Source organism: Urocitellus parryii, chromosome 14 (genome assembly GCF_045843805.1).
Source record: "Urocitellus parryii isolate mUroPar1 chromosome 14, mUroPar1.hap1, whole genome shotgun sequence".
Taxonomy (NCBI): Eukaryota; Metazoa; Chordata; class Mammalia; order Rodentia; family Sciuridae; genus Urocitellus; species Urocitellus parryii.
The window spans coordinates 56,433,014-56,502,321 of record NC_135544.1 but is presented as its reverse complement, the minus strand read 5'-3'; the positions used below and the strand labels follow the sequence as shown (position 1 = coordinate 56,502,321).

General features: G+C 57.8%; 2 protein-coding genes across 2 annotated transcripts in view; one reads left to right on the top strand and one right to left on the bottom strand.

Annotated features, from left to right (window-relative positions):
- Rp1l1 (RP1 like 1) overlaps positions 1-9,456 on the bottom strand; it is an 11,680-nt gene extending 2,224 nt beyond the window's left edge. The window contains exons 1-4 of the mRNA XM_077792477.1: positions 8,866-9,456; positions 4,248-4,389; positions 920-2,752; positions 1-832 (exon numbers count right to left, since the gene is read on the bottom strand). The exon at positions 1-832 is cut by the window's left edge and continues 2,224 nt beyond it. Of these exons, the coding sequence (XP_077648603.1) occupies positions 1-832; positions 920-2,752; positions 4,248-4,389; positions 8,866-9,456 (3,398 nt within the window). The remainder of the gene's footprint in view (positions 833-919; positions 2,753-4,247; positions 4,390-8,865) is intronic.
- Positions 9,457-47,071: 37,615 nt separating this feature from the next.
- On the top strand, positions 47,072-65,378 carry C14H8orf74 (chromosome 14 C8orf74 homolog). The gene is made up of 4 exons (XM_026398913.2): positions 47,072-47,119; positions 48,195-48,387; positions 62,671-63,092; positions 65,142-65,378. Exons 1-4 carry the CDS (start codon positions 47,072-47,074, stop codon positions 65,376-65,378), a joined length of 900 nt encoding a protein of 299 aa, XP_026254698.1.
- Positions 65,379-69,308: the final 3,930 nt, after the last annotated feature.

Sequence of the window (69,308 nt, the reverse complement as noted above, 5' to 3'; positions counted from 1 at the left end):
GAGGTGGGCGTGAAGTTGTCCGTCACCAGCGGGGCCTGTAGTGAAGTGAGGTCCCCGAGGCTCAAGTCCAGCATGTCTCGCCCCAGCCCACACCCTGGCCACAGGGTCTGGGAGATGTTCAGCAGCTCCTGGTAGCGCGCTGAGTGTGTGGGTCTCACTTTGCCAGCAGGAGACCCAAGATCCTCATCAAAGAAGTGGAGCCGGGCGAGGCAGGCAATGAGGTCACCCGCCAAGCGGCGGAGCCGCCTGGCCTCAGCACTGGACACCTCTGGCAGGCTGCTGGGTCGGCCGTGCTTGGAGCCCATCAGGGCCTTCATGATCTGCATCGAAGCAGAATCTCTGCCCGGAAGGACACTCGGGCTCATGCCAGGGCCCACAGTAGCCCCTTCTCCCACTCCAGCCTCCGACGCAGCCTGGGATGCCTGGCCCGGAGCTGTACCTTGATGAGAATGGTCTCCTGGCTTGGAGCCCGCGTCACCGGTTCCCGGAGGGGTTCCGTCTGGCTCATGGGTACCCCCTTCCAGGGCCTGCCGTCCAGCCTGAGCCTGTTCCCCAGTGCTGCTCAAAGAGTGATCCCCCTCAGGGTCCTCCCGGGGGCCTTCTGGGATGTTGCTGACCACACCGGTGGCCTCGGCCACCATCTCATGCCTCACGTGCAGGGGCTCTTCTGGGATGTTGTCCAGCCATTCGCGGACCATGGCGTCCGGCGAGGAGTGGGGCAGATCATTGGGCGTCACGGTGCCATCTTCCCGAGGCTCCTCCAGGCCACCCCCGTTGCCAGAGCTGGTCCCCAGCAATACACGCTTGGGCCCAGAACCAGGGCTGGTCCCGCCTGCCACCATGACTATTGACTCAGGGCCAGGGGACAGCCCGCTCTCCACCTGGAGTTTGTCATCCCCCAGCCTGCTCCTGCTTGGACCCCCGTCGTCAGCCCTTTGGTGGTCACTGCTGGTGCTACTGCTACTTGTCGGGAGCTTCCTGGCGCAGGGCCGGCCCCTGGGAGGAGTCGGGCAGTAGCCCCGGCACACCCAGCAGGCTTCAGAGAAGGGCCCCCAGGCAGCCTGCGCGGCATCACTGGGGCTCCCCTGGACAGGGGAGGACCCAATCTGTGGGCAGCAGCAGCTTTTGTGGGCTCCTGGCTCTTCTCCCTCGGGACATCCAACTGGCAGAGCCAAGGGCAAGGAGGGCTCTAGGGTGTCCTCTGCCTGGTCCCCCAGACTGCCACCCCCTCGCAGGGGCTCTGGGGAGCACACCTTGCCCTCGGTGTCCCCCGCCAGTTCGGCAGCACAGTCTGAGTTACTCAGGAGCGTGGTGCTGGCACTGCTGGCCTCTGGTAGGTCCTGGGAATCCAGAGAGCCAGGGACGGAGGGTCCCAGGTCCCTGGAGGCCTGTTTTCTGGTGCTGGATGAGTTCTGAGAAAGCTGTGGCCCTGGACCACCTGGGCCAGCCCTGGGCATCTGCAGGGCTGTGGGGGAGTCTGGCAGGCAGTGGGTGTCCCTGCAGTGGTGACACCGCCTGGCACGGCCTCTCTGGACCACGCGGGCAGTACCAGGTGAGGACACTGCGCTAGTCGGGCTCTGCCGCTTCCTCCTCCCCAGCTGGGCAGGGGCGTGAGCGAGAAGCCGGGGACAGCCCCCCTCTGCATCCCAAGAGTGGGAACGGCCTAGAGCCAGCGGTGGCCCCGCCACGGGTCCCTCCGTGGCCTGCTGGTGTGTGGCGCCCTGTTCACGCTGCTCTGCTTGCGAGTCCCCAACACTCAGAGGTGAGAGACTCCTGGTGGGAGCATCAGTGCTACTGCCCTGGGAGCCCTTCTCCCGGGGAGTCCTGACCCTCACTGGGCTCAGGCAGCCCTCATGCTGGCCATCCCACTTGCTGGACTCCTCATGAGGCCCGGTACTGACCAAGGAGTCAGAAAGGAATCCCTTTGCACCTGGGATCCCTGGTCCCGGGCAGCCATGCTGTCCTTGGCCACCCAGCTCTGCTTCCCCTGGGCAGGAGCCCTCACCAGCCTCCCTCTCATCTCCGCACTGGGAAGCAGCTGTGGAGGCTGGACACGGGCTGTCACTGCCCACGCCACCCTCGGGGGTCCTGGGGCTGCAGGAGTCTGGCTCGGAGCCTTCCCCATGTCCGGCACTGGAGGAAGGGCTGACGCTGTCCCTGCTTCGTCTTTCCCTGTTCCTGGCCCCTCTACTCCAGCGGCCCCTGCACTGAGAGAGCTGGGCCAGCCCTGATGTCCTCCAAGGAGCCGACCCTTCACCCTGGGGGACATACAGGGGGTTCCTCCAGATCTCGAAGCTCGGCCGTGGCTGCTGGCCTCCATCAAACGCTCCCTGATGTCCTGCCTCGCAGGGACCCCGTCTCTGTGCCCCTGACTCTGAGAAGCCCCACGGGGGGCCCCCCCATCGGCAGCAGAGGGGGCTCCCCTCCCCCAGGACGGGGCCCTCCCCGCTGGCTGCCGTGAGGGTGCCGGCCCTTCCCGCCCTGTGGGACCACAGCAGCGTCTCCTCGCCCAGGAGGTGCAGGCGGACCTTCATCTCCACAGACAGGCTGCCGTCCTCATTCATGCAGACCTTCTTCTCCACGTTGTCACCAGCCAGCAGCGGGCCAGACGTGTCCTGAGGGTGCCTGTGGGGGGCACCATGCAAGGATGCTGAGGGGTCTCTGAGACCAGACAAGGAGAACTGTGGCGGTCTGCTGCTGGCCGTGGACCTCAAATGGATCACGCTCTGCTTGGCCTTGGGCCCCCAGCAACCTGGCGTGCAGTGGAGAGTAAGAGGAGAGAGGGCAGTGAGCCAGCGGGGACGACGCGGAGGGCACCCGCCGCCTCCCCACTGCATGAAGGGAGTCAGACTGCCCACAGGGGCCTGCAGAGCCCGGCAGGGAGAACGTCAGAGAAGAGTCCCAGCGGCCTGTTGGACCACTAGGGGGTCCCTAGAGGAGGGGCAGCAGCATGAGAAGTCATGAGCTGGACTCATGAGGAGTCCAGAGAGGGGGGTGGCCAGCATGAGGGGGCTGCCTGAGCCAGGCAAAGGCCAGGACTTCCCAGGAGAAAGCCCCCCTGAGTGGCAACCCTGATGCACCCACCACCAGGAGTCCACCTTCCACGCTCCTGGCCACCAGCTGGGGGGCTTTGGGCAGAACCTTTCCTGAACTGTGAGAGAAGCAGAACTGCACAGGCCCGAGAGGCTGGCTTTGAGGATGTGCGTGTGGCCAGCCATGCATCTAAAGCCACCAGGACGGAGCCAGCAGGGCTGCAGGGGTCAGTGCCGGGCTCCTCAGCTGCAGGCCAGGAGGCACCTCCGCACACTGCTGCTGGCAGCCCGACTCACACTGGAAAAGGCTCTCGATTACTTGTGGTGATTTATTTCACACTCATCGAGCTCTTGGGCTGATAAATGATGGCCAGGAAGGGTCCTGATGCACACTCTCAGGCCCTGGTCACCCAGCCTTCACCCCGTCCAGGAAAACAAGAAGGAGCCAGTGAGGATGGAAAGTGGCCCCTGGAAGAATGGGCCACTGAGCTAGGCGTGGTGACTGGGCAGGGCCGGCAGAGGCTGAGCCCTTGGCCAGCCTGGCAGACCCTGTGAGCACCTCTGGGCACATCAGGGAAGCCCAGGGCTCCTCTGAGAGGGGCCTGGGCTGATGCCTTGTGCCTCTGGCCCAAGCATGGCATGGTCGCTGAAGGCACCAGGGTCGGTGTTTCCTTAGTTTACTTGCTAAGGTTTGCTCGTCATCATTCCAGTCATTTTGGTTTGATTTTTTTATTCACCTCTGTTCATCATGCCTTTTAAGTGGTGTGATGTGGGATAACAGAGCCTTGGCCGTGACCAGTGCAGGTGTGTGACCTCTGGTCAGGGATTTTCAGTGCTAGTGGCCCCGCTGCAGGCCGCCCGCTGCCTAAGACAGCCAGGGCTCTCAGAGGATGTGAGTATCTGCACACACCAGGCCCTTTGCCGCCATGAGGCCAGGCCCACTGTGTCCCTCCGCAAGTTCTTTAGACCCTAGAAACTTCCAGCTCAAGATTTCCTAATTCCCGTTCCTTTAAATACCTCATTCCGCCTTCTCCCATCCCCATAAAATGCTCAGCCCAGTTAAGGTTGGCGATTATAAGAAGGAGAAAGACACAGGAGAGACCCTCCACATGGCTGGAACACCTCAGAACTGAGGCCAGGTGCCTGGAGGTAGCTGCCCAGCCCTGCCAGCCTACCACGCAGTGCAAATCAGATTGGAGCCCAAAGCAAACTCACTGTGTTTGTTCCTTGAAGTCATCCCAGATAAAGTCTCAGTCTTGTTTTTCTGGGCGCTTTCCAGAGCTGGAGGTCTGAAGGCCTCGTTCCCAGCACACACCAGCGTGGAGGGGCCGCGCAGCAGGGCCTGCAGAGAGTCCACCTGCAGAGGACAGCGTGAGCAGAGACCTCGCTGCAGAGACCCCCTGCTGGGGGGCACAGGGGGGAAGGATCAGCTTCTCAGCCCTTCCTGACATTTCACCTCACACCCCCAGACGCTCCCTGCTGGCCAGCACTGGTCCCTCCCACGTGGCCTCCCCTCTAGCTCTCCCTCCACCAGGTGTGAGCAGCCTGCTTTGGAAGGAAAGAAGGTCGGAGCCCTCAGGCTTCTACCCTGCCCACATGTCCACCCTCCAGAGTGTGTTTCCTAACGCGGCTGCCGCAGGAAGCCCTCCAGCCCCAAGCAGAGCCTCTCTGGTGTCTGACCTGGGTTTTCTAGGGTAATCCAAGCCCATTGCCTCTGCCTCTGCCCAAGTGGTGGAGGAGCCCTCGCTGCCTCCGTCCTGCAATGGCTCCTAACCCCACTGGGCCCAGCACCAACCACAGCGTGCCCCGTCCACGCCTGGGTCAGAGCTGAGCAGGCTGGAAACAGCCCCCGCTTTAGAAAACAACCTCACCTGGCCCCAGAGCCCCGCACCCCTGAGTGTTTGCACTCTTGCTGCCATCGCTAGCTGCGTCAGGGGACTTGTTTCATCTTTAAAGTGCAGAATATGTTCTTTTTCATTTTCTCTAATTAGAAGAGTTTACTCTCATTAGCAAGGAAATGACAGAGAACTCTTAGTCTCCCCCCAAATGACACCAATTTCTCATACTCCAGATGGTTCAGCCCAGTTAACTAGACGTGTGTTTTCAACTTCTAGGTGCATTTCTTCTTGGATTTAGATTTCTGGTCCATCTCAAAACTACAGACACGAGCCAGGCCTTTCAGCTTATAGATGGAGCCACACGCCTAGGAAAACACTCTCCAGGAGAGCAGACCAACCGAGATCTGAATGGTGCTTTCACCCCTGGGGGCGAGTGGAATCTAGAGTCTGTAACAAAAGGGTGTTATCAGGAGCTCACCCAGCAGAGGACCCCAAAGTGAAGTCCTGACAGCCTTCCCCCCGCGGGGTGTGTCTACAGAAATCTAAGAGCTCTGCCGGTAGTCTGCGGAACACATCCTAATAGCTCTTTCACGTATTTTGAGTCTGTTCTCTCCCTCACTAAACCCTCCAGAGTGTGAGCTAACCCCAGGTACCCAAGGTAGGGACCTATTTTTCGTGGTCTCTGTACGTGGCACATGCTAGGAGATGGTAAGTCCTCAATAATTCAAGAGAATTTTGCATTATGACTTTGAAACCACGGATGCCGGTGCTGCCCTTTGTCAGCTGTGCACTACAAACAAATTACTTAGCCTCTGTGCCTCGTTTTCCTTTTCTATCCAAAGGGGATAATAACATTAGCTGTCCCTGGGTGTGTGTGGTGGAGGCTGGGCTCTGGGCCAGGCCATCTCTGAAACACCCTCTCTGGGCTGCTTCTCAGAATGCTCAGGAAGCTGGGAGCCGTTTCCAGATCTCCCGTGCAGCTAGGGCTCTCCACATGAATCGGTCCCTCTCACTGGATGCCCAAGACAGGGAACATGGCAGCAAAGCAGAGGTCACCTTCTTTCACCTTTTGACTTGCCGGCAAGCAATAGGCACAGAGAGGCTGAGCTGAAAGATGGCAAAAGTGACACTCATTATGTCAGTGCCCACTCACCAGCTCCTGAGCATCGACAGACAACTGTGACACTGATCACCTTCCCCAGGCTGGGTCCCAGAGACGGAGGGGTAACACTGAACCCAGTCATCCCAGTGACCGTCACCCAGTGGTCCAATATGCAGACTGTTAGAGATCAGTTTGGTGATATTCTGGAATCTTCTCCAGGAATGCAGCCTGGGCTCCTCCAGGCTTTCAGTGACTCTTCTGTGCAGAACTCCTCCCTATGTAAGATTCCGAGAGTGGACTCTTTCCTGTGCCGAGCCACAGCTGACAGAGTGTGTTATCAGAGGTGTTTGTGGGACTAGGCCCTCAGGAAGAGAATCTGGGGTTAGTTATCTGGGCTGGTTGGATTCGAAGGTGGTGATAAACTGGTGACAAGGGGACATGGTAGCCCATGGCACACAGTGACAAAGTAGGTACTTCAGTGGTGGCCTTGAGTGGTAGAAGTGGTGTACTGACAGCAGGACTGTGGCTGCCCTGGCTGCCACAACAGACCCGTCGGGAGACTAAGCAGGACTGAGCAGGGGCCCCTGCGTGCTGCCTCGAGCCTCGGAATCGGCAGCTCCACCTCTAAACCCTCCTCTGAGGACAGCGCGAGGGCTTGGGAGCTGCCACAACAGCTGCCAAGGATCTCTCTTCTCTTGTAGCCAAAACTCAGGTGCAGAAACTGACTCTGCTGGAACACAGCTGACCGGGGCCAGGCAGCCCATGAGCTGCAGAGCCGGTGTCGGGGCAGCGCTCCTTCACCAGGGGGAAGACACACTCGGGGTCAGGCTCAAGGAGAGTGAATGGAGGCGTGACCAGGTTGCTTGGGCAGGTGGCTCCCACCTGCAGTTCACCTGTGGCAAAGCTGCCTCCCCTCAACACACACCTGGGGCTTCCTAGGGAATTCCCTAGGACCAGTTCACTGAAGAACAGGTTGGGTTCTGGGTCCCAGAGGCGGTGTGGCCACAGACCCGTGCAGCCTCACGGAGGACAACGAGGAAGGAAAGGCAGGGGACTTTGTGATTTGGTTGACTATCTTCCTGGAAGGAGAAATGGCAAGAGGCTCTCTGCCACTTATGGGCAGTGGTTGGCCGTATCATCTGACAATCAGGGACTTAGGAGGATCAGGACTGGGAAACTGGTGGTGAGGAAGTGCAGAGAAGGATCTGTGAAAGGATCTCTCAGGATCCGCCCAGAGGGAGAGAACATGGTGCCCTGCTTGTTCATCAAAGAGCGATGATCATCGCGTGGACAAGTTGACCTGCACGGTGGAGCCCGGCGCCCTCCTTCTTCAGCTCCCCAGGCATGCTCCGTCAGCTCCTGCACAGAGTGGCTGAGTCACACAAAAGAGGAGGCCAGCTCCACTTGATCCACGTAGATCTGGCTGCCACCAGCCCTCTCAGGGCTGGGTCTGCCAGGAGCAGAGACCCAGGCTCACCTCATGCTCTGCATCATACCCCGAGGGACTCAGCCAGCCACCTGGTGGGGAGCTAAGGACACTGGGCTCCTGTCTAGGAGATGGCCAGCCACGTGTCATCACTGAGATGGACACTTATTTTGGATAGGTTTTGTGTCTTGTCCGTCATTCTTCCAGTATCCCTTTCTGTGGGCTTCTTGAGCACTTCCTCCCAAAGAACTGATTTTATAGTAAAGACTTGGACAGGGGCTTCACCCCGTGGAATTCACCGTGTGGCAGGTGGTACCTGCCACCGCCCCAGAGCACCTGTAGCATGGGAACAGCGGGACAGTTTCTGGAAGACTCCATTTGGGAGGCAGCTAGGAAGCGTCCCTTGACTATTACCTTACAGGATGTTGACAAGTGCTTCAAGAGCAGACTGCAGACACCTGGGGACTCCGGGCAGGAAGTGAGAGTGGCTCCCCGCCCTGGTACACCTGTGAATCAGGTGCCCTTCTTTGCACCTGTGGCTGCAAACATTTTGCTTCCCATCCCAGCAACTTGGGCATCTGCTGGCTGGGAGGCCCCAGGACCCAGGAGAATCCCCCCTGGAGTCACCTGGCGGCTCCATGAGCTGAAAGTGGAGACCGCCACCTGGGTGTGTGGAGTTGCCCTGGACCATGAGCCGACAGGCAACTAGAGGGCTCCCGTGTGGGGTGCGGTGGGTGGTTATCGTCAAGGGCAAGTGGGTCGCCGTTACACAGAATCTGTTGGGGTGCCTGGCTGGCTGCCCCGGCAGGGAGAGAAGTCAACACAGCCGCGGCAGCCGCGTCCGGCAGGAGCTCCAAGGCTCAGCCTCAGAGCGTGGCTGCCTCTGCCAAGTACGCCCTGGTGGGAGCAGAAGGAGCCAGGATGGGGAGTGGAGGGGATTTTAAATACCAACCACAGCCTCGTGAGACGAAGCCAATCTCCTTCCCACCTCTGCCAAGTCACCATATTAGGTCTATCTATATTAACCAGTTTCCTACTTTTTGCTATCAAATTCTTAACACCACTTTAAATAAGGTATTTTGATGGGCATGGACTTCAATAGACCTTAACATAAAGGATGCCACGTGGGTCGTGGTTGAATTCGAAACAGGGGTGCAGTATGGGGTGACTTCAGGAGAGAATATAAACATGATTTTGATGGCTCTGAACTCTCATGGAAGGAGGCTGCCGAGAGGACTGGGGAAGAAAATGAAGAGTGTGCCAAGCAGGAGCCTGGCTCTTGCCGAGTGCTCGGTAAATGGGCTCTGGAGATGTGGGAGCAGTTCCTGCTCCACCAGCGGCCCGGCTGGGGCCTTCCCGCTGTCCACCTGTGGGTAGTGTAGAGCGGTCAGGAGGAGCCTCCCGTCCATCTGGGTTCTGACCTGAGGTCCGGAGGCCTTGTTAAGGAAACATGGCCCGACAGCCTACCTTCTTCCCACTGGTGGTGTACATCTGCCTCACGGGGAAGCGCAGGAGATCCGAGGCTTTGCTGAGAAAGGCCGCCAGGCTCCTGGTGTTCCTGTGGCTGAGAACCACTGTCTCCTGGAACCTGGGGTCCCTGTTCTTAACCAGCGTTATCCTCCTTGGGGCTCTAGGTCCTTTCCAGGAAGAGGACGTTCCTGGCACCTCACGCCCGCCGTCCAAGTCCCGGGACTGCAGAGCAGAGGGGCTCCTCCCCCGCAGCTGGCCCGGCCCACTGGGGGTCTTGGGGGGCTTTCTATCCGAGCAAAGGTAGCAGCCCCCATCTTGTAGCTGCTCCAGGGCACTGAGGCCATGCAGGCCCCGGGGTGTGGTGACGGAGCGCACCCCAAAGGAGAGAGGCACGCGCTGGGAGAGCTCGTCCATCAGGGCACTGAAGGTCTTGAAGCTGCGCTGGTGCACGGCCAGGCGAACTCCTGCGAACCGCGCATCCCCACGCTTGAGGAAGGTTATCTTCTTGGCTGGTGGGACGTGGGTGACAGAGGGCAGGAGGCCCTGCCGGTGACTTGGGCCCTGGGTGTCCCTTGGAGAGCTGCTCATGACGCGGAGGCCCAGACAGCTGAAATGGCAAAGGTAGCGGGAGTCAGGGATTGTGTGGTCTGTGTCTCCTCTTCTTTATCGAGGGGCTTCCCACCCACTCCAGACTGGGCACCCCACCGGGCAGAGATGACTAACCCCTTCAGGTTGGGCAAACGGGCAAAGGTTTGGCATTGGACAGGTCACCCATGTGGCCCGGGGGGAATGACACCCCCCCTGTGACTGCAGCTCTGGTTTCATGCAACGCCATGGTGAACTTGAGTTGATGCAGACCCGGCACCCCGCCTGGAGCGAGTGCCAAGTCTGTTCCCTTCCTTCCTCTTGCAGCCTTTCCACCCGCTTCTGCCAGCCCTGGACTTTGAACAGGTTAGTGGTCTGTCTTCTAAGGAGGTGGGCAAACAGAGCGGCAGTCTTGAAACAGAGTAAGATCTCGGGGCGAGGAGTCAGGGGACCAGCTGGCATCCCCCTCTCCTGTGGCCTGGAACCCCACCTCCCTGGACCCTGTCCAGCTGCAAGCTGGGAGGGCTGGGCAGAAGGTGCTGGGACAGTCCCTCGGGACAGAGGAGTAGACAAGGGGCCCTGGAGCTCTTTCTGCGACCCCAAGAGAAGCACCCTCGGAGCCCTGTGTGTTCCTCCCTGGAGAGTGCCGCTTGCCGCCTCTCACTCCACCAAGTCCTGGCACCTGCCCGATGAGGCCGGGGGGTGAACTTCCCAGCCCGCTGGGAAGGAGATAGGCCAGGCCAGCCGTGTAGGGTCAAGGCCATTCCTGCCCCGTCACACCCTGGCAGGGGAGCCCAGTGCCTCACACAGGACTCTTGGGAAAGCCTTCCTCACGCCTCTCCTGTCCCAGGTCACGGTGCTCTGCTCCATGCACCTGCAGTCAGGCTGTCCTGAAACCCAGCTTCCTGGTTCCCCAGGATCTACAGAAAAGGGCCAGGCCTTGCCCAAGTTCAAGGGCTTCTCTCTCCACCTCCCCCAGCCCCTTGTTTCCTTCCAGCCCCAGGGCCCTTCTGTGTGGCCCACCCTTTAGCGCCCCACCATGGGGTGAGCCCTCCTGGGCCCCCACTCCTAGGAGCCCCCAGCAGGTCCTCGTTCCGAGCTGCACCCCTCTGTTCCACTCCACCTTGGCAGGACCTGCCTTCTGCCCAGCACTCACCCTTGCGCTGGCCCAGGACAGGCCCGGGAAATGCACACTGAGAGCCCCTGTCGGCAAGCTGGCCCCTGGCAGCCCTCCCTCATCTCTGGCACGGCTCTATAATTAGCTTCCTCGACCTCCTGTGTCCCCATTGATCCCTGCAAGCTGCTCTGTCTAGGCCTCCTCACGTCCCTGCAGCTGATCAGGTGCCTCGAGGATTAGCCCTCAGGACAGCTTTTCTTCCCACTTGATTTCACTTCTATTTGTGACTATGAGCATCCTTCTTGGCCCTTCCTAAGGGACCCAGAGGGAAAGGAAGCATGACAGTGTCCCGAATGCCATCATGTCACCCAGCATCATCATGTCCTCTGGCAGGCCGTGTCCCCTAACACCACCATGTCCCCCAGGATGCCAGGACTTCTCCTGCTGCCCACCCCTGCCTTGCACAGAGGTCCTGGACTGAGACCTCGGGGACAGCAGCTCTGCTGAGCGTCCAAGGGCAGAGCTGGCCTGGGGCTGAGGCCAAGGCCCTCCGTGGGCCTCGACGTCCAGGTCCCAGCCACCCTGTCCTCTGGCATTCTTCTGGAGCACAATCTCTCTCCCAACTGGAATTTCTGACCTTCAACTGGATTTGGGGAATAAAAAGAGACATGTGAGCTCAGGGATCCTAAATGCCAAGATCAGGCTGAGAGCAGCTGGGTACCCTACAGAGGTGACCAAGCACGCAGCCTGAGGAGTGGAGGGCAGTCCTGTCTGCCCTCCTGATCAATGTGCCTGCACTTGTGTGACTTACACACTCACACCCATCCACACTCACTCATACACACTCACTCCTCCCACAGGCACACACTCATGGATGTGGATGGAGGTGACTCCATCCACACTTGCACACACTCACAGCCATGCACACTCATACCTATCCCGACACACACAGGCACACACATGTCACCATGTACTTGGAGGAGCAGGGCTGGCTGGCGGCCCCGGCCTGGGGAGGTTGTGCATGCGTGAGCAACACACTGCGTGTGGCAGGCAGAGGTGGCACTGACCTCCAGCCTCATCAACACAGAGACAGGCACAGCCTCGTCCCTGCAGAGTCACCTGCAAGTACAGCCTTCTCTTGCAGCCAGGGGACAGGAGACCAAATGGGGAAGGTTTTCCTCTCTGAAACGGCTTACGGAGTCAAGTCCTCCATCCTGGAGACCACCTGCCTCGTGGGTTACGTGTTCATTTACTCACACGCAGCCAACGAGGTATCCACTGAGCTTCAGCTTCTACCCTGGGTCACAGGAGTGACCCACAGAGATGGCTTCATCAGCAGCATCGCCACATTCTAGTGTGACAGTGGACACGCTCATGCACGCTACTGTAACAGTCCAGACCCCGCACGCAGGGCGTGTTAGAAAGCAGGAGAAGGTGAGTTGGGGAGGCCCCTAGGAAGAGGTCACGTGGAGGCTCCAGAGAGGGCTGCAGGACAATGTGGAAGAGGCTAGGACAGGCTCGACACACAGATACGGCCTTGGCACCGCCACTGCCTGCCTGGGGTGGTGGGTGGTGGGATGGTGGGGGAAGGTCGGAGGTTCCCAAGAGCCAGATCCACTGGACAGACTCGGTGCAGACCTGCAGCAAGGCGCGCCCACCCTACATGTGAACTTCCCAGGATCAGGAGCCAAAACTCCCCTTCACTTTCACTTTTTTTTTTTTTTTTGGAGGGGGGTACCAGGGATTGAACTTGGGAGCATTTAGCCACTGAGCCACATCTCCATCTCTATTTTGTATTTTATTTAGAGACAGGGTCTCACTGAATTCCTTAGCGCCTTGCTGTTGCTGAGGCTGGCTTTGAACTTGTGATCCTCCTGCCTCAGCCTCCAGAGCCACTGGGATTTCAGGCGTGCCCCAAGGCGTCTGGCTCCCTTCACTTTAAGGACCTGAACAGGGAAGCTGCCGTGTGGGGTGGAAGGAGCCTACAGTGTGGGCACAGGAAGCCTCAGCAGCAAGTCGGATCTGAGTTAGGAAGGGGCTGGAGCTGGGGGTCAGGCCCCTGCCAGATCTCCAGTGCGTCACAGAGTCCACAGGGGCCCACTGGCCCATTCCTTCCTGCAGACAGGCCCTCAGCTGCAGGACACAGCACTAACTACCAGCCGAACAGAACAGGGCACCATCCACTTCCCCTCCAGACTCCTCCCTTCAAGGCTCCTGTCTGGAGCAGGACAGGAGAAGGCAGCTGAGCTGGGAGGACCCCTGGCTGGCTGGAGGGGGGGCGCCCACCTGCTCTGGGCTCCTCTTCTCCCCCCCCCCACAGTCAACCAGGCTGACCTCCCGTCCCAGAAGCACCCGCAGAGGGAGAAGACGGCGCTGTCTGCAGTGACTCCCGCCTGGGTCCTGTGGCCAGCAGAGAAGGGTGTGCGGAAGGGAGGTGCTGGCCCCTCGGGGTGCAAGGACTATGGGAAGAGAGGGCAGGGAAGAAGGGACAGAGGGCAGCATGGCAGGTGCTCCCCTGGTGCCCAGATCTTCTCTCCACTCCCAGCGCAGGGAGTGGCTGGAAAGCTGGGCAGGTGTTTCTGGTGAGCACAGAGAAGGGGCACCCTCCACTGGGGGGGGGTCCCAGGAATCCAGGGTGGCACTACAGGGAGGAAGGGGCTGCAGAGGTGGGAGGGGCGGAGCCTGGGGGAGGGGGAGGGGAGGGGGAGGGGAGGGGCGCAGAGGAGCACAGAGGCCAGGGGTTTCAGGAGGAAGCAGGAAGGTAGAGGCCTTCCAGCTGGGGGCAGGGAAGCAAAGAAAAACAGATTAAGGGGCAAAGGGAGAGAAAATAGAAGTCACAGGAAATGCTCAAGAGGTGGCCAGCCCCGGCGTAGGAGCTGGCAGGACCTCGGAGGAAACGATTCAGTTGGCAGCCGTCCCGGGAGGGGCTAGGCTGGAGCTAGGGGCCAGGGGCCAGCCGGGCAGCAAGCATGGCAGATTCCAGAAGGGACAGAGGGTGAGAGAAGTCTGCAGGCAGGGTGGAGCTGCAGTGACCAGGGACAGTGACACCAAGGCCAGACCAAAAGGATGAGCAGGACGGAGGGGAGAAGGTGCGAGGCAGGTGGGTGTTACAGGTGGACCCTGAAAGAAGCCACAGTGATGTGGACGGCTTCAAGGCTGGGGACCGCCTGGGAGGGGAACAAGAGCCACCATCACCAGCGGGGCACCAAGACCTCTGTGGGGCCCCACCGCTGTGTGGGTCCACGCAGGCTGCAGGGTCAGCACGTCCTCAACACACCTGCTAGCCATGCAGACTTGCTGCGGGCCATAGGGAGCGCCATGAATTTAAGGACCAATCAGAAAGCGAGAGGGAAAATAGTGACAACCAAGACGGAGGGAGGCCATTTACGGCAAGGCGTGACCCCATTTTCAAAGACATTAAAATGCCACAAACCCCAACCCGTGTGCATTAGTGCCTTCAGGCTGACTAAGAGCTTTGCACCAGTTGTACCCATTAAGGGACAGCAAAATGGTCCAGCCACTAAGGACAAGGATATGCAGGTCCTTGAAACACCTGGGCCATTACCCCACGACCCAGCAATGACACTTCTGGGTAAACCGCAAAGCGTGGAAGGAGGGACTAAAAGGAATGTCTCCATATCAACGTCTCTAGCAGCAGGTTCCCAGCAGCCAAGGCTGGAGAGACCCAGGGTGACCAGCAGGTGAGCCCAGGGGCGAAACGTGATCTACCGTCCGGTGACTACGGTGACTACCCTGTCCATGTGCTGCATGGACGGGCCTCCAGGACGTTGTGCCAAGTGCAGTCAGCCACTGAAGGGAGCGCTGGCGTGGCGGGCTGGGCCATAAGCCACTGCTGGCCTTGGGAGGACTCCTGAGAAGTCAACACACCCATCAGCGCTTAAGACTTTCCAGGTAACGCCCCGCTTCCCTTCAAACTACGGCAAAACCCTGGACAAGGGACCCTCCGGTCCTATGAGCACGAGGCTCAGCACACATCTCAGGGACTGGGCCTCTGAGGCCACCCACAGATGCCCCCAGAGAGGGGCAGGGCCCAGATTCAGACACCCTGCCTGGTAGGAGAGGAGGGGTGCGAGGGAGGGGAGGGCGCGGAGCTCTGGGGTGTGAGGAGGTGGCCTGGGGACACAGGCTCTCCTGTTCAGCTGTGGCCACCGGAGAAATCTCCCCAGTGACAGTCCCTGTCCCGTCTGGTGATAAAGGAAGGACTCCTCATGACAACTCAGGACAAGACCTGGGGGGGGGGGGGACAGAGAAACCTGATACTGGCCCAGGGAGTAGAATCCTTGGAAACTGGTCAAAAACGAAATGAAAACCAGGGTCAGAGGGTCTTCCTGCCCTGCCCCCCACCTGTTCGTACTCTGCCCTGCCAAGGAAGCCGGCTGGCCGCTGGGGTCCTGCGCCCACAGGGCTGCAAACGCCCAGCGGGGCGTGCCGCCTCCTCTGAGCCCCCGAGAACAGGGGTACCTGGTTCACCTGGCATCCTGAGCTGGCGCCGTGTGAGTGCTCAGCAAATACTTGCTGGAGCTCGGGGAACCAAGCAGTGGGGACAATGAGGTTTTGGTCCAGAGAAGCTGGTTTGGGGCTCGAGGTTTCAGAGGCCTGCCCTCCTGGACACCACAGGCCTGTGTGCAGAGCAGAGCCCTCTCCTGAGAATGTTTCTGTCATTTTGTCACCATGGGTCTCACGTGGGCAATAGTACAGAGGGCACCTGAAAGGCCACCAGAGGATAGGTCCGTCGAGGAAGAAAAGCGGTGGAGATGGGGCAGACCCCAGCCAAGGAGAGGCTCAGGTGGGGGTGGGAGAGTCCCATGCCCACAGCCCATCTCTGATCTACCAAATGACCCCAGAGCCCTGGCCGGACCACGGGGCATCCGAACACACAGTGGGCAATCCCAGTTTCCCTGCTTAGCTTGAGGTCCACCTGGGCACTTCTGTTCTCTAGAGCCCATCATTGGGACGGAGACAGGCATTCTAGAACATTCCACTTCAGCCTTTTCTCTCAGGGAAACTGCGGTCCTGGGGTCAGACTTGGAACCTGGAGCTGGCTGGACACCGTCTGACCTCCAAGCTCAGTTCCCTTCCCGTGCAGGGGGACAGTAGTGTCTCCCAGGAAGCTGAGATGGGCTATGAAGCACCCTTCACACTGAGGACATCAAGATGGGGAACTCTCTCCTTCAGCCTAACTCACTGCTGAGTGGTCAGCCACCGGCCGATGCTCCGTTTCTTGTCTCTTCCCCCTGAACTTCAGGGAGGGATGCCCGTGGCCACCTGAGCCCCCTCCCACAGTCCTGCACCTGGGCCTCTCGTTCCCACGTGGACATGTAGCTTGGGCAGCTGTCGCCTGTGCAGGGCTTATCCTCCTACTAGACAGGAGACAGGGCTGGGGTCACCTTGGCTCTTGTGGGGTCCCCAATGCACAGCACCCTGTGGGTGCTCAGAACGTGTTTGTTGAGTGACTGTGAGTAGACGTGAAGGCTCACTGGACACGACCCCATTGGCTCTTTTTATTTTTTTTATATTTGTAGATGGACGGCATGCCTTTATTTGTTTAGTTTTTTATGTGGTGCTAAGTGCCTCCCTCAGGCTGGGCAAGCCCTCTGCCACTGAGCTGCAGCCCCTCCCAGTGGCCCCGCCCTCCCATTGGCTCTTCAGTCTGAGGCTAAACCGAGGGGCGGTCCATGGGGTCAGTGTGAGGAGCTTCAAGCCTGAGACCCCTGGGTGGCTCTGACCATATTTGGTCACCCCTGCGTCAGAATCGCTGGTTTCCACTGGCCCCTGCTTGGCTGGGCAGGCAAGGCGTGCCCACCCAGCCCCGCCCTGGCTCCTCTAGTATGCAGGGCTGGGCCCCCAGGAGCTGGAGGAGCCTTGGTGCCTCGGGGTCACTCTGAGAGTGAGGTCAGCATCGACGATTAATCAAAGAGAGTTTAGGAAAGAGGCACAGGACATCTGTCCAACAAGGGACAGCCATGTGGCTAGGAGATGGCCACCGTGGGAAGCTGAAGGGGCAGGGTGAGGAATCAGCCTTGCTGGACCAAGGGGAGCCAGTGCCACAGAGCCTGGAGGCCTTGAGAAAGGACGCAGAGGTGGCTAAGAGGTGGCTTAGGATGTGGCCTGGCAGGCGAGGGGAAAGTAGACTCCACCGTCACTCTTCTCCCACTGGCACCTCCAGTTGGTGGAGCCAAACAGAAGCCAGAGGGCAAGGGAATCCTTGGAGATCAAACTCCTAGGTCAAAGAACTAAGCCTAGATCTGCAGGAGCAAGTTGAGAATAAATTACGCTGTATTAGTTTTTGTTGTTGTTGTTGTTGTTGTTATAACAAAATACCTGAGTCTGGAACACTTTATAAAGGAAAGAGGTCTATTGTGCCTCACAATTCTAGAGCTCAAGATTGAAGAGCCTCATTTGGTGATGGTTCTTGCTTTCAGAGTCCCAAGGCAGCACAGGACATCACATGGTGAGAGACAGGAGTACCTGTGTCTCCCTGGTCTCTCCCGTCTTCTTGGGAAGCCAGCAGGATTCAAACATGCAGTTGTACCCTGAGGACACTTTCTCCTCCTAACCACTTCCCAAAGGCCCCCTCTAAACACCTCAGCTGGATCGTCTCCATCCTCCAGAACCTCACGATGGGGAGCAGTTTCTGCTCATAAACCCTTGGATGACACGCTCACCCCCTCCAAGCCACGGCACTGCCCACGCTGGTCCACGACCCGCTCGGCCCTCCCTTGGCCCAGCCCCCGGGGGCCCAGTGATGAGGTACTTTCCACTCTCTCTGGGGTGTCCAGAGGGACGTAGCCAATGACACACATGTGACCTAGGAGAGCAGTGTGTCCCTGCAGTCCACAAACACCTACTGAAAAGCCAGAGTCCTGGGCATGGGGAGGGGGGCGGGAGGGACCTTCCCATCGTCCTTCTGGAACCGAGACAGAAAACCTTGGTCTGGACAACAGGAGGGGCTCCCCTTCTCCACTCCTCCCCTCGCCCTCCTGCCCGGCTGCTGGTGTCCAAGGAGGGGGTGGGAGGATTGGGGTTCTCTGCACCACTCTTGAGACTGCCCCGTGGGTCGGGGGCTCGCTCAAGACCAACGTGAGCTGACTTAATTCTCCGACTGTTGAGGAGCAGCACTAGTGGGGACTCGGCCACCACTGGGAGACCCCCAGTCAGGCCACAGAGTTGACCTGTGGACAAAGTCACAGCAGGGGCTTGGTGGCCCAAGAGAGCCACCGTGCTCCAAGGGACCAGGGGGCGGGACTGGGCTGTGCCTGGCCCTGCCCTCACCTTCGAGTGTCCGGTAGCTCTGTGCTGGCCGCCTGCCCCGTGGAGGACACTCGCATGCCATTCGGCTGTGGACGAGTCGCTGCGTGTCCTGGGCCTCAGTCTCCTCATCTGTCAAGGTGTGTGCCTCCAGGACACTCTGGGTGCTGCCACTGCCCACACCTTCTGTGACTGGGCCCCGGGCCCTGGGATGCCCAGTGTCTGGGCTATGTGGGCAGTGGTCCCTGCTTGGCCAGATGTGAAGACGTCCACGTGAGGCTCAGGGGACACGAGCAGGTCCAGACGCCCTCGAGGTCCTGATGCTGCCCTTCAGCCGCCCGGACACTTTGGGGAAGTGGGTTTCCCTCCTGGGTGGGGACGGTGCTCTGTGGCTGGGGACATGGGACTTGCCCTGAGGCTTGTGGTGGCCTGGCTGAGCGCTTCCTTGGCGATGCCTTCCTCCGTCCTGCCCCTCTGATGCCCCTCAGCCGCCGGGTGTGGGGAGCCCGCTTCGCGGCCTCCTGGATGAAAGGCCTGGGCCACAGGAAGCGCTGCTCCAACTGCGCCAGCTTCCGCCCTTTGTCCCCGCATCATAAACAAGCCTATTCCCCCAGCCACACTCCTCATACAGCTGCAGCAGGTCAGCGGTCAAGCAATCAGAGGTGCTCTCCACCGGGGTCAGGTGACTCGGCCAGGTCAGAGCCCCTCCCTCCGCCGCTGCTGGGGCCGCTGGGCTTGGATGTCTAGGAAGCCGCCAGGGTCCTGGAGAGAGCTGCAGCCACCAGGACAAGGTCAGCCTGTCCTCCAGGCTACCTGAGAGGCTGGGGCCTGGACGAGCCGCAGACCCACCTTCAGGCCCAGCCTACCCCTGACCAGGGCAACAGGGCCTTGTGGGGTGCTCTTTGCAGCTCACAGGGCACCCTCTCCTGCTCTCCCAGCTGACCCTGTCAGTAAGCAAGAGAGACAGGTAGAGAGACAGGTAGAGCCCTGGGTACAGAGAACTTGGGGCCAGGGAGGGAGAGGCCTATGAGGACAGCAGGACGTGAGGAGAGTCTTCCTGATCAGGTCCCGAGGCTTCCTCCCTCCAGCAGGGCCTGCCCTCCCCTCCCCCAGGCTCAGCCACAAATCCTGCCAGCGGCCACTCCCTCGGCCCCAGAGTCGAGCAGAGGAGACCCTGTATTTCCCCAAGGCCCCCAAATCAGGTCCATTGGGCAAAAATTTGGTGATAGCACCTGTGTGCGCGCGACGTTACTTAGGGACCCGAAAATGCCTCTAAGCTACTATAGCATAAAATGGAAGGGCAAATATCAAGAAAAGCGTAGCTGAAAGGCGTCCCCATGCAGAGCCAGCCACACACAGGGAATGTGCCAGATACTCTCATCAGCCTTAGCTCGGCCCAGCGGTCCTGCCAAGAAAGAGTTAATGCAGCTGCTTCTGGGTGGCTTGTCTCATTTCCCTAAGCTGGTGGAGATGAGGATGGGGAAGAGATGGGGGAAGAGGAAGGGAGAGAGGAAAAATGGATTAGTCTCAAGATCAAAAGGTGCTCAAGATCCAAGAGGAAGCACAAACTCCGGGGGTGGGGGTTTCCAGGACTCTGTATCCTCCTGATAAGGAGCTGGTTCTGGGGATGGCCTCCCCCTCCCGCCTGCAGCCCCCGGGCAGGGTCCCCTCTGCCACCTGAGAAGCATGGCACCCACCTCAGGAACTGGGGCCTGGGAGGCTGAGAGCTCAGCAGGTCCAGCGTCACCTCGGGGCAGTGCTCCCCAAGTCCACGGCAAGAGAGAGCAGCTGGGAGACGCCAGGCCTTCGTCCACCCTCTGCCAGGCAGACAACACGTGCCAACACAGCCCTGGTGCTGAGCTGGCCCATGCAGATGAGGCCCGTTCCCACACACCCGCGGGTGCTGCCGGCCCCCACCGGCTAAGTGAGCAGCCAAGGGAGAAGCAGCTCCATGGCCTTGGTGACAGAAGCCACACACAAGCTGTGGCAGCCACCTCCCCCGCAGGCGGTGGGTGGGGGGACAAGACCGAAGCAGGAATTGGAGACCAACCGGTTCACATGGAAAAAACAAAGGAAGGAGGGCAATAATTCATCCCCCTGGTTTTTACTTCTCAGAAAATGAGATCTAGAATTCTGAACAATTTGGTTTGAGGGTTGGAAGAGTTGGGATCAAAGCTGAGAATAAGGGGGCGGGAGTGGGCAGGGCCCCAGTAGAAGAACACAGATAAAACCCATCAGCGGCTCAGCAGATTGATCCAGAAGCTACAGGAGGGCTGCTGGCTCCGGCAGTCCTGCCCCTGTGCCTTTACCGAGCGAGCGCAGGCTGCTCCTGCAAGGCCCCTTGCTCACCCCCAGATCTGGCCCACGCAACCCCATCGCTGTGAGAGTGTTGTGCATCAGAGAGGGAGAGAGACCGCGAGCAGGAGAGAAGCAGGTTGTGCACGTGCTGGAAAGCCCCGGTGCTGGTGATGCCACCTTACCCTGGTGTGCTGGGGGTCGTCCTACCTCCTTCCCTTTGCTTCTTGCTGATTATGACATTTGTTTAATAAACCGTGTGACGGAGCACTTACTGAGACCCTTTCTCTTCCATGACCCCAGGGAAAGTCTCAATCTAGGTTTCCGTGCTGAGATTGCCTGGCATCACGGTCCCCACTCAGAAACTCTGAAAGGTGAATGGCTCTAACTTGGCCAAGGGTCACAAGCATTTCCAGCAGAAGGGACAGCATGTGCAAAGGCCCTGAGGCATTTTCTTTCTGTTCGACTTTTGATTCTACTTTATTCTACTTAAAAACAAAACAAGGCAAAAAAAAAAAAAATGTCTACCTTGGAAAGAGAGTTTGAAAAGTGGCTGGAAGATCTTAGAAGGAGGTTGGCAGGAGACTGCTGGTCCAGGAAGCAGAGCCCTGAGATCCAAAGGCTCCACGTTTGTCCTCAAAGCCCGATGCCCTCCTGACAGCAAGGCCTCCCGTGGCCTGAGGAGGGGCCACACAACACAAGTGAGGTCACAGGTCACAGAAGCTCTACTTCATAAAACACCAAGACGTTTTTCTATGTGGAAGCCATTCTAAACTTCTGCTTCTGGAGGATTTATAAGAAGTGGGACAGGGATTTGTGATTTTAATATTCTAAGGCTGTGCTACAATATGAATCCATAAAATAAAATACAGTTTTAATGCAAAATGTCACAGAGGCAGGGCTACAGCTCACCACACTGCAGGCCAAAGTCTTCCCTCCTTGGTCCACTTTCCCACCCTTCACAGAGAGACGCATGACCAGTTCTCGATAATGAGACGTGAACAGACATGACATTTGTCACTGCTATACTGAGGCAGTTGGGGCAGCAAAACTCGAATGCTAAAATAGCTTGGACCCCTGAGTCACCACTGTAGACACCAAGAGTCACCTGAATGGTCAGTGACTGTGTATCAATGGGAAATAAACCTGTGTGGGCTAAGCTCTGGGAGCTACTTGTCACTGCAGCATAACCTAGCCCATCCACACACAAACATAATAGCTAAAGCAAAGATGCTCATCCTGAAAAGACATGAGGAGAAGACACTTGAAAAGCCACAGGTTAAAAAAATTAACCTTTAACTTGTTTGGCGTATTTTCAGTATCACCACAGACCGTAGGACCAAGCAATCGCATTCCTGGGCATTTATCCCAGAGAAATGTAAGCTTCGGTTCACACAAAAACCTGCACGCAGATGTTCCTAGCACCTTTTCCATCAAAGGCTGGAGGCACCTGATGTCCCTCAGCAGTGGGAGGATGACCAGGCAGTGGCATGCCTGTGCCATCCAGCATGAGCCAGCAGAGAAAGGAGCAAACCCCGACACACAGCGAGCAGAGGCACCATGCTGTGCCCCCCACCCCGCGACCCACGTACAGCTGTGCCGGGAAAGACAGACTCCTAAAGGGCCCCCCCCCCGAATACCCTTCCGAGTACCCTTCTGAGGAAGCTCAGGGAGGCTTTCTCTCCTTTCTAAATGCAGCACTTCAAACCATGCACAGCGAAGCACGGAGTCACGTGGGCCAGCACAGATTTCAGTTCTGACCCTCTTCTTAGTTTTGCAATTTGGGGTGAATTTCAGTCTCCTGGTCTGAGAGAGAGTGATGTTGAGTCCTACAGTGAGAGTCTGTATCGGAAGGTGCCTGGTACACGGCAGGTACTAGACGCCGGGTCTTCTCCTCAGCTGGTCACCTTCTGCCCCAGGGTGGCCAATCCATCATGAGCCACTGGATACTTGGGGCCAGTGATGACAGAGGTAGTCTCAGCCCTCTCAGAAGAAGGAGGACACATAGATGATGGTGTCTTGGAAAAAATGGAGGGGGTGGGGAGGAGATGCAGGAGGAAGAGGAGGAAAGGAAGGAGGGAGAGGAGGAGGAGGAGAAGGAAAAGGAGGAGAGGGAGCGGGGCGTGTCTTCCCGGGTGTCTGCCACGGGGAGGGGGAGGCTGGCAGAGGCTGGGAGGGGGTGCTCCTACCTACAGGCTGAAAGCCAACCTGCACCAAAAGGAGAAGACCCTGGTGCAGCTAGAGGCCCTGTGTGGGCTCTGGAGAACAGCCCTTCCGTGCGGGCCCTGCTGGCTCCTTGCTCCTGGCTGCTGGTGGGTGCCAAGGCATCCAGTCCCAGGAAGGTGATCATAGCATGGAAACTCAGAGAGTGGAAGCCATGAGAACGTTACAGGAAACTGATCTGCGAGACAAGAGCAGTAAAACCGGGTGCAGCCTGTAGCACGCTGCAGATCCAGCCAGGGGCATGGGGGAGACTGGAGAAGGGGGCCTGCTTCCTAGAGTGCTTTGGGGTGTGGGGAAGGCCAGGCTGGGTCCTGAGAGCACCTGGCCAGGGTCTACCTCCTGGGGAAGCCTGCTCTCTGCTCCCTAGCCCTCTGCCCAGCTTGGTCCCAGCTCCCTGGGCCACATCTCCAGGGAGAAGGCTGGACAGGTGTCTCCGAGCAGCCCATGGCCATCAGGAGACCTCTGCCTTCTGCAGCTTCCAGAGCATGGCCACCCTTGGTTCAGCTTCTGGCTGCTCGCCCACCCCGGGGCCCCACCTTGTTCTTCAAAGGTGCACACCAGGCCGAGTCACCTGCCCTTAACCAGGCAGAGAACTGTGGCGCTGAGGGTGGTGAGCAGAGCTAAGGCCACATATCGTGGACAGAGACCAGGGGCCAGCCCTCCCCCGTCCTGCTTTGGCCAGTCTGCTCACCTCTCTGGGCCTTCCCACCAACAAGACACGTTCCCTGGCTCTGCCCGTCCTCTTTCCATAGCGGAGCCTGGGAAATGGATTTTAAAATGATGTTTACTTAGCGCCTTGTGGAGGCTGACCGTCCAAGCCATTCCGTTTAGCCTCTGGTGAGGCTCTGAAAGCCAAGGGCAGCACAGAGGTGGGAGCAGGTGGGAGAGCGGTCACGCGGCGTGACAGGGAGCCAGAGCACGGTGCGGGGCCATCAGTCCTCCTTTGAAAACTAACTGGGGTCCCTAAGAACTACGTTAATTCCTCCCCAGGTGATGTCCTCCAGGGCCCAACCACCCACCCTAGGCCCATTTTAAAGCTCCATCACCTCTCACCCCGGGGACCCAGCTTTGGGGTCACACTCGGTCCAGAGCACACCACAGCCTCTGCTCCTCCCAGCTTTGAGAGCTCTGAGAGCAGGTGTGGTTCTCCAGCTGGCCACCATCGGAACCCGCCCAGCGCACCCTCACAGAGTCCACCACAGAGGCCTCCTCCAATGCTCCCTAGACCTCCCCTAGGGATGAGAACCATGCCCGCGCCACCTGCCTGAGTCCCCGGGCCACTATGCCCCTAGAGGAAAATTCCACCAAGCAGCCACTCAGTTTATGCAGCACTAACAACCAGTTAAACGAAGCCTGTCCTGACGGCAGTGCACGTGAACGCGGCGTGACGCAACTTGAGTCACCCCCTCCGCTGACCTCGTCCCCTCTTAGATTCTATAATGTTTTAAAGTCTTTGGGGAGTGAGCGAGGAACAGAAGGCAGTAGAAAAGAGTGTGAAAACTCAAATTAATTTCTGTAGGAGTCCAGTGTCCCACAAACTCTGCTTCTTCACACGCAATAAGTCCTAGTCGCAGGGTGTCCGTCAGCAGCACAGACGACCCCACACCACTCTGCAGAAGGGAATCCAGGCTCTGAGGGTGGCGTCGGTTAGCAACTGACCCCAGTGATTCCGAGGCTCAGGCAGGCTGGGCACAGCTGGCCAGGAAGGAAGGCCTCGGAGGGGATTGGGGGGCACATGGACATCCAGTGGACCCTTGGTGGGCTCCAGGACCCAGCTGAGCAATGAGGCCCCTGTAAATGGCAGAGCTGGCACAAGTGCCAGGGAGTCCAGCCCCTGAGTGCCCACCAGCCAGGCAGAAGGCACGCTCATGTGTGGGCCACCAGGGAACCCCACGCCAGGTGCCACAGCATGACAAAGCCTGGCCCCCGGTGGCACTGTGATGCCATGGAGGGCCTTGCTGTCCTTGTCCCTCACAGAAAGCCTTGATCCCGTGGACACCACGCTGCAGCCTGCCCATCTCCTTACCCTCCCTCAGCAGAGGGGGAGGGAGCCTCAGCTCTACACCAGCCCCCCCCCCCCTGCTTCTGTCTGCTCCTGGAGGCTGGAGTCCAGGCCGGGAGGTATTCAGGGACCAGGCTGTGCTGGAAAAAGCCAGTGGCCTCCGTCCCTGTGGCTGCCCAGGGCACTGCTGGCTGAGTCCTGCAGGCTCGGCCTGTGCATATGGACGACTGCCCCTGCGGAGTGACCCCTCACAGCCCGTGGGCCACGCTGTTCTCCTCCCCGTGTCAAGAGGAGGAAATGGAGGCTCGGGTGTGCACCACCTGGAGCTACCTCGGGCGCAGGAGGGAAGCTGGATTCGAACCCAGAAAAGCCCGGGCTTCAGGGCTGGTTTGGGGAATCACTGGGCACCTGTGCTACAAAGAACTTGCCTTTCATTTAAAAGCTGCTAATGGATTTTGCTTGTCTTACCAGAACCCTGGGAGGATTTCCCAGAGAAGAAGTGGAGCAAGCTCTAGAAACTTCCAGGGAATTCTGAGTCCCCCGTGTAAGCTCCAGATAGGCAGCAAGGCACATCCCCTTGACCCTCTGCACGCCTGGTCCCCTAAGAAACTGTGTCGACAGCGCACGCAGTACCAGAGCCAGCCCTGGGAGAGTCTAGGGTCCCAGGCAGGGCCTCTCTTGGCCACATCAAAGGTGATCCAACCTAAGGTGGCCCGCACGGACAGCACAGAGACTCAGAGACAGGAGGGTGGTCCTGAACCAGCTCAGCCACTGCTAGCCATGTGACTTCAGGAAGTGACCTCCCTACAAAACAAGCATAATCCTGCTTTCCTCCAGGTGCTAGGGACAGTACAGTCACCATTAAATAAGACGAGTACGGAAGGCCTGCAGGGCGCCCTGCGCTTAGACACTTGCACCCATCTGCTCAAGTGACACCCCTCAGCCTCCTGGGGACCGCTCCTGTAGAACACAGCCCAGCCCATCCCTGGAGCCTGTGAGGCCAGGCACATCCAAGGGCAGGTCCACATGGGCCCTAGTCAAGTGGGACAGCAGTGGAGACTGTCCTCCTCAGTTCCCTGTGAAATTGGCCAAGTGTTCATGGGGACTCCATGGCATTCTGGGTCCTCCCTGAGCCATCCTGCTCCTTGGTGACAAGGACACCTGGTAATCCTCGGCCCTCCGGCCTCGAGTGGCTTTCCGTGAGCTCCTCCGACCATCGTCACTGCCCGCTGTTTTTACACTGTGCGCACCTCACAGATTCCCCACTGGCGCCATGATAAAGTGTGCAGGTCGGTGGCACTTAGCGCCTGCGTCACCGTGAGGCAAACCCAGAGCCACCTCCGGGGCTTCTTCCCCAGCTGCAGCTCTGCCCCACTGAGCCCTCACTCCTGGTCCCCACCCCAGCCCTGTTCTGCCTCTGTCTCCGTGAAAGTGACTGCTCTAGGGGCCTCCTGTGACGGGGTCGAGGGGACCTGTCCTTCGTGGCTGGCTCGTCTCTGTCTCCAAGGTTCCAGGTCAGGGTTTCCTCCTTCCCGAGGCTGAACGGTGCTCCAGGGGATGATGCACTGCTGTGTGTCCGTCCATTCTGCCCCACGGACACTTGGGCTGCTTCTGCCTTCGGCTCTGTGGATAGTGCTGCTGTGGACACGGCAGTGCAAACGTCTATCACGGTTCTGTTCCAGTTCCACACCAGAGGGACTTGCTGGGTCGAGTGGTGATTCTGGGGTTCTTTCTCTCTTTCTTTCCTTCTTTCTTTTCTTTTCTTTCTTTCTTTCTTTCTTTTTTTTTGAAGGCCCTGCCATTTCACACGCCCAACCGCAGTGCACAGGGTTCCAATTTCTCCACATCCTTGGGAACATTTGTTGTTTTCTGGGGTTTTTTTCCCCTTCATTTTTTAATTACTTAGAATTTTGCCAAATAATACTTCAAAATTAGAATTTATATGGTGGTTTCATTTTGAACATATTCATTCAGTTGCAGTATGTTTCAAGGGAAAATAAAGAAGTTCTGATGGGAATATGGTTTTGCATACCGCCACTTATGCTGCCTCTCAATGTGCTTGTCCTTTTTTATGGATTATGGGAAAGAATAACACTTGGGGTGATTCCACGAGATAGAAAGATGGGCCAACAGGTCACATTAAACGAGTATTGTCTGAGTAGGCCTTTAGAGTGAGCCTCCCTTTCTCATGACATCTCTTATCATATTACCAACTCTTTTTAAGCAACAAGAAATCAAATTAAGTTCTTCAAATCATAGGTAAATCAACTGAGTCTCAGTTTTAGTGATGAAACATCATTTAAAAATCAAATCACTATTAAAATAAAAATAATATCTATAGCTGTTTCATTTTAGGCAATTTGCAAATTATATTTCCTTTATACCTTAAGGCAAGACTGTATAACTCATTTGAGACAAAGAGACAATGATACAAATATACCTTTTTCAAGGCCTTCCTTTTCTATTAATAACCTGAAAGTTAGGAATTAATCTTGTTTTCCAAAATGCACAAAGTGATAATCAGAGATTATGCAAATTTCAAAGGATCACACTTTGATTACTGGTAGTAGAAATAGGATTGAGTTATTTCTGATAACACAGCAATGGGCATATATACACAATGGAGTATTACTCAGCAATAAAAGAGAATAAAATCTTGGCATTTGCTGGTAAATGGATGGAGTTGGAGAATATCATGCTAAGTGAAGTTGGCCAATCACAAAACACTTAATGCTGAATATTTTCTTTGATCTAAGGAGGCTGATTCATAGTGGGGTTGGGAGGGGGAGCATAGGAGGATTAGATGACCTCTAGATAGGGCAGAGGGATGGGAGGGGACGGGCGGGGGATGGGGGTAGGAAAGAGGGTGGAATGAGATGGATATCATTACCCTAAATACGTGTGTGAAGACACCTGTGGTGTGAAGACACTTTGTATACAACCAGAGATATGAAAAATTGTGCTCTATATGTGTGATATGAACATAGTGCATTCTGCTGTCATATATAACAAATTAGAATTAAAAGGAAAGAATGCCCACTGACCTAAAATAGTAGAAAATGTGGAAGTCTGTTTATGTGTTCCTTTAAGCTATTTTGGCCCTCAGAAATTCTTCATGGAAGAGAACATGAAGCTTCTTTAAAATTATATTAGATCACAGTAATATAAATATTAATATAAATATTAATATTGTATTATTATATTAATATAAATACTAATCACGCTACATTGCTAAATCTTTACTTTTTAATCATCAAAAACAAGAAGTCTGGGCAAATATGGGCATATTTTATTCCCTGAGAACTTTTCACTTTGTAAACCAGTTTGAGCATTGCTTTTTTTTTCTTTTGTACCAGGGGCACTTAAGTGCTGTGCCACAGCCCTAGACTTTCACTTTAAGACAGTCTTGCTAAGTTATTTAGAACCTTACTAAATTGCTGAGGCTGGCTTTGAACTCGCAATCCTTCTGCCTCAGCTTCCTGAGTGGCTGTGATTGTAAGCGTGCTCCCAGCTTGGGCGTGACTGTTTGATCCTGTTTTCTGGTTTTTGATGACCGCGGTTTCAATGCAGACTCCCAGCCTTCTCTGGAGCGCATTGTGCTACAGGCGGGTCCCCCGTATACAGACTTGAGAGCCACATCTCTGAACCCAGCAGCCCCAGCAACCCTCTGCCTCGCGGGTTTCCAAGCTTTTATAGCAAACACCACAAGAACAACAGGACAGGTCGGGAACACCCCCCTCCCCCCAGACCCTGGTCAGGGAACATGCCCCCCAGGCCCTAGCTTCCTGTCCCCTTTCAAGTGGCTTCCACATGTTTGCCAGTAAAATGGGAGCTTCGGATCAGAAGAGCAAGTAGATCCACGCGGCTTTTGCTAGACCCCGACAGGCATCACACACCAGGGAGGCAGACAGGGGCTCTACCTTCCCAGAGCACAGCTGCCTCGGTCCTGCACACACCCAGGGCCCAACCTCACCCCCTCCCCACTTCACAGGCGGGGGCGGGGGCTTCAGGTCAGGCAGGCAGGGCAGGGGCACTGAGGGCTGTGGCCCCTGGCCCAGCCTCCGTCCTTTCAGGGCTGCCTGGCCATGCCTGAACCCAGGCCGGAGGGAAAACCTCGCTGGAGCTTCTCCTTAGGAAATGCCTGGACTCAGCCCTCTGCTGGCCGCACAAGACCCCATGGAGGAGGGAGGACGCCATCCAAACACCCCCCACGTGGCTTCCCCAAAATGCTAGCAAAGTCCATCCCACCAAGGGCTCCTCCGCTCTCCACCGACCGACCGCTGCTCTGCTCAGGACCCTCGAGTCTCTGTAGGGCCAGCACTCAGGCACACGGTGGAGCCTCCCGCAGGTACCAGGACTGCTCTAGGCTCAGGAGGAAACCAGAACAGGGCAGCATAGCGCCACTCCCTGTGGATCCTCAGGGTCCAGGGCTGGCCTGAGAAACCTGTGGCCAGCCATGTCCAGCAGGCCAGGATGTCGCCTGACCCGCGGCCTCTGGGCCATCCCAGAGGTAGGAGGTTGGTTTGCCGTGGACTCTTGGCCCTGGCCCCCAGGAACGCAGCGTCCTCTTTGAGGGCTACAGGTGCCTCTGGGGAAGTCTTGCTGGGTCCTCTCTGGCTGCGCTTCCAGCGCCAGCAGGGCCTCTGGTGTGTGGGGCTGGTGGCTTGTGGGCAAAGCACCAGGGACACAGTTCCCACTGGAGAGGTGGTGGAGCACGGCAGATCCTGATGGTCACCTCTCTGCAGCCATTGTGCACCAGTCCTCACTTGTGGAGAGAAGTCTGCTGGGGAGGCCATGTGCTTCTGGGGCCTCTCAGGCACTGGGGTTGGAAATGGACCAGCCTAAGCCAATGAAGCGATTCTGTTTCCTTTGCTGTGGGGTGTGTGATACAATCCTGGGCCATGACAAGAGTCTGAGAAAGTTTTTTCATCCAACAAAATGGACACAGTTACAGACTCATCTGTAACTACCACTCATCTGCAGCTACCACGTGACCATGAGGAGACAGTCAAGAGAATTTCAGTCTTTACTTGTACAGGGAATTAACCCCAAACTATCCTGCCTCTGGACTTGTTGGATGGGACAAGAGACCCCATATTCTTAAAGCACTCTTAGCTAGGTGGTCTTTTTCTTGCAGTTGGAAGCATCCTAGTTGGTAACAGTAGCTCAAAATGTAGCTTTGACCAAAGAGGCCAAGAGGACACACAAACATGCATTATCCACACCTACCACAGCAAGCGGTCCCGTGACCAACGTTGGCACACAGGATGGGCTGCTGAGCACCCCTCACATTGTAGACGAGGACCTTGAGGCTGGGGAGGGTCTAAGAACAAGTCTCTGTAGTTCTTTATATTTCACAATGTGCTTTTATGTAGATCATCTCACCTCATCTTTATATAAATTACCATTATTATCCTCACTTTATAGGAGCGTTAAAGCTGAAGGGGAACATTAAGCTATTAATAGTTATATTGTATTTTATAGTTTACAAAGTGCTATAAAATAATTCATCTAATTATTACCTTTAGATAATAGTCTAGTCTATAAGGTAAAGGTTTATAAATAAAGAACAGGCCCAGGAGGTGGGCCCACGGGGCTGAGTTCCACTAAACTCCAGGGCCGCTCCTCCTCTCGGATTCTCAGCAGGCTCTGGACCTTGGGCCCACAGCCCCAGCGTCCCCTGGGGGCTCCTCGGAAAGGCAGACCATCAGCCGCCCATTCCCTCCGAACCAGGAGCTCCGAGAGAGGAGCCCAGAGCATCTGCTTGTTCCTTGGACTCCAGGGCTCTGGGCCGCTCAAGTTCAAGTGTGGGGCTTCGAACCTCACTGCCTTTCGGCTTGTGTCAGCCACAGGTCAGCCACAGGCCAGCCAGAGGTCTCGGCCAGGGATCCAGGGCTCTTCCCAGTCAGCAAACTGGTGCTGCGCTCAAGGGTCCTGTGCAGCCATCCATAAAGCTCGACCACCCTGCTGCCCAGGACAGAGTCACGAAGCACAGGACACAGTATACATGGCACACTGTCCTTCCAAGGTGGAGGACATTACTTGAGGGTTCACGGCAGGGACAGTCCTGTTGCACACGTCACCTGCCAGATGTGTGGGTCTCACACCCAGCCTGCGTGGTGGAGCCAATGCACGGCACCCAGAGAGCTGGGCAGCTCAGAAACTGGTCCGCAGAGGGTCTCCAGGAGGGGAGGGTGCCCATGGGACACCTGCTGTGCACAGACACATCGTGCAGGACCTCATCTCAGCCTCGGCACTCCTCCCTGGAGGGCACTGTCCCCCTAGGGATATAGAGATCCCAGTGCTCAGACAGATAGGCGAGTCGCCCAGGGCCCATGCAGCCAGTGAGGGTGAAATCACTCTTCAGATAAGGTCTGGTTTTCTCCCCATTCTCAGTTCTTCAGGAGTCATACTGTGTCAGGAAAAGTAATGTCATCCTAACACCAGCACCCCTCTGCAGCCGGCTCCTGCCAGGACCCTTTGTCCTCCTCGCGCACCTGCCCCTAGCCTCCTCCTGGGGCACCTGCCCCTCACCTGCTGTCCAGGGACTGCTCTGCGCTCGTTGTCGTCGCCCTCACAGTGCCTGGCAGAGCCTGGGCAGGGTAGGGGCCTAACGCAGGGTTTTCACACGCGGATGTTGGGGAGCTTGATCTTTTGGGAACAACGACGGCTCGGGAGGGTCACACTGCCGCCTCAGCAACTTAGCCAGGCCCTAAGCTGAGAGACCCTGTCTCTAAATAAAATGCAAAAAAGGGCTGAGGTGTGGCTCAGGGGTTGAGTGCCCTGAGTTCAATCCCCAGTACCAAAAAAAAAACCAAAGGAACATGACCTCCCATGTGTCCCCGAGCCTGAGGCCACTGCTGGACAATGAACCCCAGGTCTGAGGGAGGCTGAGACCCCCTTTTCATCTGTGGGGTGGCGTGGTGTCACTCCCGTACCTCAGCAGGACACGGAGCGCTTGCTCAAGAGCTACTGTTGACAGACTGATTGACGGGCTGATTTATACGACATACTTATCCAGTGACACAGGTCTCTTGGAGGGAGTTCAGAGGAAAACAACCAAGATGATTAAAGGATTGGAAACTGTGTCTTACAGGGAGGCTGGAAGACTGGGCTCTCTAACTTGGAGCTCAGAAGGCCGCTGAACCCCGCGTGATGGGCCGTGGGGCTGGGGAACCATGGCCTCCTGCCGTCAGCCCCTCCATCTCCACCTGGGAGCCCAGGGCCGGAGAGCAGAGGGCCACGCTGCCGGCCAGCATGAGGGACCTGGTGCAAACAGCTGGCTGCGGGTCTCCCCCACACGGGCCTCCTTCAACCCGCGCCACACACGAGCTCACCAACACACACTAGCACACACACAGCCCACCTTAACACTTATCCACACACGCGTGCACACACACACACACAGAAACTGAAGCACCAGCTCCTCTCCTCCCCCCTAGAAGAAGAAAAGGCGCCCATCTGAGGTCACAGGCTCGTAAGAGGATTTCTAGAAGATGTCTCTGTAACTCAGAGTCACACTCCCCTGGGGGACGCTCCTGCTGTCTCTGTGAGAGGCATTTCTAGGCCGCACACCTTCCGGAAGGCGGGGCAGGCAGGGACTGATGCCCGCCCAGGGCCTCCTCCCTCTGAGGTGGCACCACCAGGACACAGTGGCCTTCACCCCTTCCTTGTCACTGTGCAGAAGCCAGGGAGGGTGGGGACTTCCTCCTCTGCAGAGGGATCCTCCAGCAAAGGGTGAGGTGGCATTGGGTGTGGCCCCTGGAGACAGTACAGAGCAGAGGCACAGGGTCGGGGGAACCACATGGCCAAGTGACCGTCTGCAGACCACCAGAGAAGCTGGGCCCCCTGGGAGTATCACGACCACCAAAGGAGCAGGCCCACCCGCCGCGGCAAGCCTCCCGCTACATAATCTCCCAGCGCCTCGGTGTGTTCTGCAGAGATGGGCACAGATGAGAACCTTGGAGCCAGTGGAGAAACTCACGAGGCCTCACAGGGACCCCAGCCCTGCTTTTGTGCCCCTCTCGTCTTTCACCCTTGTTCTCCAGGGACTTCTGCCTGATGTCTGGGTCCTCTGAGAAGCAAACCAGGCTCCCTCCCTGGAAGCCACCCTTGCCTGGCAGTTCCCACCACTCTGGTGACCGCGGAGGGTCCTCAGGAGGGATTCCTCCCTCCCTGGCTCCGGTGACTGACTGCATTGTTCTCCCTGCAGGTCCAGGTGGGAGAGCAGACAGGCTGCGATGCTAACACCCCGTAAATCAACCAGCGGGGACCCGAGGCGCTGCAGGCTGTGTTGAGACACGCTCTGCTCCCAGGGCCTGGCAGGCTGGGGAAGAGGCCCCACCTGGCACCGTTGCCAGCATCCTGCACAAGAAACGCCTCCCTGGCTCTGGGACTTCCCAGAGCACGACTCCCTGCCCCTCCGTGGCTGACCCTCCCGGTCACGGCAGCTGCCAACTCACCATCCTCCAGGGAGCACCTGGACATGGTGCAGCAGACGTCCAGTGGAGGAAGGTCAGGCGTGCAGGACTCTGCCTCTCGCTGCAGCGGGTGTGAGCCCCTGGGCGGCAGGGCTGGCTGCCCTCCTCCAGACAGGTCTCCAGTTGGCTCTGCTTGGCTCCAGGGCCCAGAGCCCCAGCACCCGCCTCCTCTGCTGAGCAGATGGCCACTTGTATCAAGAACCACCACCCGGCAGCTCCCAGAAGAGAGCTGGATTATGGCAAGCCCAAGAGGATTAGTGGGGAGGCCATCTGCAGAGAATAATTGGCTTTGTGGGGTTACACAGATTGCTCCGCTGCTCTGCCCAAGGGTACAGGCATCAAGACCATCCAGCACAGCATGGCTCTGTTCCAGCCAGCTGGGGGTCACCGCCAGCCTGCCCTGGGGGGCAGCACCCATCGCACCTGCAGGCTGGGCAGGAACCTGAGTCCTGAGTGGGGGACGCCAGGAAAAGTGACCTGACTACCTTCACCCTGAAGAAAGCAGGAAGCTGCAGCATCAGACGGGACTTAGGTACTTGGAGGCTGAAATGAATGGTGGACGGAAAGCAGTCGAGGGACCCTTCCTCTCCAGGGGTGAATAACCGGCTCCCTGGCAGGGTTCTCCCAGCTCATATTAGACTAAATCCATCATTTTGGTTTTAGTTTTTCTAGGGAACTATGGAAGCCTGGAATGATCAAATCCACTCCCTCTGAAGGCAGTAAACACCTTCTTTTTTTTTTTCTTTCACATCCGTATTTAGGTGCAAGGTTGCCTGGAGGAGGAGGGTGAACGGTGACCTCCAGCCAGGCAGTGTCCTCACGGGAACTAATCAGATGAAAGAGCCACCTGTGGACACTCTTGCAATGGAGGGTGCAATGCATCAAGAGGCAGAAAGCTGGCTGTGTGCGCCCAGCACCAAGCTGATGGATTCCGCCATGGAATCTGTGCGGCTTCCTTCTGGCCAGCACACAGCAGATCAGTCCCAGTGCCCAGGGGTGTGGAGCTCACTCAGTGTGAAATCTGGCCTTGCCCACCCAAGTGGTTTGTTTAATTAAAAAAAAAAACTTTTTAGTTTTGTTTATTTATTTATTTTGTGGTACTGGGGATTGAACCCAGGGCTTTGTGCATACAGGTCATCATTGAAGTACATCCCCAGCCCCTGGTGATTTTCATAAGTTACAACAGACAAACATAATCAAATCTCACGGGTAAAGTCCAGATTTCTCATGCAAAGCACAGAATAGGAGCAGCACAAAGAACTTTGAGACGGTATGTGGTTGCTTCTCGTCTATTAACACGGCAAAGTATGCAAAGACTACGGGTCTTTAATAAGTCCCCATTCCACTGAAGGTATCCGTAAGCACACAGGGTAGCAAGGCCTTTCACCAAGTCTTTTCATGGGAATATGGAGAAACATTTTGCAAATGCTAGGAAAACGTGATTTCAACCTATGAATAAGGGGAGGGGCTGACCACGTTTTATCAGTCAATGCAGGGCACTTTGGAGAATGGATGGGGACATTGTCAAGGACCTCAGGACAACAGGAGTAAACCTGGCCATCCCAGATGGTCAGCACCCTGGGCTGCCCTACCTCTAAGATGACCGTGTGCTCAGGAGACTTTGTCCCACAGAGAACCTGCTGGAGTTACCTGAAGCTCTAAAAGGGCAGGGGACGCGCTGTCCTGAGACTCAGGGGTCTTGGTATCAATCAACAGAGACCAGGACTCCTGTTTCCAAAACACCTCTTCACTCCAGCTGTCCCCCAGGATGCAAAGAAACCCGAGGAGCTAACATCAAAGCCCAGGCAGGAGACAGCCAGTCACAGTGAAATACCCGTCCAGCCAGCCACCGAGCCACCCACAGAACCCGCCAAGGCAGGGTTACTGACGGAAGGTGGTGCAAAAGCGCTAAAGCTAAAAGGACGGTCACAGCTGGAAGAAGGAGCCCGCTCTGGGAGGGCAGAAGGGAGGGACATTGCCATCCAGTGAAGCAGCAGGTTGGTGTGTGAATGTGCTCTGGGCCATCACCATAGGAGATGGAACAAATGAAGAAAATCCAGAAGGCAGAGCCAAGCTCACCGCCCGCGAAACATCCCCATCGACTAGAGGACAAATGGCCGACAGGAAAGCCAAACCTGAGGGCCTCCTGGGTGTCTTGGCCTCTCAGAAACAGGAGCTGTGAAAGGCAGTGGCCACCCCTGGTTGAGGGTGTGGCTTTGGGACAATGGATCTCAGCAGCTGGGGCAGGGATTGTCCCTAGGGAATGTGTGGCAAGGGTTGGAGGCATTTGGGTTGTCACCCTGGAGAGAGGCTGCCAGAGGCACCCAGTGCACCCTCCAGTGCCCAGGACAGCCCTCCATGGCAAAGAACCACCTGCCCCAGGGTCGCTCATGCTGAGGTTGAGAAGCCCCCATTAATAAGGCGCCGTTGGTCTACTAGTGGAGATGGGAGAGGCCAGAGACCCAGCTGTGTGGCTGGGACAGGGATACCCCCAGTATCTTTGCAGAACAAGAACTCCAGCCCTGTCGTTGGGAGACTCGGGTCGGATTGGAAACTAGGGAATCACACCGGACAACCAGGAAGCCGCCACACAGGCAGGGTCACAGGGAAAGGGGGGCAAAATGAACAAAAATACTCCCCCCACACAAACTTTAGGAGCACATGACAAATGTGATGTAAAGAAAGGCCGTCAACACAGCCAGCAGCTAGACCGCGAACTCACGCCAGCTGGAACACGTGTCCTGGACTGGTCCGATGAGGACTTAGCATAAGCACTCTCAGAACGAAGCCACAGCAGGCCACGAGGGCGCCACAGGAGTTGCACGAGGGTTCCACGAGGGTTCCACGAGGGTTCCACGAGGGTTCCATGAGGGTTCCAAAGGAGAGTGGCTTTCTGCTGTCATCTGGCAGTCATGGTCTGCCACCGCGTGCAGCTTAGCATAGTAAGTGCCACAAACCCAGGAGGCCAGTGTCATGGCCATCCACTCTGCCTACAGGGAAACTGAGTCGTGGGAAAGGTGACTAGTTTTCACAAGGTCGCTGGGCGGGTACATGGCAGCTATACTTTGGAGATGGGCAGTGGACAGCAGCCTCCATGTCTTCCCATCGTGCTGGCAGCATAGACCCAAGTCCTAAAAGGAGGAAGAGATTGAGGTGTCCAAAGGGAATGGGGCGGGGAGTGGGGAGGCAGGTGTCAGCACCTACAAGCCTGCAGAGGGACCCAGCCCGAGGGCTGAAACGCCACAGGGAAGAGGCTGGGCTGTGACAGGGAGGGAGCTCAGGAGGCCACAGGAGAGCTGTCCCAGGAGAGCGCGGAAGAGCTGCAGAAGGGGCGGGGAGCAGCTGCAGGCCACTGGTCTGGAGCCATAGGAGGCTGCAGGGGAGAGGGGACAACGTCCTTGGAGGCTGGCGGTGTGTGTGTGTGTGTGTGTGTCAGGGGTCACAGCTAGCTCCTAGCCACAGAGCATGTACAGTCAGGGCAAACACCACAGCCGGCTTCGTCACTGCCTGCGACCACAGCTGGACAGCTCCGCAGGCCATTCCTCCTGGGCTTGTCCCTTGCCTGTCCTTCCCAGCACAGAAGGAGTGCGACCCTCCAGGCAGCCCCTCCCATCACGGGTGCGCTCCCCGCTGCCCTTCCTTTCCTGCACCCCATGTCTGCGGAGCCCGGGACCTCTTCAGCGCCAGCCTTCCACAGGGGACCCTCTGCTTCCCAGCCGGACCTGGCTCTCTGCAGCCCTGGGGGTCTCTGCGTCACCCCAGGCCTTCCCAGCATGGGCTGTCTCCCTGTAACCTGCCCCTGGCAGACCCCCTTAATCCCCTGGGCACGGTCCCCTGCCTGTGAAGAGCACACCGCTGGGCTCTGCCGCCTGCTGTTCCCTGCTGCTGCGGTCCCCTGGTCTCCTGCACTCTGCCCCTTCAGGGTGGAGTGTGGCGCCTGGCAATGCCAATCAATCTCCCTGTCCCCTTCAGAACTGCCACCTTGCCTTGAGACCTCCACACCTGAGTGATGCCCAGCCCACACCCTGGCTGCAAATCCCCCTCCTCAATGCCCTTCACCTGGCCCCACCTCAGTGACTCACCTGTCCACGTCCAGGTCTGGCCACCTGGACATGTTCAGATTAAGAGACTCAGTCCAAGATCTCCGTCCCTCTGACTCTCTTCCAACTCCCACCACGTCCATTCTCTGCCCTCAGCCCGCCTCAGCCACCTGCTTCCCAGGTCAACCTGGCTTTCCACCCAGCCGTGTTCCCCCTGGACACCTCCAGCCAGTCACCATCCTCTTTCCTCTTCACAGATGGGGAGCTTCTGGAGAATTCACCCACTCCTGTGGGCTTGGGTTACTTCAGACCACGGGCCTCAGCAGGAACGGGGACTCAGTGCTGCTCCTCTGCGGGTCCGCCAGCCCCTCCCCGTCGGTGGTCCTCTCCCCAAGTCCATCTCACATACCTCTGCTCAGGACCACGAGCAGTCCATCTGCAGCCCCAGGGATCCCTCCACCAAGGAACAGCCACTCTCCCGAAGCGAAGCTGCAGGCATCCTGCTACAGTTTAGCTTCCTCAGTCGCCTTGACTCCACGCCATGGTGAGCAACGTGGCGAGCCCCTGTGGAGCTCGGCAGCCTCCCCCGGGACACCGGCCACCTACCCGGCCTCAGATGAAGGGGCTGCGGTGTTTGTCTTCTCCTTCCATCTGGATTTTCCTCCCCGTCCCCCCTCAAATCCCTTCTGCTGATGCAGAGAAGAGCCTCTCGCTGCACGGGCCAGGCCACCAGCAGCCACATCTCAGGGCACTGTCACTGGAGGAGTGATTGACAGCCCCTTGGATCTCCCAGGACACAGCTAGCTACCTGTATGACCACGTGCTATAGAACAGTGCTGTAGAATATGTGCCACTAGCTGAAGTGGACTCACTTCCAACTCCCACCACATCCATTCTCTGTCTGTCACCTGCCCAAGATGGGACAAGAACAGATATCGAGAGGAGGCATTTAGACACTGTGATTTGACCTTGAGTTGATATCCAAGGGTGAGGACACTCTGACCATATTTTACGTCTAACATGTTACATTTGTTGTATTCTTTTAAGAACTGAGTTACGACAGACTGGAAACTTTAAAAAACAATTAGGTCTAACTTCTCAAGAGGCCCTGCTCTGCCCTGGGACCAGTGTCCTTCCCCTTTCTTTGGTGGGAGGGACCTACCTGGGTTGTGTGTCTCACCCCATCCCACCCGTGAGCCTCAATGTCCATGTTGATAATGTCTGATCAAGAGGCCATAACACAGGGCCACCAATTGTGAGACTTGAACAATGGACACTTATTTTCTCACATTCTGGAGGCTGCAAGTCCAAGATCAGGGTGTCCGCGGGGCCAGTTCCTCCTGAGGGCTGCCTTCCAGGCTTGTAGGTGCATCTTGCCCTGTGTACTCACGTGGCCTTCCTCTGTGTCTCTGTCCTCACGTAGTCTTTCTGTGGGGACCCCGTCAGATTGGATGAGGTTCCATCCTAATGGTCTCATTGACCTTAAACATCTTTAAAGACCTTGTGTCACTTTCTCTGGTCCCAGGGGTCAGGACATCAACATGTGCGTTTGGGAGACTCGACTCAGCCCATAGGCCATGAGCTCACACCGTTGGGGCCTGGTCTTTCCATTGGTGCGTCTTCTCCTTCCTACCCCCAACACTCAATAACAGCTGAGCACCTCCATTGTACCAGGGCAGCAGAAGTGGCCGGACGTTGGGATTGTGGCTCATGTCTGACCAGCAGTAACTGGAAATCAGCAGGGTCATCGGCAGCAAGATTAGTATCATCCAGGGGGCTTCTGTCCTCCATAAATTCAACAAATATTAACCTAGCCCCCGTTGTGCATGTGAAATGTTCTAGATGGAAGAGCTGCAAAGCAAGCAGTGTTCTCCCAGCTGATACTCTGGGGTCTCCAATCTCCCCTTCACCTCTCAAGACCCCAAGCACTCTCTGCCCTGATGCTCCTCCCCAGCCGCTGACCTCCCTCCCTGCCACACCCTTCCCTCCAGGAGAGACCATCTGAGAAACGTTCACCCCTGAAACCCGTTTACCCCTGAAACCCGTTCACCCCAGCAGCCAACTTTCCCAGGGAAACATTCATGGTCCCTGACTTATGATGATTCAACTTTCCATTTTTTACTTTACAGTGGTCAAGATCGATACGCATGCAGGATAGTCCTCCTCTTTAGGGTTTTGATCTTCTCCTGGGCATCAGCAGCTGCCGCAGCTCCCAGTTAGCCCCACGATGCCTGGGGAGACACCTGCACTCCTCAGTAGGCTATTACTAATCTAGGATGCTGGGCCGGTTAGGTGTTTCAAATACATCAAAACTGACAATATTTTTGACTAAGGATGGTTTATCAGATGTCCAGGGTAAATCAAGAAGCGTCTGTACAGTAACGGTTTTGATTCAGTTTTCCACGAGGGCTTGGGCAATGCAGGACCACCTCTGTATCCATCGCCTGTTCCTGGCAGCCGCTCTTCCAAACCTCTGCAAACCCACCCTGCTCCTGTGCCTACCACGACAGCATCTGAGCCCTGCTGCTGTAAACTGAAGAGCAGACCAGGGCCCCACTCCTGGTCTGCAGCCCACCCTCCTGCCTGGGGTGCTCAGCAGCCCCTCCCTTCTCTGGAGGTACTTGGGGGGCTGATGTCTTCACAGGTCCCCCCTGAATCTGCCGATTCCCCAGCTCTCAGACTGGCTTTTGGGCTGCTGCCTCTCTCTGCCCCAAATCGATTCTGACCTCTCCATCCTGAGATCACCTGTGTGCACAAGCACTCTGTGGCTTTGGGGGTAAGGGGAGGCAGCTGGGGCCACCGCACAGCCCAGCGAGAGCACATTTTAAGGACAGCTCTAAACACCAAGTCCTCAGCCCTGACCCCTTCCACCCCAGGCCCCGGGTTCCCCCACTCTCCTCTCTCATGCACCCTCCTCTCTGGAGCTCCAGGGTCCCCACCTCTCCTATCTCCCCCTGCCCGCCACATCATTCCCTGTCCACGTCACTGTGGCACTCGAGGTGACCTACCTGGCTGCCACTGCCCTGCTCTGGTTTGAATGTGTCCCCCGAGAGTGTGGGTTGGAAACTTACCTCCCAGTGCAAGAGTGCTGGTGGGCGGGGTCTAGGTGTGCAGCCATCGAGTGGAAGAGACCTAGAGGCTGGAGTCCAGTCTCTTGCCCTCTTTTCCCTGTCCTCCGTGGACGATGCAACAGGAAGGCCCCACCCGATTCCAGCTCCTCAGTCTTGAACGTCCAGCCTCTGGAATGGTGAGCCAAGAAGTTTATTTTCATTATAAATTATCCCCCATCCTGTGGCATTTTGTTATAGCAGCACAACATGAACTAAGACCCCTTCATCTCCCCTGCCCAGAGAAGCCCATTTTTGAAGATATTGAACATGCTGTCCACCTCTGGCACAGGGCCATTTTTTTCACCAGGTTCCTGTCCCCTTCCTGTGTTCCTCCACAGCCATCTTTCCAAAACCAGGGAGGCCCATTAAACCATGGAAAATGAAAGGCCATAGGCCGTCCCCAGGGGAGTGCCCAGCTCTGTGCTCACCGCCCCTGTCCCTTCCAGCTTCGAGGCCGGGTCCTGCTGTGGCTCTTCTCAGCCTTTGCTGTGACCTCCGGCCCCACCGCATCCTCATCCTCCTGCTCCCCCTGACCTAGGAGCAGAAGTGGGCCCCACCCTGCCCCGCAGCTCCCTGACCAGGTCCCACTTCTCTGACCAGTCCCCAGTCCCCAGAGGGTCCTGCCGGGTCCCCAGTGCAGAGCCACCTTCTCGGGGATGTCCCTGTCTTGATCGGGGGTGTCTCCTCCCTCGCAGCCCCAGCCAGGACTGTGTGCAGGTGGCACAGGTGCTGTGGGGGAGGACCAAGCGGGAGGTGGCAGCTGTGACCTGAGACCTGTGGCCTGAGAGCCGTGGCCTGGGAGGTAGGGGCAGTGGGACCTCATGGCCTGACCAAGCCAGCCACGATGCCACGTGGCAGAGAGCCTCGGGCAGAAGCCAGGGAAGGTACAGACGCCGAGGAGGCCAGGGCTTGGAGCCCTCACCAGGGATGGAGCAAAGCAGAACCCGTGAGGCACAGAGCAGGCAACAGGTGGCGGACCCTGCGAGGTCTCAGGGCCAGCGCTGCCCCTCACTCTTCTGGTGCTCAGTAGCATTTCTGAGGGACTGGGGGACGGGGAGGGACACGGTGGGCGAGTCTCCGACAGATAGCATCCCCGCGCACCTCCCTGCCTGCTCCCGGCCTGGCTGCACCCTTGCAGCCTGGAGCCAGGGCTGCTGGTGCCGGGTCCTTCCCAGGAAGCTGCGGCTCCCCCGCAACAGGCCGGGAGCTCAGGAAGCCCGCGTTGACGTCCCGAGGACGTGGGACAGGGCCTCGAGTCAGCACGGTTTGTCCTTGATGGGCTTCTCTTACACTAGTGAGCGGACTGCCCAGCCTCCCCATTGTCCCTCCTCCCCCAGCCCTGGAAAAGTCTCCCACGATGACTGACCGACTGTCACTCTCTCAGGGCCCCGACAGGAAGTGGGACGTGCAGCTCACAGGGGTGGCCAGGGGAGATATCCTGAGGCCTCGACGCCCCCACTTCCTGGTTCTGGCAAATCACTTTGCTTCTGTGATCAGGAGTCCTCCTCACTGCCCGGCCACCAGGCGACCTCATGTGACCCGACTGGGACCTCAGAGATTCAAGCCGACAGCACCGAGGGATGGCGTGCAGCTTCCTGGAACTCTGAGCCGAACCTCAGCCACTAAGCCCACAGGTGGGTGTTCCCTCCCTGTCTCACATTGCAGAAAGCCCAGGGGTCAGTCCGGCTTGACGCAGTCAAGTGAGGCTGTCGTCAGGAGCCAGGATGGGACTCTCATGTACTTGCCCCAGGACTGGCTGCCGGTGCTCCAGCCATCATCTTTGCATTCCTGATTGGAAGAAAGGGCTGAAGGCAAGTGGGATGCCATCCAGAGATTACGCCACATGAGCTGTTGGAGTTTTGTTTTGTTTTTGATTTTTTAGCCATGTACTTGTCGCTGACAACAAAACTGGGGTTCTTTTGGCAAGGATTAGGAGCGTCCACCACACAATCCCTTCCACATTCACTGGCACTTGGTCCTCCCACTGGGGTGTCCAGGACCTCTGGGAGATGGTCTCCTATATCAGTTCTAGACATGGTTGGTCCTGGTGACCAAAGCTCTAAAAACAAAAGGGCAAAGAGTCTGTCCCCAACAAGTCCCATATGCAATGACAAAAAAAGGAAGATCATTGTTTAAAAAAAACCAACTCCCATAAGGAAAAGAGAATAATGGGGACCACCCCCCCGCCAAGGGCCCCTGATAGTTACCTAAAAATAGTGAGGCCGCCGGCTCAGCAGCAGGCTGCATCCCGCCCTGGAGTCTCCCTTCATCCTTGGCTCCATCGCTCTCCCTCCGGAAGGTCTGTCTTGGCGTGTCCGTCTCCCTGGCTGCATCTCAGAGGCCCACTGGGGGATGGTCTTCCTTAGGCGGCCCCGGGCTCCGGAGCCCACCTCCTGTTCCTTCGCATCTGGAGGCCTGGGAATCGTCCACACTTCTGTGGTTACACGTTCTCTCAGAACCTGGCCCACTCTGGTGCTGATTGCTTCCAGTCCGTTCCACGCAATTAGCGCGTGGAGCCAAAGGCCTTACCCAGACACGTCCTCAGGGCCAGAGTTGCTTGTTTTACTTACCGGCCACACAGTCCCCAGCCCCCAGCACTTAAAAGATGGGTTCTGACGTGAGGTGATGTCCAAGGTAATAAGCCTCCCTGGAAGCCAGTCCTCTCTCTGCCAGGACATCAGCACCTTTGCTTGGTGAGAAGGTTCACTCCTCCTGCTGGGGCTGCCACTTTGAAGTCACCACTTACAGCCACTCAGCTCCAGGGACAGGCGGAGTTGGGCAGTTGTGATCCTGCAGGACTCCATTTGTACACCCCTCTTTGTAGGCACTTCTGCACAGTGGCCCAAAGGAGGAAGCAACCCGTGTCCACCTACAAACCAATGGATGAACAGAACACTGCGAGCATGGACGACAGGAAACCGGTCAGCTGTGAAGAGGAAGGACATTCTGACACGGGCTACAACAGGAAGGTGCCCACCAAGTGGAGAAGGGCACCCGTTGCAGGATCCCACTTATATGAGGTCCCTAGAGCAAAACCACAGAGATAGGGTGCCAGGGTGGTGGGAGGGCATGTGGGGAGCCAGTGCCTAACCAGCACAGAAGTCCCCCTGGGAATGAGGGGTCTGCACAGTGTGCCCATCCCTGATGGTTCATTCTATGTCCTGTGGGTTTTGCCATGTTTTAAAAAAATCATCTTGAATAAACATGTGCACACAAAAATTACAGCCCACCGTGGAGGCACATGAGTCGGGAAAGCAGTTTCTTGCAGCCTGGATGGAGGAGGAATTCGGCTCCCACCCCAAACCTTGCTGCCAACAGTCTGGATTCTTCTGGCCATATCCCCGTTGCTCCAGCCTCGGCTGGCATGTGAAACACACCGCAGGGGTTAGTAGGTGACACCGTCTAACAAACGTTTGCTGATACACCGCAAGTCACCAGCTGCTTGTCTGCAACGTCTACCAAGATGGCATCTTTATAGCCGCTTGCTTCATTTGCTCACTTTCAAATACCAGCTTCTACTGCCTGTGGCAGGCCACCCTGTGCCACAGCCCGCACAGGTTAGGAGCTGTTAGGGCTCTGAGCATCAGGGATGGAGGCTTAAACATGAAAGAATTTGGTTTTGCAATTTAGTAAGACCAGAAGGAGTCACTGCTGGCATTTGTTCTGTGTCCCAGGATGTCAAGGTCAAGGTCATGGACTTTTCCCACGGTCCAACCTGTGTACCTGTGTTCTAGGAAGCAAGAGGAGGAGGGAAAAAGGCCAAAGTGGGTGTGTGCGTGTGTGTGTGTGTGCATGTGTGTGTTCATGTGTGTGTGTGTGTGTGTGTGCATGTGTGTGCATGTGTGTGTGTGTGTGTGTGTGTGTGTGTGCGTGCATGTGTGTATGTGTGTGCGTGTTCCAGCTAACTCCTTTCTTTATATTCCACCGCAAAACTTTCTGCTTGTTTCTTATTGGGCCTGAAACAGATGGGAGAAAGGTAGCCATTAGCTGGGCACACTGATGTCTCTCCCTGCAAACCGCCGGTCCCATCAGTAGGCAGAGGGGCCAAGCCCTGGGCCATCAGCCTCCTTAGTGCCTCCCCGAAGAAAGCCGAGCCAGCCTCTCCCAGCCCATCTGCTAACTGGTGTGTTTGGTTTTGTGCTTGGCCATTCTTAGTAGGGAGAAATTCCTTTTAGATAATCTTATTACTTTATGTATTTTCTCTAAATTTGCATATGTCATCTGTATACAAAAACAAAAATTATGTGGCTACATAAGTTCCTTTAGAACAATGTATCAATTAGAGTTTTCTAGAGATACAGCACCAATAGGATGAATAGATAGATAGATGATTGATAAATGATAGATAATAGAAAGACAAGCAGATAATTAGAAGGGTAGATGGATGGATGGATAGATAAATATAAATAAAATTAATTTTAAGTCATAACTTCATCTATCATTTGGGCTGATAAAAATCCAGGGCAAGTCAGCAGTCTAGAAACTCGGGCAGAAGTGAGTACTACAGTCTTGGGGCACAATTTCTTCTTTTTCAGGAAACTTCCATTTTCCCTTATGGTCTTTAACTGATTGGATGAGGCTCACCCACAAAGTCAGTCTTTCTTACAGTGAACTGGGTGTAGATGTCAACCACATCTGCAAAGCACCTTCACAGAAGCACCCACTTTACTCTTTTATTATATGCCACGGACACCATGCCCTGGTCAAACTGACGTACACCTGACCATCAGGCAGGTGACAGGATGCAGGGAAAATGGCACTAACATGGGGCCAGGGGCTTGAGCTCAAGTTCCGACTCTGGTCTCTGACAGCAATGCCTCTTCTCTGGGCCTCATCCCTCTGCCTGGACAGACAAGGCCTGGGTGAGAGGACCTCTGGGTCCCCCCGAGACGAGTACAAGCTCATGCCTCAGGAGGGGCTCCCTGCGAGACGGTAACAGCAAGGTTGATGAGGATTCTGATAAAGGAGAGAGAAGAAAAAGCCAAGGCCGGCTCTGCCCTGGGCCAGGGACGGTCAAACCCACAGGCTAAGGGCACCCTGTGGCCCGAAGGAAGCCGTCAGGGAACAGCGACATTAGTTCTCACCAGTCCAGTGCCTCAGTGGCCGGACCCCGAGTAGAAATGCCCCCGTGCAGCCTTGAGTGTGGCCAGCGGTAAACCAGGGTCCCAGCACAGACCCTGTGACCCTGCAGGACACTCAATGCCTCTGTGCCCGACCCCCTGGTGCACGGAGGGGACCGAGGGTCATTAGGCGCGACTTACAGAAGCAGCGCAAGGATTACGCGCCAGGCATCCCCGGTCCTGGAAACTGGCCACCGTCATTGACTAAAACGCCCTTCGGTTGTTGGGATTCTAGGAGGTTTTCGTTTTTATGACCAAACAGGCCTCAGAAGAGGTCAGCCGAGATGCTCTGTCCATTCCCCTGAGCTCAGCAGGGACCACGTGGCTTTTGCAGAGTCTCAGGTAAGATCTGAGAACACCTGTGTTTGGCAGAAGAACACGGGTGCGGCCCACATGAGGCAAGAGCAGGGCGGCTGCGTCTGTAACTGGTCACCTCTGTCAACATCACCTTGTTGGCCATGAGAACAGTCACTGGGTCCCTGCAGCAGGCACGGGGGCTCCAGAGGGAGCAGGATGTTGTCCACGTCCTGGCAAGATGAGCAGGCTAGAGGGAAGGCAGCCTCCACAGACACACCCATGCCACGTCACCAGAGCCACGTCACCAGAGCCACGGCCAAGCCACTGGATGAGCCAAGGGCTCCTACTCTATGCTGGGTGTGCACGTGGCGAATAGAACAGCCATGAACCAAACCAGACCTCCTCCAGCCTTACAACCTGGCCTCAAAACAATCATCAAGAGGTGGGGACGATCACAAGGTGACAACTGAGTGCTATGAGTATGTGTACCAGGGATTCAGGGGTCGCTGAGGGAGAGGTGAGCCGTGAAGCAGCAGGAGAGTCACCCGGGCAGAGCAGGGGAAGACCCGTCCAGAAGAGCTGTCCACAGGCAAAGTCCTGGAGGGGGCCGGAGGCGAGTGGGCAAGTGGCCAGGCTGGGCTGGAGGGGAAAGGAGGGCCTGGTCAGGGGGGCCTCCAGGCCACGGGGGAGCTCTGGGCTTGCCCTTGGGTGTCCAGGAAGGCTGCGAAGCACGAGGATGACAGTCCACTTTGATGCGTCTGTGTGTGGAGGGGGAGGTCCAGAGACTTGGTAAGAAATCCCTATGCCCCACGACAGAGGCAGGGGCCAGGGGGCAGAGAGGAGAAAGGACTCAGTGACCGTGAGGGCGGCCAGACCTGGAGGTGGGTGGGGAGGAGGGAGGGTGAGTCAAGAAGAGCTGGAGGTTCGGCTTGAGGGAAGAGAAGAGAGACCTGGGAGGACACCCAGAAGGGCCACCGTGCAGGCTCAGGGGCAGCAGGGGAGGGTTGGGGTGCGTCTCAGGGAAGACCCACCCTGCCCGTGTCCCCTGGCCTCCTCAGTGGGGCTCTGGACATGGGCAGTGAGGCGGGGGAGAGACAGACTTGGCCCCAGATGACCCGGGGGTGCCAGGGGCTTCCAGGTGGAGAAAGGGCAAAGCCGGGCAGAGGGGGAGCCCACCCCGGGTCCCGGCATGCGGTGCTCAGGTGCTGAACTTGGGGCCCTCTGCAGAGCTGTTCTCTGCACCCCAAAGTGAAACCACGGTGCTGGAAACACGGGGGTGCCAGCTGCCGGGAAGAAGTGGGATCGGCAGGTCCTGAGGGGACCAGGAGTTGGAGGACCCCGGGGACCTGAAGACAGAGGATGGGGTTTCAAGGTCTGGAGGAAGGGGAGTCCTGGGTCCTGTTGGAACCCTGCATGCGTGGGAGGGAGGGTGATGCCCCGACCTCGCTTCCGATGGAAGACAGCCTGTGAGGGAGGGTGACAGACGGAAGGGGACAGAGGTCCCTGCTCAGGCACAGGCGGACCCAGAGCACAGCAGAGAGGAGGAGCCAGAGGAAGCCACCCAGGAGCCCGGGCGCCTCATGACCCAACAAAGCTGCACCCCACCCGCCCCAGGTTCCAGACTCGGCAGGGCCGGCCTGTCTCTTGGCAACTGGATTCAGGGCCATGGCACTCCTAACACCCCAGGGAGTGAAAGAAGTCTTCCAATTCCAGGTGAAGAAAGAGAAAGCGGGACTTTTGAGAGAAAGTTTGCCCCACGGGTCCAGAAAGGGGGCGTGTGCCAGGGGTCACTGCAGAGCGGTGTCTCTTCGGGGTGGTGTGTCTTCAGGGGACACCCTGGGCAGCCACCGGTCCCTCACACCTCCTGTGATGGGTGCGGCACATTCCAGGCTCGCCCACCCCTGCTGGTGGCCAGTGTTGGGGCCTGCAGGGACAGCCCCTGTGTGGCCGAGCCCACTGGAGAGAAGGGGGATGCTCCTGCACCCCCAGGAGCCCCGGCACCCTGGGGGCTCTCTGCAGTTGTGCCCACAAGTGTGTGGAGCAGGGAGAGAAGGGCAGGTGGACCGCCTGGGTCAGGTAGAGGAGAGTGGCCGTGGAGAGGAGGTTCTGGGACTGAGGACAGGGATCGGGCTCCCTCTGCCATCAGAGCAGTCATGGTCCCAGGGTCCTCCCAGCCAGAGCGTCCTTGACCCAGGAGACTGACACCCCCTGGCAGGGTGGGTGTCCCCAGGCAGGGTCCCCTCAGTGGGGAGGAGACCATCACCCCACACCTTTGCATCTCCTACATGTGTTGGTGACCTAGAAGAACCTTCTGGAAGGGCTAAAGCACTCTCAAGCAGCGGGGTCTCACGGCATCAGCCTTTCCCTCCCGCTCTGCCAGAGTGAGTGCCCGAGTTCCGTGGCTGAGCTTCCTTCCTTCCGTGCAACCTCGCCCGCCAGACGCCTTGTCTGCCAGTCATCCGCGCATTAGTACCAATTCCACGATCCCGTCAACGGGGAAACCCGTGGAAAGTAGTCTTGGGGGAAAATCAAATTGTTTTAGGGAAGAGGGATCAGGCCGTGATGCAGAGCTGGAGACCCACTGAAGGCCCGCAATCCCGGGCCTGCGGTGGCTGCGTCAAGAGTCTCGGAGAAATGAGTTCAAACAAAAGAACAAGCCCCCAGGGAGGAGAAAGAGAGCGGAATTCTCCCGGGAGACCCTCCCTCCCTGTCCCCGGGGTCGGAGGGCCTGGGGGTGGGCCTCCACGTATCCAGCCGTGGCCTCTCACTCCTGCGCCGTGTCCCGCAGAAACCTAAAGGTCGGGAGCACCTGCGGAGACTCCTGAACTGGGAAGCGTTTGACGAGTTGAGGGACGCGCGCAGGAGCATCCTGCTGGACACCATCTATGACAGCGTCATCTTCGCGGTGGGCAAAGGCTTCCCGTGGGTGGAGGTGGTGCAGGTGGTCAAGTTCACCGAGGAGCTGCTCAAGGAAACCAAAGGTATGGACACGGGCTGGGGGCGCCCGTGAGCCCCAGGTCGCCGCCCCGGGAGCCCGGGGAAGCCGGACCCTTCCTCCCACTAGAACTGGCTCCTCTCATGCTGCCCAGGCCCCCCAGGGCTGGAGGCTCCTAGGTGTCTGCCAGCCTCGAAACTCGAGGCCCTCGGGCCAGGCCCGCGCTGGCTGGGGCCTGCGTCTGTGGCGTTTCACTTTTGCTTCAGTGGTCATGTGTCACCCCTGCTTGCTGCCCCTCGTGGACTTCCCGTGGTGCCCTGGAGGACAGACAGCGAGCCTCCTGGGGTCAGGCTGGGTGGAATGTGGGGGCTCCCTTCAGGTCTGAGCCTGCTGGCCTGACATGGAGCGGGCAGGTGCGTCTGGGGTGCGTCTCGGCCACCCCTGCCCTGGGCACGGCTGTCATGGGGAAGGAGCCCGAGAGCACGTGGTCACACCCGTCCACCTCTTGGGCTCTGAAAGGCAGACTCATTTATGGAGCAAACACCACGTTCCGAATGGCCCTCTGGGCTGCCTTCGCCGCAGTCAACTTGGCCAAGAGTCATCCCGAAGGGTCGACTCGAGGGGGAAGGCAGTGAGAAGTGGGGTATTTCTAAGAACCCCCTCCCGACATCCTTACCGGTGACCAGATGGAAAAGGCCAAAAGACACTTCCAGTGTCAGTGAGAGGCCACACGAGAGCCGGGCGTCCCGGTGGGACAGCAGTGAGAAGCCACCTCCTCGTGCCTTGTGGCCAGCAAGGGCCCAGCACCTGCATCTCCCTGAGGAGCCACATGCAGAACGTGGCCCCAGGTCTTCCCAGTCAGCCTCTGACAGCCCCAGGCCACCGAGGCCGGCCTAAGAGCGGCTGAGGAGACCGGCCTCAAGGCGCCTGGGGCCCTGCTCAGGCTGGGGACCTGCTGTGGCTAGAGCTCCCCTTCCGTCCTGATGGTCAGGTTGGGAGTGTCCTTACTTTAGGAGGCCTCAAGTGGGGACCCTGGGGTGGGTGGGCTGCGTGCGGCCTACACATCCCAAGTCGACTGGGAAAGGAATGTCTTTCTGGTATTTCTGTAACTTCTTCATGTTTAATTTGTTTTATCTTGGAATTATCTCCCAAGAACGTAAAATGGGATTTTGACCCTGTAGGGGACCTTGGAAGGTCCTCGTTGGGCTTTCTGGGCATGACCAGCAGCGGCCACGGACCCAGGCCACATGATGCCCCCACTCCCTGTCTTCCCCATGCGGTGACTCTGTCCCTGATGATGCCAGCGTCCCTCACACAGGGTGCCCTGCGTGGGATGCACACGGCCCCGTCCGGATGCAGCCTGAGTTCACTGTCAGGTCCCAGCACCTACCCAGTGTCCTCCCCTGAGCTCGCCACCTCTCACCATCCCACCCGGCACCACATCCTCCTCCGGCTCTTGGTGGCCACTGCATCAAGTCTGAATTCTGCAGCCCACTCACCAAACCGCAGGGTGGATTTTCAGACACACAGTCCCACCAGGTCCCTCTTGGAAGCTGCTTGGGCTCCCACTGCCCGTCGGGCAGGCGGGGATCAGCCTCTTGCTCAGCTCACCTCACGTCCCTCTCCACCCAAGGTGCAGAGCTGCACCAGCCCACGCCTCTGGAGCAGCGTCTCCTGGCCCACACCCGCTGCTCCTGGTGGGGAGGCTGTCTGCGTGGCAATCTCCTCAGCAGCACGTGCACAGGGACTCTCAGAGAACTCCAACAAGCTGATCCCCCAGAGGCAGAGGATAGATTGCCTCCGTCACCTCTGAAAATTCTCTTCCTGGCCCTGGCAGAGATTTCTCCACAGTCAATGCCAGTCTCAGCAAGAGCTCTGAATGTTTCTGGAATCCTAATGCTATCATTTCCTAGCTGTGTGACCTTGACAATTGCCTCAACCTCTCTGTGCTTCAGATCACGCATCTATAAAATGAGGATGACTGTGGGGTTGTTGTGTTCGTTTCTATAAAGCACTTGGAAGAGTGACTGGAGTGTTGGGCAGGGTTTGGGCCACACTCCCAAATGTTGAAGTACTGAAAAATAAAAATCCTCAAAGTCTAAAATTCTGAAGAAAAAATTCTGGAAAAAATAATTTAAAAATATTTGTTGAAAAGCCTTTTTTTTTTCTTTAACAAGAAAATTTGTTGGAGAGACATGTAGACCTGAAAGAGCTGGGTGTTGTGGCACACGCCTGTGACCCCAGAGGCACAGAAGGCTGAGCCTGGAGGATTGAGGGTTTGAGGCCAGCCTCAGCAACTTAAGATTCTGTCTCCTCACCAAAACAAAGTGACATAACACTTCACAGACTACTTTACAAAAGAAAATAGACAATGTTTTCGAGGTATAACCCCTCAGGCGTACATGTGACAGTAGCACAGGTCTAACAGCTACAGCCAGTGAACCAAATCCAAGAAGAAACAGTGCAAAGTAAAATGCCGGGAGGTGAGGTGCGCTGTGATGGCGAGCACCAGCGCACACCTGCGGTCGTGTGAAGCGCCTGGGCAGACCGCCACGGTGGATCACTCAAGAACCACGTCAGGTCACCCATCATGTCCAGTTTCCTGGAAAGCCAAGACCCTGAGACATTTCATCCTTCACAGAAGCCAGTGTATAAACATGACACCTCACAAAAAGGAAAAAAAGACATCTTTATTAAGGACATTTCAACATTTTCACATGACACAACGCACACACAACGTCCACGTTGAATGACACACTTTCAAGGAGTCGAATTTGCAAACAAAACAAAACAAAACAAAAAAGCCACCTGCCTGTGATGAATCAGGACTCTCTAAAAGCCTTTGCACGTTTACACCTGCATTGGAAATGATGCGAAGATGAAATGAACAGCATAGAAAACGGTAAAAGTCACCAACACTGACAAACTAAAACCGTGGAGAAAAGAGCTGTTTCAATGAAGAATGCAAATTTTAAAGGTCAAAAGCTACGAAAGGCAAAGAGCAGGATGATGTTCACGATCATCGACCAGATTTCAAAGTCTCCCATCAGAACCCACAGTGTTTTTTTTTTTTTTCCTTTGGGGACATGGCTCCCTTTGAAGAATACGCTCACATTTGCTTCCTACTTGGTGCCACCCTTGGTGAAATTCTCCTGTGACTCCACATCCGCCCGCCTGGGCCTCCCTGTGAAATCGACCCCCTGTCTGGGCCGGGGCCTGGTGTTCTTGGGGAGTGTGGAACTCACTCCTCTTGCACTCGCGTGCAGAACCCAAATGCGGCACCAACATTTTGAAGACCAAACAGGGACGCTGGTGCCTGTCCTCCGGTCCTCCTCGTACATAACTATTTTCAAACACTGGCTGCTTCGGGCAAAGGCAGCTTTAATTCATTCAAAGCTCCCGGAGTCCCATCAGCTGAAGGAAAGCCAACGCAGACAAAGGGCGCATTTGTAAACTCAAGCTCTTATTGTTGTTGTATCCACTCATCTGAATTTTCTGCCAGATGCTCTGGGCTGAACGGGAAAACTAACTTTACTGTAACACCTTGAAACGTGCCTTTAGAAGCCTTGATCACACCTAATTCCAGATGTCGTCACGGTGTGGAGATTCCATTGAAATCCTTCTCTTCTGCCAAGTCTACCAAATCTCCAGATGAGCATTTTTAAAGTGCTGTGCTTTCCCCAGTTGTGATACATGATCCTGCAAATAAGGTCTAGAATTCGGGGATCTAACAGGAACGTGAATTGTGTATTTGATTTTAAAAAAATGAGATTGGTTCTGAAAGTGCCATCTGTTTGCCAAAGTCAAACGTGCTCGTTTTTGTTGTCTTGAGACAGGTTCTCACTCTGGTGCCCAGGCGGGCCCGGAGCTGCTGGGCTCAAGGGATGCTCCTGCACCGGAGTCTGTTTTAGGCTGTTAGTAGTAACTAGAAGTCTGTCTCTGTCCATACGCCAATTCCCAAGCCAGAACAGTCCAGCCGCTAATGCGTTTTGTAGCACCGGGGAGGAGCTGTCACGCACATGCTTGCTTTAGAAGGTCACCAAGACCCTTGATGTCTGCCTTCTCTGACAAAGGCCAGTTTTCGGTGCTACCCGTGAGGAGCAGCAGCAGGACGCGACTGAGTAATTTAGCGACTACGCTGCCTGCAACCCAGAACTCGGATCCCCTCCCGGCCTCCAGCTTTCCCGCCCTGGTACAGAGCCTCATTTTCCTCCCGCATGGGAATTGCAGCTGGGGATTGGGGCCTTCAGGATTCCAACTTTCAGGACTGCACCCAGAGCCGCCCCAGGCCCTCTTCATCGTGCCTCTTGGTTCAGCCTCCTGGTTCAGCGGCTCCCCGCAGCCATGGCCAGCCCCCCAGGACCCTCCCCACGCCCAGGATGCCTCGCAGTGCTCAGGGCGCCCTCGGCTTGTGTCCACGTCGGCCCTCCTGCGCTGCCTCGCTCACCCTCGCGAGCCTGTTCACCCACGTCCTGCCCACTCAATTCAGACTCAACTCCTCAGAGTCCTCCACCTGGACCTCAAGGAAGGCTAGACCCAGAGAGACTTGAATCCCCCCAGGGGAGGGGCTGCACCTGTTCGTTTTTGTCCCCTCTGTCCTCAGAGCCAGACAAGGCACGTGGCGTCCACTAGGCGTTGAATGAAAATGGGGCTAACTAAGGAATGAAAGGGAGGACCTCGATGCCCGCAGGGACAGAGGTGCCCGGGGAAGGGGAGGCCAGGCCGCCCGCCCTGGACAGGTTGCTCCAGGGAGATGTGTGCTCAGTGGAGTTAGAGGCAGCAGAGCAACGAGGCACCAGACCTGCAGCCAGAAGGTCTGGGTTCAAATCCCACCTCCCCACCTGCTCCTGCTAACCCGGGGACCGCTGGGTACCTCTCTGTGCCCCGGTCTCCTCCTCTGTGAAGTGAGATGGTAACAGCTCCAACCCGGAGGGGAGTGGGCAGTGGGCAGGATTAAACAGGACAGGACATGTGAAGTCCGCAGCAGGTGACTGGCACGCAGGAAGCACTCACTCACTGTTAGCTACCACTGCTCCCCGGTCCAGAGGTGGGATGGACCACGGGAGTGTGTGGTCCAGGACAAGGGGCACCACTGCTGACCAGTGCTGCCATTCCTTGGTCTTCCCTCCCTCTGCAGATGGGGTCCGGTAGGGGCCAGCAGAATGGAGGCCCAGGCTACCACAGGGCTAGCTCTAATCCAGCTGCTCCACACAGGGGCACACACGCAAGGAGGCCTTGCTGCCCCTCAGCACGAGAGGAGGGACCTGTCCACGGCCCTTGTAGGGGACCTGGCATTGAGGGGCAGGAGCTGCTCACACAGCGGCAGACCAGGCCTTCCCGTCCGCCCTCCCTCCCTGCGCTCCCAGGCACATCCACCTATCGCGGTGTGAACGCACACCGCGGGGTCCCCGGCTGCTCTAGGGCGATTCTGCTCTGGCTGTCACCCACACTGGCTGGGCTCCTCCTGGCAGGCGGCTTCTCCAGGGCCACTTTGTTGTGGCTCCTCTGGGGCTAAGGATGGCTGAGCTCTGTTTGCGTACCAGATAAGGAGGTTGGCAGACAGCATTTAAGGAGGGTCATGTTTGCACAACAATGATTCAGACTCTGCCAGCACAGCTGCCAGTTCCGCTTATCGTGCTGCCTGATCGGGGCCCAGCGGAGGGAGGGAGAGAGAGAGCGGCCCTTTATTCAAAAGCATAAGCTGATTCCACCCTGGCAAAGGGCTCAACTCCAGGCCAGAGAGACAGACTTCTACACTTGGCACCTCTCTGCCAGTCTCTGGACAGATCACACCCACCTTCCCTCGGGGCCGGGAGTGAAGTCACCAGCCATGGCACAGAGGTGCAGGATGCTTCCAGCATGGGACACCTTGGGGGAGGAAACCCCAGGAAGAGGGCAGAGTTTGCACGCTTCCCGAGACCTAGGAGGTTCAGGGGAGGGAGATTTAGGGTGCTCAGGAGGCCCTGCACCAGGACAGGGGTCGAAGGGATAGCTGTTCTCACTCAGTGGAGGGGTGTGGCCCCTGCCCACCTGCTCACCTGCAGGGCCTGGCCCAGTCAACCACCTCCACCACTTTGGACACAGGCCTCTCCGGGTCCCTCCAGACACTGGAGTAGGAAGGCCCCTTGCCTGCTGGCCTGGCGGGCAGATCCTGGGGCTAGGAGGACCAGTTGGTGGAGGTACAGGGAGGGTGGCCAAGTGTGTCATGGCCCTGGTATCTGCAGTTCCACCCACAGCCACTCCTGATTCTTCAGGAAATGTCACCCAGGCCACCATTGGATGAGAAGGTAGCCACCTGCCCGTCCCCAACAGCTGGGGCTTGGAGGAGGCAATGACTCCCAACTCCCCCATGAGACTCTTCTCCTGGGACATGGATGGTTGTACCTCGGGTCTACGCTGCAAGCCCCCAAGCCCCCTCCCCCATGTCAGGAGCCCCTGGCATCAGGAGCAGCAGAGCCGAGAGCAGGGGCCACCGCCTGCCACAGACCCTCCCTCCAGCAGGAGCAGGACCACCTCACCAGAGGCCCTCGGGGGTCTCTGGAGGCAACTTCTTTGTTGGAATCTCTACAAAGGCCACTGGCTGGGTCTTAGAGAGAGCATTTCTTGGGACAAATGGACCACTATCATTTCCGATACCCCCCCGAGCCCCTTGTCTGCTCAGGCCACCACCACGAGATCCCACAGACCAGGTGATTCAACCTAGGACAGCTGTGTCCACGTGGCTCTGGAGGCGCAGTCTGAGATGAAGGCCTCGGCGGCCTGGCTCCTCTGGAACCCCCTCGGCTCGGCTGGTGAGTGGTGTCTCCCCGAGCCCTCACCCGGCCCTCCTTCTGCGGGTGTCCCAATCTCCTCCCCTCATGAGGACACCAGTGATATGGGATGAAGGCCACCCACACGACCTCTTTTAACCTCAATCCTCTCTTCGGACACCATCTCCAAGTGCAGTCACCCTGAAGTCCTGGGGTTGGGACTTTGGCATATAAATTCAGTGGCGCACAACTCACAGAGTGAGGTCACAGCTCACCAGGTGACACCGTCATCAGGAGGCCAGAAATCAAGGCCATGCCATAGAAACCTTCCCCAACATCCCTGGAGGGGCTCTCCACCCTCCTGGGGTGGCCCAGCGTGGTGTGGCCACTTACCACAGCCTGGCATCAGGGGAAATGTTTTTAAGGGGACACGGAGGCCCAGGAGGTTAAGCGACTCACCATGGCTGTGCCCATGGGCTGTGCCCACGTCTGTACATCTGCCTGACAGCAGAGGACACCCCCTGGCTGGCAACTGTCCATCTTGACGGGGGCCTGGTCCAGGGGCCGTGAGTCCTGAAAAGTAGGAAGCCCGGGAGGAGCCCCTGCGTGAGAGCATGAGGTGCCAGGCGTAGAAGAAAGAGGGACCAGGCAGACACCTGGGTGTTGGCGCCTGGGTCACCTGGAGTTCCCACAGGAGGGGGCGGGACGGGAAGGCCCTGATGGGTGACTGTCCAGGCCAGCTGAGACGCTGAGCTGCACCCTGTGCTAGACACGTCCCCGTGGGTGGGCAGATGTGCAGGGACCCTCAAGACCCGACCTCTGGCTCTCTGGTGTGACCTCTCGCTTCTCATTCCTTCCTTGGCCTGCTGGACACACGGTCAGCCTCAGGGACCCCCGTCAGAGGGGATGGGGGATGGTGTGGAGCAGCTGGCTCTCTCCGTGCCGGGCCTGCTTCAGTGGGGTGACCTGGGGCTTCTCTTCTCGGGGGAGACTGTGAGGGTGAAGGAGCCCCTCGGCAAGCTGGAGCCTGCGGCAGAGCGTGGCTGGGAGGCACCCACAGCACCTCAGTGGTGGCTTCGGGGACTGTCCGCCCCATGAAAATTCCTGAAGCATCTTAGAGTGGAGGGGACCACGAGGTTCCACGGTCCTCGTTCCCCACCCAGCTGCACATTCAGGAATTCTGTCTCCAGCTCTGGGGCCCACAGCTGCCAGCTCTGACCTCATTCCTCAGGAGACGAGCGGCTCTCGCTTCTCAAACGTTCTTCCTACTGTTGAACCAAAGCTGGTCTCTTTGGACTTCTGCCTGATGGCCCTGTCCTGCCACCACTCACTGCAGTGGTCATTCCAGACTGAGTTGCTTGGAAGTCACCCCCTTCCCAGAAAAAGGCTGACCAGAAAGGCAACCTCCTGCTCTCCCCTGCAGCCCCATGACTGGGGGCCAGGCAACTCCCGCCATCCTTCCCCCTGATGTCACTGTGTCCAGGGAACAAAGAGCTTCCCTGACACCACGCTGGCCCACACTCCACCTCCCATATGGTCAACAGAGCCACCAGGTGACCACCTAGATGGAGGCCACCCCATCTCCAGGACTCACGGCCCCAAGGTCAGGCCTTGCCCTTGAGAGTCTGGTGGATTCCAGATTACCTCCCAGGGTGGGGGACACCAGTGGAGGCCTAGGAAAGAGAGGACAAGGACAAGGTTATGTATTGCGGGCCTACTGTGTGTGGCGCACTGTAGAGCACTGGACGCACAGGCTGTCACCCAGCTCCTCCAGGCACGTCGTCCACTGCTTCCACTGGACAGATCAGATCGCCCTCCCCAGAGGGCAGAGCCATACTGGTGGTCAGGTGGCCGAGGCCAGAGGAGACCAGCACCCTGTGAATTCCCAGCCTCAGCCTCTCACAAGCTCACCGTCCTGCCTGGTTCAGGGCCAGGCTCTGAGTCCCCGCCCATCACCAGTGCTTCGTGTGACAGTGAATGGTGATGGAGAACAGTGTGCGGCTGCCTGCCCACACACGGGGCGTGACCAGACCAGAGCAGCATGCCCAGTCCCAGGGCAGCTGGTGAGGTTTGTGCCAGTCACCATGGTACTCCTTGACCCACCAGGCTGCCTGGAGACGTCAGGAGGGACGTTGCTGGTCCTCCCCCAGAGGGATATCAGGCTGCACCAGGTGACCCACTCCCTCTCCCTGCAGCTCCACCGGGAGCTTTGCACCAGCCCCAGAAATCAGGGGCTCCTGAGGAGACTGCTAGTTCTGCAGCAGGAGGTGGGGGACCTCCCAGGACCTGAAGACCTTGGGGCAGCAGGAGCTATGGGCGTGGTCTCAGCAATGGTGGAGAGCTCTGGGACGCTCACCTGGAACTTCTGCCTGGCCCCAGGCCAGAGGTCATCCGAGCACCACAAAGCCCACCCAGGGCAGCCCCAGATCCAGCTCTCCTCCCTCGACTGGACCCCTTCCCCCTAGGGAGACTCCCACCACCTCCTGAGTCATTGCTCACCACCCAGGAGCCCCAGGACCTGGGGGCACTGACAAGAAGTAGAACTGTCCCTTCCCCAAGCTGGAAGAGGCATCAGGGAGGACTCTGCTGGCCGGTCCAGGCCCCTGTGCTGGAGCAAGTCCTGCCCATCTCTGGGCCTCAGTTTCCCCATCTTTGAACAAAGGAGCTGGACCAGCTCAGTATTTCTCCCAGTGTGCTCCCTGGTCCCAAGAGACCATTTGTCCTGGGTAGATCTGAGAAGCTCTGCGCTTGCTCAGCCCTTCTGGATGATCTGCTGAGCTCATTATCATACTGAGACTCCATCTGGTTTCCCAGGATCCCCTGTTTCTTGGAGACTCTGGCCATGAAACATGCATTTTGATGCAATACCTATTGCAGAATGTCCCCTTGAGTTAGGGGCCCTTCCCACATCCACCTCCTAAAAAGAAGCCACTTGGAGCCACATGGTCGGAGTTTGAATTCGGGCTCTGCCACTTACCTGCTGTATGCCCCTGGGCAAATCTCCCTGCCTTTTTGAGCCAATTTCTCCAACAGATGGAAGTGATGATGCCTACCCAGGCCTCGCTGCCCTGGGAGGGGCTGGGGGGCCTGGGAGGCCGGGGCGTGCCGGGCCACGTCGCCATGGGAGCCCCCTGACCCAGAGGACCACGCCTGTGTCCTGCCATCGCCGTGCTGCCTCCTGGTCAAGGTCTTCAGCAGCCCCTGTGTGAGAGCAGGGGAGGGACCCAGAGCAGTCAGGGGCACGAGGACAGGGCTGGACAGAGGTGGCAGGCTTGTGCTTTCCTCTGCTTTGCACACTCCTGCTCCAGCTCTGGGCTCTGGCGTTGGGGCAAAGTTAAGCCAGCCAGAGCGGCCTGTGGTTCTTCCCCTTGCCGCCAAGACAGGGGCCACCAGACTGGCTCGTCTGACACTGGTGGCACCTGGCTCCTCTCCCATGCCCACCCAGAGGGGGCAGCCCCTCTCCCCACTCCCTCCTCTGGCCAGCCCGGCGGCCCACCCCTGCACTCCCTGCCGTGCAGCCTCGGAGGCCCCAGAGACCCCAGAGACCCCCAGTGCATCCTGGTGCCTCTTTGGCCCCATGTGGGAGCGGCTGGCATGGCCATCGCAGCGCCTCCTCCGCGCTCCCCTCCCCATTCCTCTCCTCCTCCACTCCTGCAGCTTCCCTCACAGGTGCTGGCCTCCAGGGGCTTGGGGACAACTTCAGGAAGTTCTCAGCAGCCAATGCAAATGAAGGCCACTCCCTGTTGTTGAAGAACAATGTGCAGGCACGGATCTGCTCAGCCAGAGGCTTCTCCTGAGCTAATCCCTCTGCTCTGAGTCACTGGGGTGCAGAGCGCTGGTCTCGGGAGCCAGCTTCGGAGGGGAAGCTGCACTGGCCAGAGAGTGTCTTGGGGCTGCGGTGAGAATCCAGCCAGGGACTGCGCCTGCTTGTGGACTCAGGACAAGGTCCACAGTGGGGTTGTCGGACACCGCCAGGGTGACCAGCCACAAGGAACACTTGGCCACGTCTGCTACAGCACGCAGCACAGTGTGCCTCGCAGACTTCTCGACCAGGCTGGGCTCCGGGCACGATCGCTGGGGTGGCCTTGGCACAGAAGGCAGGCACGGCCACTCACTTGGAGGACCAGTGACCCCCACCCATGCGCTGCCAGGCCATTCTGGAACATAGGCAGGGCAGCTTCCAGAAGCTCAGCTCCAAGGAGTCCGGAGAAGTCCAGTGAGCCACCTGGTGGAGTTCTATTATACTTCTGTGTGGTCCAGCTTTGATGGTCAGAAACGAGGGCCTCGTGCCCATCTGGGATCCCTCTGTTGGCCATTCCTGCACCCTGCCATAGAGCCTCCACCTTCCCGCTGGACCCCGCCAGGCCTCTGCCTCTAGCCTCCAGGCTTCTGAGTGGAGCTGCTCACGTGGTGAACTTCTCCACCTTCGCGGGCTCAGCCCAGAGCAAGCTGCGTGCAGATTCCTGACGCGGTGGTTCCCGAGCTCCAGGCAGCCCTGACGCCCATCCTTGGATGTCCCAGGCTTCTGCGGGGAAGTCCGGCTCTTTGGTGTGGCCTAGAGGCTCCTCCCAAGCTCTCTGTCCGAACTGTCACTCCCAAGCCTTTCTGTCCCCAGCCAGTGTCCCAGAATCAGCTCTGCCTCCAGGAAACTGGAGCTCCTTGTGGGTGCCCCCACAGCCACGCTGCCCCCCGCTGGCCTTTAGCCACTGACCCTGCTGCCCATGAACCTGGGAGCCCCTCCCACCCAGCAGCCTCCGAGGGGATGACCACATCCAGAGTCCACTTGTGCCCCACACCCAGCACATGAGTAATTCTTCTAGAACGATGTTCCCCCATACCTCCAGCCACCTGCAAACGCTGCGGTGGCCACCTGTGAGCTCAGGTTCATTCAACCAGTCTCTACGTCCAGGAGAGGTGCCGGGTGCCGGGCAAGCTCCTTACCCAGCTGCCACGTGCTCAGGACTCACCTTCTGGCGCAGGGCAACACACACCGGTGAACTGCAGTGTGAGGCAGCGCCGGGTGCTCTGGAGAGCAGGGCCTCTGTGGACAGGGCCAGCCCCCATTGCCCCTCTCTCCTTTACCCACCTCTGCCCAGAAAACAGCTCTGATGTTGCCCATCTGGGCTCCTTTGTCACCGTGTCAGAGACCCCTCCCTGACTATCCAGATAACTGCTTTTCCTACTGTGCCCTTCCAGCCCCCGTGGCCCTGTGCAGAGCTAGATTATCTGTATGGCTGCTCCCTAGAACTCCCTGGGGCCTGGAAGAAGAGCTCTTGTGCACAGAGGCCCCCAGTCAGTGTGCGTCAGCTGAGTGAAGAACAGCTCGTCACTGCACCCCGCGCAGTGGAGTTGCTTCGCTGGCTCACGATGTCCACCAGGCCCCTGTGGCACATGGTCCAGTGCTGGCCCTGGTGATAGTCCCTCCATGGCAGTCCCCAGCCCAAGCTTTCCCCAGAAAGCCCTGGGTGCTGGGGATTGAACCCAGGGCCTAGCATGGGGTAGGCAAGCTCTCTACCACCGAGCCACAACCTGGGCCTCAGGCCTTGTGATTTTCTGCTTTGGTCTCTTGGGCGAGCACCGTGAGGGCAGGGGATGGGCCTTATTTACCAGGGCATGGCCAAGACAGGCTGCAACCATTTATAGGCTCAGCAACAGTCTGGCAAATCTGGCAAATGAGCCTTGGATGGAAGGAAAGGAGGGAGGGTTGGGTGGGTGGGTGGTGGGGCTGGGAGAGACTCTTCCCACAGAGCAGGCACACTCTCTGCGGTGACTGCTGACTCTGGCAGGCTCCGGGTGGAGCACTTGGTCCATGGCCCCAATGGGTCTTCCAACCGGCCTGCAACATGAATGTGATTGTCCTGCATTTCACATGTGAGCAGGCAAAGGCCCCATGTCACAAGAATGGACAGTCCCCAATCCTCCAAACCCAGGACCCTGTTCTGAGACGGAGCTCAGCTGGAGTGGGGGCAGTTCTGAGCCTGCAGGTTTGTCCTGAGAGGAGGGTGGCCCAGCCCAGGGACCCTCAACGCTGCACCAGGATCACAACACTGCCCAGAGGCCTCCTTAGGCCGTGGTGGGAGACGCAGCCTGAGTATCCAAGACACCCCCAGCGCATCCCAGTGAGGCCCACAGTGGAGCAGTGCCTGTCCACCAAGACAGCGTCCTGCCCCAGGCCTCTGGGGAGGAAGAGGGACAGCCCCACCCAGGATAGCCCCACCCACCCAGCGGCCTCAGGGAGGAGCCCAGTGTGAACGAGAATGGGGCAGAGGACTTTCCAGGAGACCTGGGTGCGAGGCCGTGACCCCTCCTGCAGAGCCGGGAGTGATCCTGCTGTGGGCGCCCTGAGGGAGCCGGGGAAGGGCTGTGCAGGCGAGTCAGCCCCAGGTGGAGGCAAGCCCCCAGCACCCACACTGGACTGCCGTCCTCTAATGGCCCTGGAGCGCCAAAGGCGTAGAAACAGTGACATGATGGTCACCTAGCTGCAGCTCCCACCTTGCAGAGGACACAGTGGGGAGCAGGAAAGTTGTGGTCATGTCCACAGAGGGCTTCAGGGACAGCATCTGTGTGAGAACCAAGGTTGCTCACACCCAGGGGCCTGTTCAGCTGCCCCTGACTCTGCCCTATGAGTGTCACCAGGCCACACACATGCTCTAGACAACACCCTGTCAAACCCCAGTCACGGGCTGCAGACAACCCGACTTCTGCCTTAAACTCCCAAAGGGCCGTGAGCAGCAGGGAACAGGAAGGGACAGGAGGGGACAGGAGGGGACAGGAGGGGTGCTTCCCTCTCCGGAGCTTGCCAAGGCACTACCCTCAGAGGTGAGGCTTTTCATGGGGTCAGTGATCCTTGCCCCACCGAGAGCCCTGGCCACTAGTGCAGCAGTTGTCTGGGCCTTCGCCATCCCTGCGTGCCCCCCTCAGACCAGACCCCTCCGGCACCCCGCCTCCTCCTCAAGAGTCCACGAGGACACTCTGTGAAGCTCGGCTATTAAGGCAGGGCCCCTGGACAAAACAGGTGAGGACGGATGGCCACTGGAGGCGGGGAGGACGAGCAGGGAAGCCAAGCCAGGCGGTGGCACACACCTGAGGTCCCAGCAGCTCGCGGGGCAGAAGCAGAGGATCGCAAGGTCACAGCCTGCCTTGGCAAGTTAGCGAGGCCCTGAGCAACTCGGCAAGACCCTGAATAAGAATTTTAAAAGGGCTGGAGATAGGGCTCAGTGGTTAGGCGCCCCGGTTCAATCCCCAGTACCAAAAACAAAACAGAAAAGTGTGTGTGTGTGTGTGAGTGTGTGTGTGTGTGAGTGTGTGTGTGGGTGTGCGCGTGTGAGTGTGCGCGTGTGCATGTGTGTGAGTGTGGGTAAGTGTGTGAGTGTGTGTGTGTGTGTGTGGGTGGGTGTGTGTGGGTGTGTGTGAGTGTGTCTGTGCGTGTGAGTGTGTGTGGAAGCTAGGGTAAAAGGGAGAGCTGCCTGCTCCACAGCTCCAGAGACAACGAGTGGAGGACAGAATCAGAGCCCAGGCCAGCGGGCCACCAGGGTGATGTTGCCGGCTCACGCTCTGCCCCTGGCCCTCTGTGCCCACAGGCTGCTCCATCACTGAGGCGGTGACGATTCTGGGGAACAAGCTCAGGGACTACCAGGGGCAGTTCAGCACCGCCCACCTGCTGGCCCTCTGCGACTACTTCCACAACACCTTCATCCGCCACTACCGACTCTACCAGTACGTCCTGGGCCAGGACCAGGAGGTCAACCTGACGGTCGCCCACCTGGAGGTGTGTGCGCCGCCCCAGCCCCTCCCGCTGGCTGAGGGCACGGACAGGGAGGTGTGGCATCACGAGCAGCAGCTGGCTGAGCTGCGGACGGCCGAGGTGCAGAAGCGCACCAACATGCTGCTCCTGAAGGAGACGCTGAGCCTGGAGCAGGCGCACATGCTGCAGAAGGCCTTCGGGGGCCAGGTGGTGCCCGCAGGGGCGCCCGCAGAGCCGCACCAGACCCTGAGGAGAGAGGTGAGGCTCCCACTGCCGGCGCTCACTTCCCACGGGCCGTGCCTGCAGGTGCCATGACACCTCCCTGCAGGACACACACTGTGTCCCCATTTTGATGGTGAGCCAAATGAGGCTCAGTGAACTTACTCTGCCCAAAGCCACCAAGCTAACCTGGGTAGAGGTTACAGTGGGCGTAGGGTCTGGCCGACCCTAAGTCCACGTTCTGTCATCGTGGATCTGCAGATTTTCCTAATGCCCTGGTCCACGGAGGCCCAGGGACAATGGAGGAAGGAGCATGGAGACCGCTCAGGGAGGGGGTTTGGGTGAGGCCAGGCAGGACCAGAAGGGTCTGGTGGTGGATGTGGGACACATCCTGCCACTGCCCATGGGTACAAAGACCCCAGGCCCCCGTGGCCAGCGCCTCCCCAACCTCTCGTATCATGGCGACCAGCCTGAGGGAGTGAGGCCAGCTCTAGCTCTACGCAGGCACTGGCACTGTCTTGGTCACCTGGTCTTTGAACACAGAGACGAGCGTGTGCACGTGTGTAGGTGTGTGCCTGTGTTGTGGGCACGGGGGGGGGGGGGCGCAGGGGAAAGGGCTGTGTGTCCCCAAGGAGTTTCGTAGTTTGTCAGTTTTGGTTTCTGAATTGTCACCTGATGAGGAAAGAATTCCTTTGAAATTCAAAAACATATTTGGAAAATCTCTAAAGAAAAATTAGAACGACAGAATGGATGGTATTCATCCAAGGCTAGGTCTGCAGAAACACAGCACTTCCAGGTGCCATGTCACCTCAGTGCATTAAGGTATTCCCCAGGAACCAGGCACAGTGGTGCCACCGTGATCCCAGCAACCCAGGAGGCTGAGGCAGTCCAAGGCCAGCCTGGGCAATTTAGGAAGACCATGTCTCAAAGTAAGAATAAGGGCTGGGGCTAGAGCTCCATGCAGAGTAGCACAGTCCCCAGTACCACACACACACACACACACACACACACACACACACACACACACATTCACACAGGCATCCAATGGGGACTGAGTAGAATCCAGGCACCAGCCTATCTGCAGCCCTCTTCAGGGGACTTCGCTGCAGAATATGTGAGGTCCCCACTCCTGCTCTCTCCACACACTCGACAGCCCCTCCTGCCCACTCGACAGCCCCTCCGGCCCACTCTCCCTGCCCTGTCTGGCTCATGAGCCGAGGCCCCTCCACGTGTGCCCTGGCCTGAGCTGGCAGCCCTAAGCTCCACAGAAAGAGCATGGGGCATCAGCTTGTAGCCCATGTCCCCAGGACTCAAGGAAGAACAGTATTCTCATTTTAGGAGGCGGGGACAGATATTTTGAGGCTAATGCAAAATTCTGCATGGGTTTTGCTTGTTGGTTTGTTTGTTTGTTTGTTTTGGGTGCTGGGGATGAATTCAGGGGCACTCGATCACTGAGCCACATCCCCAGCCCTATTTTGTATTTTATTTAGAGACAGGGTCTCACTGAGCTGCTTAGCACCTCACTTTTGCTGAGGCTGCTTTGAACTCACAGTCCTCCTCCCTCAGCCCCCAAGCCGCTGGGTATGCATGGGTTTTTAAGCTAAAATACAGACCTCAGATGTATCAAGGAATATTCCAGAAGGTCCCCCGCACCCCTGGATGGGCATAACCTCTCCTTTGTTGGCTGGCTACTCAGGCAGGAACTGGAGCAAAGGGTTACATGTCCCTGTCTCCAGGATGCTATGGCACCAGGAGTTGACAGAGACCGTTTCCTGGTGACATGGCAGTTGGTGGCTCAGTTTCCCTCTTCCCATGGCTGACGGGAGGACACGCCCACTTCCTAGAGTAGTTTCCCTTTCTGTCCAATAGGACTTGGAGATGTGACAATGGGCAGGGAGAGGGGAGCCCGAGAGAGAGAGAGAGAGAGAGAGAGAGAGAGAGAGAGAGAGAGAGAGAGAGAGGCCAGTTGACACAGCCGATCCTGTGGCCTGCAGGGCGGGTGGGTGGAGAGGACCGCGGAGGTGTTCAGCTCAGGGAGGGCTGGGAAGGGCCTCCTGGGGGCCCGGCTCACCAGCCTCCGGCCCCCAGGTTCTGGAGCGCCTGGTCAGCGAGGCCATCCACATCCAGATCAAGTGCCTGCAGGAGCTGCTGCAGTACGAGATCCAGGTCACGTTTGACATCCTGGACCTGCGGCTTCAGAGGAAGACCATGAGTCTCAACGCCCCGCTCCCCTTCCCCCCCCTCCCCGGCAATCCGGGGCGAGAGGACACTCACCAGAAGCCCAACAAAGGGAACAAGGGAAAGAAAGCTAAAGCGAAGAAGTGAAGTCCCTGCCCAGGCGCCCAGAGGCGACCAGGGAAGGGTTATATGGTGTGCTCAGCACCCAACAGAGCAGAGGCTTCTAGTGATTAAAAGAAAAAAGCAAAATGCATCCTGAGTCTGTCTTGGAAACCGTCTTCAGCATCGGAAATCCAGCCCAGCCGTGTGCCCTGGTGACGGGAGAGGGTGCCCGCCTTGGCCCCACACGGCACAGGGCGTCCTCTTGGCCCGGAGTCAGGCACCCAGTGGCTGAATCTGAGCGAGTGGGCTTGGGCAATAAGGGTCGGGGAGCCCAACACCAGCCACCAGCCGGCTCCGGCTCTGGCTCCAGGCTTCCCTTAGCTGACGGGCATCTTCTACCCAGATGTTCACCATGGGATCAGCTCAGAGGGGTGGATGGGGGGCAGGGAGCTTGCAGAACCTCACACTTCCAGAAAGCGCCACCCAGGAGGAGGGCAGAGACCTGGCATGAGCCCTGCTCTGCCGCTGGTCTAATGTGTCACTCTGCCTGTGTCCCTTCTGTCCCTGGGTCCCTGCTGTCAGGTGGGAGGTTTGACAGAGGCAAGACCAGGTCGCTGTTCCTGTGTGTCAAGGGCTTCACAGTTCAAGGGGGTCAGTATCAACGTCACCCATCGAGGGAGCCAAAGAGCCAGGGCGAGACCCCAGTCCTCAGGACTCCTCCTCTTTCTCTGCTCTTCCCAGGGCACCGTGCCGCTCAGGCAAACCATGGCAAGACTGCTGTCACTGCTGGCCTGACAGGGACCCTGCCCCCAAGTCAGGCAGGAAGGACCTTACCACACACTGCCAGAGAGCGGGGCCCCCTGGTGCCCAGGGTCCCCGGGCCCAGCACTACTTACTGTCCAGAGGCACTGGAAGGAGCAGCCCCACACGGGGTGGTCCCTTCAGTAGAAGTGATTGCTAGCCCCTCTCCCCTGGCTCTCCCACGGGGGCTCGCCCATTCCATCCATACCCCTCTTGAGTATTCGCACGTCCAACCTCAGGCCCCAGAGGGCTGAGCCCTCTGGACTCAGGCCACTCAGACCAGGCTGTGCACAGTGGCTACTGGCACTGTCCTCTCCAGGATGCCTGGGTCTCCACAGGGACCCAGCTGTAGGCGTGGACTTCCAGCCTGGCGGATCCATCCTCTTGGCACCAGCCCAGCTGCTCCAAGGGGGCAGGTGCTGCAGGGATCAGAGGGGAAGAGGTGACTCTGCAGCCCTGAGCCGCGGCCCTTCTCCCCTCCTCCAGGGCACCGTCCCCTCCTGGAGGGTGGGTCTGCGCTGGCTCCCACCTGTGGAGTGAGGGAAGAATGACCCAGCCACGTGAGAAAACCCAATCTCCTGCCTCTGACGCAGGGGGTGGCCGGAGCTCCTCAAGCTGCTCAGGTACACAGGCCCCTGTGGCAGCTCTCACAGGCCGCGGCTCTAGCTCAGAGCCGGGAAGACGGGGCCATCAGCCCGCCCTGCCCTCCCCTGGACCCCTCTGCAGGGCACAGCCCTGTGCCAGCAGGTTGTGACCTCACATCTCACGCACACCGGGCCGGCCTCCTCCACTGTTTGGTGGCCTCTGCTCAAGGACATCTGAGGGGTGAGGTCTGAGGGGAAGAGAGCCTGCTGCATCTTGAGGCCCTTCCACGCCCCTAAGCCAACTGACTAGCTGGTGGGAGTCCCCATCCCAGCCAACTGGGCTCTGAGCCGGCGTGGAGGCCAGCACCCCAGCTCCCTCTCAAGCCTGTAGGCTTGGCTATAGAACTTCCAAATGCACATCTCACTGTAGCTGAGCTCCATCTATGAAGGCAGTGGGCAGGAGAGGAGCGCAAGCCACAGGGAGTAGTTCAAGACCCCTCGGGCTGGGAGAGGAGGTGCCATGGGAGGGGCACCGTGGAGCTAAAACTGGACCTACTGCTGCTTCAGAGAATGGCGGTGGAGGGGCCGGGGCACCAGGTTCCTGCAGAGCCAGGTGGACCCCATGACGGCACACATGCACAGGCCAGGCCTGAAGGCTTTCACCAGGAGGCACAGAGGCCACAAACTGGGACAAGACCCAACACCAATGACCTTCCTCCTGGCTCACTGGGAACAGTCCTGGGTGACACCTGTTGTCCCCGTGCTGAGTCTGCTGCAGTGTTCCTCTCGACTTGCCACAGCTTAATGGAGGCTGACGTAGACCTGCCGTAAAGGAGGTGGGACAGGCTGGGAGCGCTCCCCGGGTATGCAGCCTCGCCACACCTGCACTGGGTGGGGTGAGAATGTCTAGGCACGTGAGCACCCACGGGATGCAGTGGTGAGTCCCTACCTGTGCCGGGCTGGACGGGGAGACACTGGAGCTGGCCTGCCTTTCCACCAGCCCTTTCCCTGGTCAGTGGCACCCTCCTGGGGACAGCACGAGCTCCCCCCAGACGTGGAGTGCAGGCAGACCTGAGCAGCCCAGGTGGGCCTCCTCCCGACGCAGGTGGCGCTGGGAGAAGAGTCCAGCGCTGCTCCTGCCAGCCACCCAGGCCTGAGCCTCTGGTGCCACTGCGAGGTTCAAGAGCCAGTGGGAAAAGCAGGAGCCGCGAGCCCCGCTTAGGAGGCGCCCCGTCTGTCGTCAGGAGCCGGGAGGCAGGACTTGGGCACGCGGGTGGTGGGATCCTGCAGCTGGTCATCGTCATGTCTGCTCCGTGCTGTCATTTTTCAATGAACCCTTCTGGCAACAAGGGGTTTAACAAAACAAGAGTGAGCACGCACCGTGAAACCACACTTATCTCAGCTTTCCCTTTTTTGGGAAATGTTAATGATGACGCCATAATGTACGCAGAATGGACCTCTGTGCTCCCCCCACGCCACACGAGCCACAGCAATGCCCTTGACCACGGGAGGAGAGGAAGCAATCTGTCCAAGCGGCCGGAGCATCTGCCAGAGGCCAGCAGGAGCGTAGCAGCTACCTGGACCCGGCACGACCCCAGGGTAAATGACCCCACTGCACTTCCCTCGGTCCTGTTCTCATCGTGGCCAAGTTTCCTGATACACGATCTGGAGATAAGTGACAGCTGCTTGTGGATGCACCCCTGGTTAAAAGATGCCAGTTCTGGGCAGAATTGGGCATGGCAGTGGGTTACAATGCGGTTCCCGTTTCCATCTGTTCCAGGCAAAGTGAGGCACTTGGAAATTCATTCTGTTGCCGGGTTCAGAATACCTCTCAATATTGCAAATGCTGTCAGAAATTCACTGAAAAAGTTCAACACTAACGATAAAAGTATTTGCTTTTTGCCAGGCACGGCGACACACGCCTGTAATTCCAGCAGCTTGGGAGGCTGAGACAGGAGAATCGTGAGTTCAAAGCGAGCCTCAGCAACAGTGAGGTGCTAAGCAACTCGGTGAGACTTCGTCTCTAAATAAAATACAAAATAGGGCTGTGGGTGTGGCTCAGTGGTTGAGTGTCCTGAGCTCAATCCCTGCCCGCCCCCCAAAAAAGTACTTGCTTTTTTAATAATACACTACAAATGCTGGTAGATCTTAGCTCCTTGGCAGAGGGACATTCTCATTAGATTCTTTTTTTTTAGTTTTATTTGTTTTTATTGTTATGTGGTGCCAGAGATCGAACCCAGTGCCTCACTCATGCTAGGCGAGTGCTCTACACGAGCCACAGCCCCGGCCCTCTCATTAGATTTTTTTTTTTTTAAAGCAACTACACAGGCGTCCTGAGAAGAAATGTACTTTACATCGTCTGATGGGCACACAGAAGTCGTAGCTGCACCCAGAGGGGCAGAAAGTGGAAACGAGGATGTAAGAGGGCGGAGAAGGCAGTGAGCAACCTGAAATAACAGTGGGACTCCTCCCAAGAAGCACCGTGCGTCAGGGACAGTTGACCTTCCTTCATTTCACAAATATTAATTGACCAATTATTTGTAACAGACACTGTTAGGCTCTGAGGACTCGATGGCAAACAAGTCGGACA

Coding starts and splice junctions, on each gene's coding strand:
- C14H8orf74 (XM_026398913.2), top strand. CDS start 47,072: ATGGCACTCCTAACACCCCAGGGAGTGAAAGAAGTCTTCCAATTCCAG. Junction 48,388..62,670: donor GCTGCTCAAGGAAACCAAAG/GTATGGACACGG, acceptor CTGTGCCCACAG/GCTGCTCCATCACTGAGGCG. Junction 63,093..65,141: donor ACCAGACCCTGAGGAGAGAG/GTGAGGCTCCCA, acceptor TCCGGCCCCCAG/GTTCTGGAGCGCCTGGTCAG.